This window comes from Anoplophora glabripennis, unplaced genomic scaffold (assembly GCF_000390285.2).
Source record: "Anoplophora glabripennis isolate ALB-LARVAE unplaced genomic scaffold, Agla_2.0 scaffold101, whole genome shotgun sequence".
In the NCBI taxonomy this organism is placed as follows: domain Eukaryota; kingdom Metazoa; phylum Arthropoda; class Insecta; order Coleoptera; family Cerambycidae; genus Anoplophora; species Anoplophora glabripennis.
Window position 1 is genome coordinate 951,124 of NW_019416426.1, and position 71,395 is coordinate 1,022,518.

The 71,395-nt window shown below is 31.2% G+C and overlaps 1 protein-coding gene across 2 annotated transcripts; it reads right to left on the bottom strand.

Annotated features, from left to right (window-relative positions):
* Window positions 1-24,968: 24,968 nt before the first annotated feature.
* Window positions 24,969-39,364, bottom strand: LOC108904302 (innexin inx7). 2 transcript variants are annotated; one of them, XM_018706797.2, is made up of 7 exons: window positions 39,156-39,364; window positions 33,752-34,002; window positions 33,628-33,672; window positions 33,136-33,319; window positions 32,787-32,892; window positions 32,227-32,455; window positions 24,969-25,843 (listed from the first exon to the last, which is right to left on the bottom strand). In XM_018706797.2, exons 2-7 carry the CDS (start codon window positions 33,992-33,994, stop codon window positions 25,409-25,411), a joined length of 1,242 nt encoding a protein of 413 aa, XP_018562313.1. In that variant the 5' UTR covers window positions 33,995-34,002; window positions 39,156-39,364; the 3' UTR covers window positions 24,969-25,408. The 2 variants fall into 2 exon arrangements, with proteins under 2 accessions (XP_018562313.1, XP_018562314.1); XM_018706798.2 differs by lacking the exon at window positions 33,628-33,672 and having other exon boundaries at window positions 24,971-25,843.
* Between the last annotated feature and the right edge of the window lie 32,031 nt (window positions 39,365-71,395).

Sequence of the window (71,395 nt, forward strand, 5' to 3'; positions counted from 1 at the left end):
TGTTATATCTATCATTAATCCTTATCTAATTCTTTATAAACAAATTGAATAAACGATATTAGTAAGAAAAAAATATATATATAAATGTCTAATAGTAACCGGACTACCTAATATAACTGACTGGGAAGAAAAAAAATAACTAAGCAATAAAAGAAGAAAAGGAAAAGTTTAACATTAATCGGGGACACAACCATAAGCTATTTACTGATCATTTGTATGAATATGTAGGTAACTCTGAAAGTTTTAGTAATTGTTTACAAATTAAAAATGATAAGAAAATACACAGGTACAACTTTTGCTTACTGACAGCCGGTATTAGCTCATAGAATTATCTTATTTGGAATAACAAAAAAAAAATAGTAATAGATAATAAACAGATAAGTTTATGTATATGATTTGCCCCGTAGGTTTAAGACTAGTTGTAATTTAGTAATGTTCAGATAAAGTGCACAAAGAAGGTTCTGAACATGCACATACCTTATATGTGTAATATGTGTAATATAATCTTATATTATTACACAAAATTATTAAAAAAAAGGGAAAAAAATATATACATATATAGATCAGCTGTTAATTGGTGCAATTAATAGGAGTCAGATATACATCTACCTCTACTTGCTTGCCTCGGTGCAAGAAACCAAAGGAATAAATTTAAAAATAAAGAAATAAGTTTTGCTTATCTGGAGACCCTGTAGTTGCAGATGCACTGGCACAATGAGCACGCCCAGTAGAAGACTCCACCAAAATCTAACTCGTACCCCGATGACCCAATATAGATCCTTGTAGCAGTGATGTAAGACCAGCTGAGAGGCTGCCTCAAAGGTTGAATGTTAAGGGATGTAAGTTTGTCTCTCTACTGATAATAAGGGATGTCAGCCCGTGGTAAAAAGCCCTATAAAATACGATACACCAGAAGGTAAATGAGGAATAATGGAAAAAAATAGAGTAATTACTTACAGAGATGGAGAGTGGCTTATTCAGTATCCCAGTAATCATATAAGGGAAATTAAATATTACGGCCTGATTTTGCAATCGCCAAGGTGCACTAAAATCCAGCCAATGCTGCAATTGTATTCCACCAGAAGGTTCTAAGATACGTACTATCCAAAATGCTTCAAAGGAACACAATTTTCACTCAATTTCCTGACACAAAATCCCCTTTTTGGGTAACACAAGCGTTAAGATATAGCAGAAAATTTTCCACACTCGCACCTTAGCGATAGCCGTACGAAAACGTAAAAACCTATCTCCCCATTCCAAAAACTGCCGTTACCTTTTTTGCGAGTCTCATATATTAAACTTCTTAGATTTGTAGCCAGAAAAGAAAGGTAATGAATGTTGCCTATGGTTTAGGTCCATAAACATTATTAAACAGAATATATACCAGCTGTCCTTAAAATTTAATTAAAATCCTCGATAAATTTAATTGAACCGTTACACCATTTATGTAGGTAGCCAGCCAACAGCTGAAGTGCGCAATTTTCCAAAAAAGATATTCCTTGTCCAAGAGCAATTGTTTTATATAATAAATATATGGGGGGTGGGGATTTATTGGGTTCCATGCTTGACTATTATTGAATCGAAATAAGATCAAAAAATGATACCTACGAATTTTTTTCCATTTATTAGATATAATATGCGTAAAAGTAATTCCACATCAAACTACTTGCCATTAGTAGATTTTAAACTAGCTGTTGCTGAAGTTCTTCGTACAGTAAACAAATAAGTTACTGTTACCAAAAAGGGGAGACCTAGTGCTAGTTTGGAAAACAATATAACTGAAAAATGAATGCAAGGACCAGTTACTGATTATCCACTAAATGAAATACGTCGAGATCGGTAAGATCTTTTTCCAATATGGAATACCGACAGACAACATTGCAAATACGCTGATTGTAATGGAAAATCTTTCGTTTCATGTCAAAAATGCAAAATAGCTTCATGTTTAAATAAAGATCGGAATTGTTTTTAAAAATGTCATAGAGAGTAACGAGTTAATTAATTAATTTTTATTAATGCATAGTGTGCCATATATGGGACATACCATTTTTAATTATTTTTCCTAGACAATATATCTTAGTAATATTATATATTATTTTTATGTACAAACAGAAAAATCATGCGGAAAAGAGTTCTAAAAAGTCTATAACGTTAGCCAAACTGTTTTACTGATGTTCCTACGAGACTTAACTGAGGATGAAATACTTGTGTCTAAAATTATTTATTTACCTTTAGATGGTATCATAACGGGTACAGCAAGCATCTGTGGAAATTAAAAATTAGTTGAAATATGTAGTTGTGTTCAATATAATTATTGCAGATGAGAAATTATTATTATCAGTTGTACCAAATGTTAAAACAAATAATTTTCGAATCTGAATCTTCACATTAGTTAATGATACAAATAAATAGATGATGTAAGCGTTATGGAGGCTGGAAATACACAAATGAGTAGATGAAAAAAAATAGTTTTTATTTTCTAAACTAAAATAGTGGTACGCCAATGACACACTTGTCCAATGGCTCTAATGGCCTCGTACAAAGAATACATTACACTACAAATATGGATGCAGTAGAAATGCATTTACAAGTCCGTATAAGAACTTTTGTTTGGTGATCAAATATTTATACAAGTTGCCTCTAACGCCAAGTAAAGTGATATGATTGGAGAGAAGTCGAATGAGATCCTTGTGTTTATGAAAATGCTACAAGTGCCTCTAATGGTTCCCCTTATACGTAATGCATACTTGTTAGGAAAGTTTATTTATGTCTCCAGTCTGCAAAATAGCAAGATTGTTTAATTAGAACAGGAGCGTGGGAACAGTTTTTTTAAACAAATTCTTCCACAAATATGATAATAAATCTGATGAACTGAAACAAAAAGAGCACTTGTTGTGTCAAACCTTGTAAAAGTTTGTAGAATGCTTAAAGGAAGTTTAAACCATTTCAGTTCTTATGTATAAATTTAGGCGCACACTTTTTGATTTTATGTTTATTATGTGAAAAATACGAGGTTTGTTCAGAAAATAACCGAATTTAATTTTTCACGTAACCATTATAAAATGTCTTGATAGTACACATATGCAAGTACATCTTCAGGCAAGAATTCAAAATAATAAAAAAACCAGTGAGCATCACTTTGACGTTAAATCGAGACTGACGTGCTTTCTTGGGGCGTAGAGATCCTTTGCCAATCCATTCTGGTGACTGAACTTTTGTGTCAATGTCGTCTCCCGTTACGATCCTTTGAATGAATGTTTCATCGTCATTGTTCAAGAAGTTACCGAGAAACGTCCATACGATTTTCTTTTTGCTATTCGGTCATCAAAAAAAGGAACAACTTTTACTTACTGCAACTCAATACATCTTCAATTTTTCTATCAAAATTTCATGCTATAGCCCAATTGAGATGCTAACATCTGCAATCTCTGACAGTCAATCGGCTATTGCACGCACCAGATCTTTGACTTTTTGAACGTGAGAATCATCAGTTGAAGGTCATCATCTCCATAGCTTGTTTCAAAAGTTGAAATGTTTCTGTGAAAATTATCTCCAGTTTCACGCAAAATTTTATATTGCATCGTTGTTCCAGAATATTACAAAAACTAAATGAGATATCAACAATCCAGGATCATGTAGTTTTGGAGGACGTTATGTGCAACGCTGCCAACAGCATGTCACTAAATATCTCCATTAGCGCATAGTTCAAAAAGTTCGGTTATTTTTTGAACAGACCTCGTATGTGCACATTTTGGAAAATAAATCACATTGTCAGAAAAGTGTTAAAACTTTTGTTTTGGTTTTATTTTTTTGTTGTTATTTATTACTGCAATTAAAATATGTAAATGTAATAGACATTTCGTTAATTATATGAGTAAATTACTCAAGACAGAATGTTATCGTGACCATGACATTTGTATTAAATATTTTTACTTTGACGTTAAAATGACATAATGTTTGCATACTTAAAACTGTTCATAAGTAAACAAACTTCTAGAAAACACATTTTTATTCAAACAATTTACAGAAGAAAATTTCAAGTTTTTATGAGAAAATGCTGATATGAAGTAGAATGCGAACTACGAAAATCATCAAATAAAAATTCAAAAAGAAAAAGCTTGTATTTAGAAACAATATTTATTAGAAGTGTCAACAAATCATGATTGATAACATAGGGAGTAGTGCAGCTTTTTCTTTTTTCTTTCTTCTTATTTTTCTTTTTCCTTTGTTGTTACACTATTTTACTGGTATGTTGGTTATATTTATTCTTTACATTTTGTTCTGTATGGTCACATGTTTGTAAATATTATATATTTTTATACTTTGTCCTGTAATTGGTGATTTTCACTGTTGGACAAATAATTTAAATAAATAAATAAATAAATATGCACCTTTCAAATTCTTATAGGCATACAAAACTATTTGTAGAATTACAGGAACTACGCCTTATGTGTTTACACAAAATATTCTCAGCATTATCGGCTACAAAAAGAACAACAGTTATCGCACTAAAGGGTACAATGAATATCGGAAATGTGAGCCACTTAACAGTAAACTCTAATTATCACCATTTTAAGAAAACTACTTGCTATTTTTTAACCTCACCTATACCAAGAAGACCTAGATATAGCGACGTAAATAATAATATCCAAACACAGGACTTATTTTTAAAAGAAAATATTAGTAGGCTCTAATTGGTTTTACGGTGAAAAGAAGGTAAAAATACTTGGTGTTAATTGTAGTAAATTTTTAAAGTCCTATTTTAAGATTATTTTGGGTTTGTGAAGAACAAATTGTCACGTATCTGTAAAGCTAGTAGTCATCTTGCTCACTTCTGATTTGAATATTTTATAAATTGGAACATCTGTAGTATAATTCGTTTGCAATTTAAATGAGCTAACCTGAAATCAATATTCTTGCTTTTTTATGGAAAATTTAGTCACTTAATAAATTCCTTTGTAGAACTCAGGAAAAGAATTAAGTTTTTTAAATATTTATTGATATATAATAATAAACATAGGAAAAATCCAAAGACGCGTATTTTTATATTTATTTTTTTACTTCTGCCATTTTAAAATCAAATTAACATTTAAGAGCGAAATTGCTATCGTCATTCGTCAACTCAGATTATTGTTTGTTACCGATTTCGATAAAACCCGGAAAAGTTACTCACGTTTGCAAAGCAAACAATAATAACTGATTCACAATTTAAAGTTTACTCGAAAGCGGTATTCATCTGATGGAACGACCTTGCTAATTTCGACTGTAACGCATAATTTTTAGGAAATTGCAAATTATTGTTTGTGCTGATGACATAAATTACAGTACGTTAGCTTTTGCTGAACAAGGGCATATGTATAACAGTTATCTGACGTCACATAGTATCTACTAGTTTACTAGCCTAATCATTTTCATTCAACTGAAAAATGAAATTTATTCGACATGCTTCTACGGAGAGAATTGTTCCACATTTTTAATACGCAAATAATAGAAAATTTAATGAGAGATGATGATGAAAAAGATATTTTTAAAAGCCCTAATAAGTGCTGTGTTGTATTAATGTGAAAAAAATGACAATCATAAAATTAATTCGTTCTCAAAAACAGTGATTTGTTTATATTGGAAAAATTACTCAGAATTTTTTGGTGCTTCACGTGAGACGCATTCCAATGTTTCTATTATTATGGATAAATTTCTTTTTGCATTGGAAATTTGTTTAATTTATATGAACTGCACAACACTTTTTAGAGGTTTTAATTTTCGATTATCGGACCAGGGAATTTTAACCTTAACACCTTGTACATATATGTTTATTCTCTCTGTATTTGCCGCCTGTAAAAAAGTTAATGAAATAAACCCTTGCCCTAAAAGGATCAGTCAAGGGTTGCTTTTAAGAGGAGTACTGTCTAATCAAAATTCTCGTATGTACTGAAAAAAACAGCCAAATAAAAAAATACACTTTACCACGCATTTCAATAAATAGGCGACGTTTAGAAAATCAGTGGTTTTGTTTTTAGATCTGACAACGACATTTCGATTATAATTAACTTTATTTGTTTGTCTGTTTGTTTCCCTAGCTAGAGGTGTCACACAATGTTTATTATGTGACTTTTTCTTTTAATATTAGTCTCCAACAAGGGTTCAAGTCCACTTCATACGCAATTTGGCACACGTCATTAACCGTTTAATAAAATAACCTCTATTTTTTTAAATTTTCTTTTAAACGCATTATTTTCCTTCTGGAAAATTTTTATCGTACCCCTTTGAACTATATAATTTTCAAAATTACAAAAATTTTTCTATAGCATACTTTTTGAATACAATAAAAGTCACGTTAAAGGCACCTGTCGACCTGTAAATATTCGAAAAGAAAGAATACAAAGCGAGAAAGAAAATTTACGACTTCGATTGCCAAAATGGTTTTATAATCCAATGGGGTTCGGCCAATATTTCGGAGAAGGGAAATAATGCTGTTAAAAGAAAATTAAAGTGGACCGCGTCAAATGAGTTGTTAATTTAGATCAGCGGTATATTCAAACTGTTTTCCGGGGAACCCTGGTGTTCCCCACAACCTCTCTGGGGTTTCCGCGACTCAGCCAAAAATGCAATGCGCTTAATGCAGAATTTGAAATGCGATTGCAATTTACGACAATAGCACCTGATTTCAACATATTATTTAAAATTATTCAAGCACATCCCAGTCATTGATTATATTTACTCCTTTTTTTTAATTATCCACTAAATATTTACTTTATACTTTAAAATATTAGTTTAATTTTTACCTAGTGGAATATTTGTTTTGTTAATCGTAGTATTTATAAATATATTATATAATCAGTAAAAATGTGTTCGAAAATTTTTTTAGTTGTAGGGATTCTTCAAGAAATCAAAATGTTGGTCGGGTTCCGCAGGTCGCAAAAATTTGAAGACCGCTGATTTTGATCCTTGTTGGTACAAATATTAAAAGAAAGATACATATCAGCTCTGCAGGCCTAGTAGGCCCATGGCTTGCTTCACAATTTTTCTCCATTCCTTCTTGTTTCCAGTTCTCTGCTTCCACTAAGTGATGTTTGCTTTTTCTACGTCCCTTTACACCTCATTTTTCCATCTAATTTTTGTTTTTCCACGTCTTCTTCTTCTTCCAATACCGCTTTCTATTATTCTGTATTCGGCATTCTCGGCATTCTCATTATAAGACCCATCCATCTAAGTCTTTGGGCTTTTATTACTCCTATAATATCAGGCTCATTAAATTAACTCTTCTTTCCCATACATCTTCTATTTTTTTTTCCTCCGAATGTCTTCTTAAGTATTTTTCTTTCCCATATCCTTAACCTATTTGGTTCTGCCAATGTCAGTGTCCATACTTCGCATCCAAAAATCATATATAATCTAATTTTGAGACCTCTTGATATACCTTAATATTTTATTATCAACTTTTCTTCAAAACTCGGTTTTCTAGTAAATGTCGTTCCTAAGTATGAGAATTTTTCAACCTCTTCAAATGTGTATATTTTTCCTTCATCTATTGTTGTTCCTAATTTTTTATTTCTTACAAATTCTCTGTCCGACCAAACCATGAATTTCGTTTTAGTTTGGTTGATTACTAATCCCATTATTTCTGCTGATCCCACCAATCTCTTGAATATTTCTGTTATAGGTATCTTTTTTACTTCTTGTTAACAGTACAATATCATCTGTAAACGCCAGACTCTGATGTCGTTTGTGGTATATTAGGCCAGATCTATCTATGTTCGCTTCTCTGAATATTCTTTGTAATACTATATTGAACAAGAGCGGTGATAATGGATCTCCTTGTCTAAGGCCTTCTGTTACTTAAGATCTTTCCGTAAACTTTCCGTTTATTCTGACACTGTTTTCTGTTTGTGTTAACGTCAATTTTATCACACTTATTATTTTAGGGCTTACATTCATTTCACTTAGTGATTTATATAATTGACTTCTTCTGACTCTATAATTTTTACCTAGTAGAATATTTATTTTGTTAATCGTAATATTTATAAATATATGATATAATCGGAAAAAAAAGGGTTCGAAAATTTTTTTAGTTGTAGGGTTTCCTCAAAAAATCGAAATGTTGGTCGAGTTCCGCAACTCGCAGAAGTTTGAAGACCGCTGATTTTGATCCTTGTTGGCTATGAAATAATAAAAGAAAGAAGTAATAATATAATAAACCTCATGTCGTACATATCTCTGGATATGAAAACAGATAAACAAATTTAAAACGTCAAATCTAATTAAAAACGAAATAGACTGATTTTCGAAACATTGACAACTTACTGAAGTGCGTGGTACAGTGAAAAGTATTTTTCATTTGTCTACTTTTTCAGAGTAAGACTTTTAGTTAAGGAAAACTAGTTTCATATTAACAGTCCTTGGCTGAGCCTTTTAGCGGTAGGATGTTTTTCATAAATTTATTAATTTTTATCGTTGGTTTCAAAGTACCTAAATAAATAAAGAAAAAATTAAACTATACCACAAAATTTAATAAAAATGTTATAAAAAATATTAGTTCTCTAACGTGTGTTACCCTTATCGTGTCTATATTTGAGTTCATTGTTGGATCTGGTTACATCATTTAATTCCTTTGTTTGTATTCTAGTAAACAACAAAGTAACACTTTCTCGGAGACATCTTATATATTCATGCCTTTATTTTAAAATGTAAATTTAGTACTAGAATAGAATTTACCCACGACCAACGTGATTTCTCGTCCATTTCATTCAAAGGTAATCAGTATTCCGCGCAAGATGTTGCTTGTTTTTCTGGTTACTTTACCCCTTCATCAACCATTCGGTACGAGCGACTAGAAGACATAACGAGGCGTGAGTCGCGACTGCGATTCAGACCACATTTTAAAGACACTTTGTTGTATTGAGAGCAACGCTTCTATACATATACATTGCATTTTACAATAGCCATCGATGGGCAATGACCTCTTGCTGGGGGCATTTTAATGATATCGTGAGTTAATCTCAAAAGATAGTAACGTACAGTTTGATATATAAATGGCTCAGTGGTGTCCGTGGAATATTTCACTATGAGATTTTGAAATTCAAAAATTATGTGAAAATGTTAATATAACTCATAGAAAACTATCTGCAAAGGAAACTGCTAACTCAATCACGGAAGAGTGTGAATTTTATAACAGCAGTAGAAATGTAATAATATGCCACAGTTTTTAAAAATCCTGCAGGCAGGAATCATTAACTTACACTTAAAACTATTGTTTTAAAAACATTCATTGAAGTTCTTTTCAGCAAAACATATTGGTAATATATTTTAATAAATACCTACTTGCTTTAAGGTTCTTCCGATTTTTTAAAATTTTTCTAATTTCTCTCTTCGAAAAAAATAGAAGAATACTTTTTTCTCTTTTTTTCGAATTATTGTTATATTCATGATTGTATCAAGAATCATTTAAATTATATTTTATTTCCATAAAAGCTGAACATAATATTATAACATAATAGCATATAAAATAGAAATAGAAACTTAATATACACTCACTAAAGGCATAGCCTGTGCGCGAGGAAAGAAGATACATATACAGAGTAAGATATAAAATTACAAAAATGTTAAAAAAAAAAAGATTCAACAATATCAACTACAAACAAATCTTTAACATTTCAGTAAGCAGCTTTAAAATAAACATCGCAGGAATGTGTGTGGAATGCGTGACTGTCCTATTTGAGTAATTGATTAAAATTTAATTTCAGGTCCACAGCGTTATGGATCTCCACTCTCGGTATATCAGAAATAAAGTGTTTTAATTTCCTTTTGAAAGTCATTACATTACTCAACGACCTTAGTTCATCAGGCAAAACCGAGTATAGCTTCGGTCCAAGATAAGTGTGGCTTTTTTGTCCTACACATTTATTAGGTTTAAATGTAATAAAATTTTTATTTTTGTTTCTCGTTTCATAAATGTGTGTCCCTACTCTTAAATCATGTCTGTTCTTATGTTGATATATGCACAATAAATAGAAGAGAAGCTGTCTTGGATCCATCAGAGAAGTCTCGGCATATAGATCATCCGAAGAGAAGGTAGGTTTCTTTCTATATATTATTTTTATAATTCTTTTTTGGACCACTTCCAAATTTTTTAAAAGACAATGATTTGCAGTTCCCCATGCCAGAATTCCATATATTAGATGACTCTGAACTAGCGAAGTGTATACCACCTTCAACATGTCACCATCAAGTATGTCCCTTAAGACCTTAAACCGGTGGAATAAGGATCGAATTTTTTTGATGACGTATTTGATATGCTTATCCCATTTCAGATTACTATCCAGCATGACACCAAGATACTTGAATTCAGGGACGGACTGAATAGTGATGTCTCTAATTGTCAGAGTCTTAAAGGTAGGAGTAGATCGAAAAAATAAAAATAAAAAATAAACAAATTTTTCGATATCTGCGCGGTGAGTAAAGTTTCATAGTCAGAACACTTGAAACAAAAAGTCGAATAATGAATTAAATTAGGACTACTCCAAAAAAATGTACGGCACGAAAACGAAAACAATATATTCCTACAAGGAAAGAGAGAAATACACTCTTTTGATATGGAAATAAATAAGGAAATATTTGTATTTATCAGCAGGATGGTTAGACGATAAAAGATTTTATGTAGGTTTTTTACACTTGGAGGTTGTGTTTTTGTTTGTATTCCTGTATAGCCATGAAGGCATTAGATGGTTGTTAAACTTACTGCTAGCTATAAAAGAACTAGAGACATAATAATTTCCCTAAACAGGAAGTTTCAAATAAACAACTGTAATAAAGGCAACTGAAGCCCTATTTGTAGAACGCCTAAATTAAAAAGGGTCTGAAGACATCCGACCCTTGGTTATAATAGGAGGCAATAAACAAAACTTTTAATAAATGTTTTTAGGAAAGGTATATCATTCTCTGTCTGAAGAACAAAACCAATGCATTAACTTTGTCTGATTTTCTGAGTCGGAATAAAAAATTTAATGTAGACAGTCTTGCTGCTTAAGTTGCTAGTGCAGAAATACATGTTTCCCAATAGTTACCTGGTCTTGGTAGAAAATAATGTTAGTACTCAGTTGCACATTAGGTCTTTAATTATTACATGTCTTTCAGTCAAGATATGTCTCTCCAGCACGTTCCTGTTAAAACGAAAGATAGTTACATGCGGATAAGTCTAGACTACATTCAGGAAATGTGCAGGTACTTTGCTCCAATTTGATATTAATATGTAATTATGTGTATGCCATTCGCAAAAGTTTCCTAATAGTTACCCAATAGACAACAGACAGTAGGATTGATTGAACTATACGAGCTTATACCTAAAAGCAATGTGAATTTGCATACAAAAACATAATTGAAAGTATAAAACATAGTTCATAAAGATGATACTTAAATCTAATGCGGAACTAGGTAGCGTGTCTTTGGACGCCTTATAAGACACAGTATTGTGGTTATGATCTCCGATTGTGTAGTCTAATTTAGGAGTTTTTTGGACACAACCTATGTACGTTTTCAGCCACGAAATTTGAATAATTCCAAATATTTCGAATTTTCACCACCAAGAACAGCGGTGACAACATTTTTAACATTAAGGCGATGTTTCGCATTGTATTAGCTATGTCCTGTACAAATTTAGTTACCTCTAATGTATGGTGGAGTTATAGTAACCAATAATTTACCTATATGAAAATTCGCGGAACTTTTAAATAAGACCTCGTATGTCAGTTTTGTATTTGGCCAACCCTCGTATTTAGTGTTCTCTTTCCTCATGTTGTTTTTTGGAAACGACCCGTAAATGCAGGACGAGGGTTCTAGAACAGAACGAATGAACGTCACGGCACTTTTATCTTTGCAATGTTCATACGCTTAATTAGAATTTTCGGCAGACAAAGGGAGCCGGCTCCAGAGGACGGTCACGACGGCCACAGGCCATCGGGACCATCGATCTCTCGGTCACCGGAGATCGACGACCCTGGTAGATATCACTTGGGATTCCAGATGTCGGTTCGACCCGCGATTTCGTAACAACTCGTAAAGTTGTGACACCCTTTTAACGCCCAACGGGAAACCAATACGAGGAACATAAATCAGTTGAAATTGTAAACATTTTCCATATGCAAGTTTTAAAGTTTTGATTTAAATGTAGTGGAGCTGAAACGTAGTATGAAATTGTATTTAAAGGGAAAGTTCTTTGGAATTGTGCATTGGGTGATATGGGTAAAAATATCTTCACATTAAAACAAAATATTACACGTTTTATAGACTTAGAGAAAATATTTAATTAACTTGGAAATATTTGCATTCTATTCTGTCTGATTATTTCATTTTTAAAACTAATCAGGACTAATTATCTCAAGTTATGTATTTGTGTCGCGTTTTCAATTAATTTATTTATTTAGGTATTTTACCTCAGTAAAAAAATAAAAAATTAATTTGCCTAACCGAAATATTATATACATATTTTTTAGTATTATTTGTTTACTTTGATAAATCTAAAAATGTAAATTGTCAACACAAATTTTAAAACGAAACATCATCATCCATTTTGAAAATTAAACATACTGCTTTTGGAAACGTCATTGAAGTGGTTGATTTTTGTTAGGAAAAACGATTTTCACTTATAATACCACTAGAGCTTCAATTATTACTGGAAATTTTTTCGAGCACAGGAATTTTCTAAAAAATATTCGTGTGCAAGAAAAAATTTCCAGTTTTTAATTGAAGCTAGAGTGGTATTCGGTAAGAAAATTTTACAATGAAGTGTTAAAAAATATCGACAAAAATATAAAGATATTAAAATTTTTTGATTGTTTTGAAGAGACAAGGTTAACAAATGTCATTTTATATGCACGGTGTCAAAGTGAAAAGTTTAGTGTTTTTTTACGAAAAATGTCTCGTTTTGGAGAAGAAAACCAGGACATAATAAAAAAAGAAATTCAACATCTGATGCCAGATAATACCAAAAAATCAAAGATAAGCATTTGGAAGCAGTTTCTAGAATTTTGCAATGAAAAATCTTATAATATACAGGAAAAGTTACCTGTTGAAGAACTGGCAAGTATTCTAGAAGATTATTCATTTAATATGAGAAAAAAAATTCACTTTAGTTACACAAAATAATAAAAAATAAGTTGATAGTAGTTCAATCTTTCAGTTTTCTAAAAATGTAGTGTACTAAAGTTGGTAAAAATATATTTTATTGCAAAGAAACTTGAAGCAGTATATCTAATCAAAGTAACTTATATACATATAACATTAGGTTAAATAAAATACAACTAACCGACTTTAGTTAAGCAAAATAATAAAAAATAAATCGATAGTAGATCAATCCCTCAGTTTTCCACATGCTCATTTTACTAAAGTTGGTAGAAATATATTTTCTTACAAAGAACCTTAAGCACTATGTAATATCAATAAAATTCATATGTATATATTATTAAGAAGGCCATGAAATCCATGTCAAACGAGGTAATCGTGACTTTTGACGTTATTTGGCCATTTTCTTTAAAATCGTTGTGTTGTACAATTGGAAAATGGAGCGGTTTGAGAAATACGTTTTATGCAAGTTTTGCAAAAAAGTTAGTGAAATTAAAATGTATCATCGGAACCTAAAATTTTTAATGTATTTATTACAAGAATGCGGGCCAGAAATTTATTCGCCAAACTTGTTTGGGATTATTAAAAATCATTTGCTTCTTGTGTGTAAGAAATATGGAGCTCTTCGTGGATCACAGCAGAATAAGATTGTTTCAAAGTACTACATTTATTTTTTGAAACATAGACATTTTATAAATTTTAGTGAATGTGTGCTTGTTTATTCCCCATTAAGAAAAGAAGACGTGGCTGAGGAATTTCAGCAATATTTGGACGCTTTAATTAAAACTACTAAAAGTACATACTTGGTAAATAATTATTTATAAATGATTTGTACTTATTAAATTATGATAGAATAAATTTGAAGTTAAATATAAATGTCATTTTATTTATAAATGTCAAAAAATTTCCAGTGTAATTTCATGCTCCTTACCCCAAGGAAGAGAAAAATTTCCGGAAATTTTCTTAGTTGCTATAGTAACGCTACAAAATACAGGCCTTTAATTGGCTGAAAAATACTATTGTGAAATTTTCATAAAAATAATACTTGCCTGATCCTTCTGGAGGAAGGATATATTTTTTCATTTTTTCACATGGGGCAAAATATCCAAATCAGTAAAGAAAAAATAGATAGTATTACGAAATACGAATGTTATAAAAGTTATAATTCGAAATTTGATGATTATATTTTATTCAGAATTATTGACAGCAACTTACTGGATAATGTATCAAAAGAACTTAAAAATACACAACTTACAAAAAATATGTTTTATTTTTTTCCTCAAAAACGATGCATCCTACGAAAAAATTGAAATGACCAATGTCATTCAGAATATTTGGCGGATTTCTAAAAAAATATGAAAATGGGAAAAGTCAGTGGGGTACCATTTTTTTTATTAAAAAAGGAAGTGGCATTCTCACACGAACGCCACACTATGGGCGATTTCGATTTTTTTTTTATCAAAATCGTAAATCTCGGAGACAAAGTGAGCTATCAATGCGCATATTTTCTTAAATTAAAGCTAAGCGTTTGTAGATTTGAGGAAAAATAATCCCAAAGGTATCCACCACCTCCCGGGGAGGTGTCATGAAGGGGAAGGGGTGGGAAAATCGAAACTTTTTATTTTTCACTGTATTTCGACATTATTTTCCAAAAAATGGTACATAAGAGTGGATTTTGATACCTACCAGTCCCTGGCTGACAAGGCTAAAAAAATTCCTATTTGTATACAATTAACCCTTATCCAGAGGTTAGGAATTTGGAAAAACGGGGTAAATGTGAAAAAATGAGACTAGAATTTTTAAATACTTTTTTTGAAACATTGAAAAGAATTCTAATAACTAATTATACGAATCCTTTATTGGACAAATAAAGCGGTACCACCCCTCTAATAGGGGTGAAAATGTAGAGAGAGGGTGTTGAAATATTAAAATATCATGAAAAACCTCGTATTTAATTTTGACGATCGCTGAATCCGACTCTAAACGACGTTTTTGCATGCACTTACCTTTGATTCAGATTTTTCAGACAACCCGCCCCCCCCCCCTTAATAGGGTTGAAAATGAAGGGGGAGGGGGTTGAAATATTGAAAAATCATGAAAAACCTCTTATTTGGTTTTGACGATCGCTGAACCCGATTCTGATGAATGTTTTTTCGAATCACAATATAATTTGATATTATTGCTAAAGAAGCAAAATGACTAGTAGCGTAGATTTGGGGGCAATTATGATATTTCTATAAAAAGAATTTATACAAATAGAACTTCTTAAACATTTTTAGTAAGAAATAATGCAATTTTTAATATATCTGCAGAAAAAGCAAGACCTTATCGCACAAATTAATTATTAGATTTTACATATTGAATGTCAAATTGTTTCAAATAAGTGATAGGCAAACTATTTTTATAAAGTTTCTTTTTTAATCTCGGATCAAAAAGATTTCAAATTCTACTATCGATGATTTTATCCAATATTTGTTTGTTGTGTTTGGGTCAACCTAAGATAAATATAGAAAATTACTACTATCTCAAAAACCATACCTTCTACTAAAAATTTGAAATAGGTTTTATTTGCAGACATTTCGAGATATTGAGGTGACTAAAAAAATCGAAGTTTTTCGAAACATAAACTGTGCAATTTGTTATAGTGATTTTGTGTCTTAAATCTACTTTTTCAGTGTGAGGTATTTCGTTAGGTACAACTAAATTTAAAAAATCAACCCTTCGACTGATCCTGTTGATATAAAGGGTTATTTATTAAATTAAAAAAAAGAACTCATTTAATTTGACGTTATATTCACTTAGCTTATAAAAATCAAACTTCTCATGAAATGATGACAGATAGAAAATTGTTTGACAATTTTAGATAACTAAAGCGTGCATCGAAAAATGTAATAAGTTTTGAATTTATGCAAGATAATACAATGTTTTCATCATATTATTCGACACTTATTGTTTGACATAAAAATATGTTGCAGCGGTTTACGTGGGTCATACCGTGTACCAAGTTTGGTTTAAATATCTACACTAGTTTGAATGATCATGAAGATTCTCGATATTTTTTTTTAATTTAGATATTTCTTCATAACCAAGAATTTGGAGACCCACGTTGAACTTTCAAAACGTTCATGAAATTCAAAGTTTGACAGCTTGGAAATCTCCAAATAACTACACCTATACTGGTTGATATGACTGGTCAAAATGAAACAATTAACTTCTACCATTCTAAGTGTTCTATATTTATCTATTTTAATAAGAAGTGGATTAATATTTTTTTAAGGATTTTGATCGCAAGGTTGTTATTCTTGTGACACTTAGTAATGACATTGCTTTTTGGATACAATAAAAATATAACTAGATCAACTTTCTAACTAATCGAAGCTATGACTGGTATTTTATTAAACTTTTGCTATGTGGTTGCTTTTTCGGTAGAAGTAGTCAATATTTTGTTTACCAAGTTACACTTAACACACTACCGTACATATAGACGGTGCTGAAATATTCCATCATTAAAATTGTATAGATAATTTCCTAAGCAAATTTAAGAATAAAATTCATAGGAAATAGGTCTGCAGATGGCAAGATCTGGTTTTATTACTGTTTAAGTTATTTTCATTTATTTTATATTTTCCCTGGTAGATAGATTGGTTCTATATATCATATTGTTATAGATTTACTTAAAATTAAGCAACACATCAACATTATAGCCTTGATTTACTTTATATTTTGATGAATAGCATCCAAACAGTGAAAGATACAAAAAAATTAATGCGACCAGAAACTTGAAAGATGATAGAAAAATAATCCAATGTTACTTCAATGAAAAGAACACAAGGATTAGAAAAGTTGTAATTCCAAACAAAGGACCTGCCTCAAGAGAGTTAAAAAAATGAAAATAACTTAAAAAAATTATATAAATATTAAATATCACTTTACAACCCAAAAAGAAAACATTTGTGGTTGTACGTTTATATGAACTTGTTTTTTAATTTTTGCCCGAAGGATCATCTGCAAAATGCTTTCCTCGGAATATTGCCACTCCCTATATATTTAATTGTTGAATTGCATCAAGACAGATTACAATTATTTATACATATATTCAGCGCGTATGATTTATACTTTATTATTGTCCACAGTATCTGAATTGTAAGAACAAATACAACTTATCGTAAATGACCCTGAAGTGGAAGACATTCACAGAAAATATGTCATTCTTTGTCTAAAAAAAAAACGTTTAACCTTGAATTGCAATTGGATATGTCTCTGTAATAACTTCAAAGAATTTAAGTGACACAAATATTAATGGAAATTGTTGTAGTTCACAGAGTAGATTCCACCAATTCAAAACTTGGTTGAATTTGTTAGAAATAGTCACCTAAAATCAAGTTAACTAATACCCAAGTCTTCAGGAAAACTGTCCATATTATACTATATATTACCTAAATAAATAGGTGCCATACTCGATTCGATATTAAATAGTAGCAACATGTTTTGAAAAATATTGCTGTATTTTCTTGCAAATAACCCATAAAGAATTGAAATATAAAAATTACTTAATCTCTGCCTCGCGGTTGGTTAGAAAATATTAACAATTTCCGCAGGTAATAGCATAAAATTATACATTATGCCATACACCTTGAAATTAAACGGCTATAAATTTAAGTCAGGAATTTCACAATTAAATAATGTTTAAAAATATTTTCTTGTCTTTAAAAGTTTTATATATTTATGTGTTCACTTTACGACTCTATTCAAAGTCCAATCCTGAATATTTTTTATATATCTCGGACCACAACCTTCTTGAAAGCTTGATATCTGTAACTCGGTTCGATAACGCAAAGCTTCGGATTCATTCCTGCTGACTTAGTTTGATACTACAACGAAAGAGCGCGTCAGTGGTACCTTGGGAGACTGAAATAAACCTGAATAGCTGCAGGCGAAAATGTTACAGGTACAGGATATAATCAATTTATTTCGTACATTCGATTAATTCCTATTTTACGGCACATTTGTACTTTCCCTCTTACGTAAGTGTAAAAATCCTAGCAAATACAATATTTTCTACAATTACTTTATTTTGTTGATCCGAGATCATCAGTTTAGTTTCAGAATTTATGAAATGTAAAAAATAAGTAAGTAAATGTTTCAGTTTCAGTCAAAACTTGCATTCTTATATATTTTGTCATCCAACTAGGAACAAACTAAAAATTTAATTAAATTGATCTTAAATATAATCATACAGTGGTGTAAAAACGTTTTATTTTGTTGTTTATATTCATTTTTCTCATATATTTTATATATTTCCTAGATAATCTATTTAAATAGGTGCATTCTTGGTTGAAAAACAGGTATGAATTGTCGTCTGAAACTTTTTTGTATCTAGAATGCGAAATGGCACTTTTGCGTTCAAGAATGGAAGATTTTGCCGAGCTTAGCGAGTTATTTGAAAAAGTAATGTCAGAATTATACAGGGTGGGCCATTAGTGTGAGAAAGTAAAATAACTCCCTTGTTATTCATAATACAGAAAAAAAGTTTATATAAAAGTTGTACAGAATGAAAGAACCTAAAAGACAAAATTAGTTTGAAATATACAGGGCGATGATTAAAAACGGGACACGCTAAATATTACATTTTTTAAATGGTACACCCTGTATATTTTTAAACATGGATGTAAGAGAAAATTCTATATATGACAATATAAACAGTTTAACATTGTAGTGCGGGGTTGCCAAGTTATGTAGAAAATTCTTCTAATTTTTGAAAAAAATGACCTTTTTTGTATTAACTTTCAAGTACTAACTCTTGGAGTAAAAATATTTGACAGAGTTATAAGCAAATGTTAGTCAAAGACTCCTATGTCAGCTAATATCGATATTTTATTCAGGGCATTTTTTATAATACGATCATTTTTAGAAAGTTCAAACATGATTTTCTAAAATTTTTCAAATGGAACCCCCTGTATTTTATTGTTCTATTTTATTCACATACCAGTCCACTTCAACTTTTATTATTTTATAATTAGTTTTGTATTGAAATATTGTATTACTTAAAATGTATATTGTTTCATTAATAGAATCATAAACAAGTTTTGAAAAAAAAAATTTTTTTTTTAATGTCATATGTATAGAAGTTGCGCCCCACGAAAGGGACTGACCCCCCATATCTACGGCACTGGCACTTGCAATGCAGAATTGCTAGTATGGTGTTGTAAATACTAAATTTAGGAATTTCCCCATAAAGTTTTGTGAATCTATAATTGCGAAATTGCGAATTCGTGACATGTTAAAAATAAGTAATTTAATTTTTTTTCTTTTAAAGACCATGTCTTAAAAATTGTGCGCTTCGGAACAGAGGTTTATATAAACTTTGTTGCTTATTTTTACATGAAGAATGTTCTCATAAAGTGTGTGAACCTCCCCCTGTTGTTGTTTTGTGCGAAAATAATGTAAATGTTTGATTTCCACAAAGAAAGCAATTTACAATTATATATTTCCACCTCATAGTATCACCAGATGGTAGAGACATTACACCCAAAGATAAACATATAGCTTTCGAACCATAAAGAGTTACCTGACGGCGTTCAGGTAAGAAAATATGTCACATAAACCGGCAGAGACACTGTATCTGTATTTATTTTCACCGAGCCCACTTCCTCCTGCCGATTGCCATCAAAACTACCTTCCCTTTCGAACGGCGATGCACTTCGACATTTGAATATTTGAATTTTTAAAGAGACCCCGGCTTCTCGCAAAGTGCAATAACCATGAGTGGGACAGAGAAGGCTAGACAGAGACGGTCCGAAGACGTGCCTTCAGTTGTACCTGCTCTTTCATCTTTTACAGGTGAGTTCAACAGGTAGGCTTCGATAGAAACCACTTAGCAACAGCAGCCGCAACAGAGTCCAGGCTCGGAGGGTTACACGGTGGACCAAAGAAGGTCTAGATTGTGATCACCAAATGAGGTATTTTAAACAGTCATACCAACGTAAATTCCGAAAAAAAAAACATCTATGCATCTTGGTGACATAAAGCTTGGCGTCGTGAAAATATTTAATTTTAGTTTACATTCTTTATTGGTGCCACAATTTGCACGCCAAATAAATTAGAATACTACAAAGTGATAGATAAAACATTGAAAAAAATAGTAAATATATGAATATAAAAAACTATCAAATAACTAATGCAAAAAATTACAGGGTCAAAAGAATTTCCGAAATATTTCCGTGATTTTGGCAGACTGTATTTAGGAGAAAAATGGTCGTATCGGTAATTAAAAAATAGCATTTTGAACCTCTAAGATTCTAGTTTTTAGATTTTTCGGTCGAAATTTTTTAGGAGTTACGGTTATCATGCAATTCTAAGAAATATCGCGACAAAAAAGTTTTGCAAATTCTTTTTCAGAGAAGTTTTGAAAACAACTTTTTTAAGTGATTACAGACTGCACTAAAATTAATTAGAAATTTGTCTCAAAAACGGTATGAATCGGGGTCGAAATCTGGTTTGGGTCATCAACTTTAATTTTAATTTAATTAAAAGTTGATGAACAGAAGCACAGGACGAAAAATCCGGATCGTGCTGGAAACTGGATTTTGTTTTCTTCAATGTCCGGAAGGTTTTCGAAATAAAAACAAAATAAAACTTTTTTTCATCAATTTAAACGTTATTTGCGGCAAAAAAACGTGAGAAAACCTCAAAACATTTTTTTTTCGTTTTAATCATGACTACGAAGCTCAAAAAACGTGACCCTTTGATTTTTTTCAAAAGTTTGACTGTTTGAAACAAAGAAACGGTTCGCAGTTTAAATCTTTGTTTTGATAAAGCATTTTTAATTTTTTTAATTTAATACCCCAATTAATAACTACCATTTCTGGTTTTCGTGAATCTTAAATGGAGTCTCATAGTATATATTTCTATGTTGTTCTTTATGTATAACAGACATTGTAGGTAATGTTAATATTCAATGAAATTTTATCTGCAGTATTCTTCGCATTTAAGTCATATCACTATTTTTATTGCTCTTCTTTGTATCAAATTGATCTTTTCTGCAAGTTTAATTGCCCTGTAGCAACGTTACCAGATTAGCACCGGAGCTCATTCTGTGTCTGATCAAACTGCCCAACTATTANAAAATAGTAAATATATGAATATAAAAAACTATCAAATAACTAATGCAAAAAATTACAGGGTCAAAAGAATTTCCGAAATTTTTCCGTGATTTTTGGCAGACTGTATTTAGGTGAAAAATGGTCGTATCGATAATTAAAAAAAAAACATTTTGAAGGTCTAAGATTCTAGTTTTTAGATCTTTCGGTCGAAATTTTTTAGGAGTTACGGTTATCATGCAATTTTAAGAAATATCGCGTCAAAAAAGTTTTGCAAATTCTTTTTCAGAGAAGTTTTGAAAAAAACTTTTTTAATTGATTACAGACTGCACTAAAATTAATTAGAAATTTGTCTCAAAAAACGGTATGAATCGGGGTCGAAATCTGCTTTGGGTCATCAACTTTAATTTTAATTTAATTAAAAGTTGATGAATAGAAGCATAGGACGAAAAAACCGGATCGTGCTGGAAACTGGATTTTGTTTTCTTCAATGCCCGGAAGGTTTTCGAAATAAAAACAAAAAAAAACTTTTTTTTCATTAATTTAAACGTTATTTGCGGCAAAAAATGTGATAAAACCTCAAAACATCCTTTTTTCATTTTAATCATGACTACGAAGCTCAAAAAACGTGACCCTTTATTTTTTTTCAAAAGTCTGAAACAAAGAAACGGTTCGCTAGATCGAGATGAAACTTCACAGGGTTCTTCTGGGTATATCAAACTGTAAAAGTCAGGCTAAACATTAGTCATTTCATGAATATTTCTAATTTAGCCGTGAATTTTCTAAAAAACCATAAATTACCCTTTTTTCCAGTTTTTTAAAATTCGTGTTAAAGATGAAAAAAAAAATTTCCGAAAAGTTGCGGCAACATGTTATAGGAAATTTATTCCAGTTTTCGAAACTGCCCTTCAGTACGACAAAAGGATCCTTTTCCATTAAAAGTCCAATATTTCGACGAAAAATAGTCGTATCGAAATTTAAAAAAAAAAGGAAATTGAAGCTGAATAAACAAGTTATCTGGTCCATGCAATGGCTTAGCTGAAAAAATTTTTTCCTAGTCCGTGGACTAGAAAAAAAAAAAAGAAAATTTGCAACATTTTATTGTCGCGCTATTTCTTAAAATTGCATGATAACCGTAACTCCTAAAAAATTTCAACCGAAAGATCTAAAAACTAGAATCTTAGAGCTTCAAAATGCTTTTTTTACCATTCCCAATACGACCATTTTTCACCTAAATACAGTCTGTCAAAAATCACGGAAAAATTTCGGAAATTCGCTTGACCCCTTAATTTTTTGAAGTAATTTTTTTAGTGTAATCAGAGTAGAATTAAAAATAATATCGATATCATAGATAGATTGTTGACCAAAAATATTTTATCCAACAGAAATTCTTAATGTTAATCATAAATTTAGTTTTTGCAGTTTAAATCTTTGTTTTGATAAAGCATTTTTAATTTTTTTTAATTTAATACCCCAATTAATAACTACCATTTCTGGTTTTCGTGAATCTTAAATGGAGTCTCATGGTATATATTTCTGTGTTGTTCTTTATGTATAATAGACATTGTAGGTAATGTTAATATTCAATGAAATTTTATCTGCAGTATTCTTCGCATTTAAGTCATATCACTATTTTTATTGCTCTTCTTGATCAAATTGATCTTTTCTGCAAGTTTAATTGCCCTGTATCAACGTTACCAGATTAGCACCGGAGCTCATTCTCTGTCTGATCAAACTGCCCTACTATTAAGGTTCTGTTTGCGAACTCTCTTCTAGGTCAAACACAGAGTATATAAAGCTGTGATAAGCGGATTTCAAAGGTTGCGTTGACACTTGACGATGTAGTCGAAGAAGGTATAAATTTCTAGATATTTTCTTACATACGTTATAAGTGTGACAATTCCATGATAAAAGTATAAAGTTTAGTATAAATGTATCCCTAAATATTTTATAGTCAGGATTTGGAACATCTTTAGCTTCTCTTGGCTCAATATTACAGTTTTTGTCTTAGTAGAATTTAAATTTAGTTAATTACATGGAAACCAGTTCTGCATAATTGTTTCAAATTGACCCTTTTCTATTAAATCATCAATTATAATACTCCGATTAGTGAGATTTGTATCATTAGCAAATTAAATAGTTAAAGCCATATTATTCACGCTACGCGAATCTTTGACATAAATTAAGAAGAGAATCAGGTCGAGAACTAATCCTTGTGGTAGTCCTGCATTAACACCGAGACATGTTGATGTAGGATTATTATGAATGACACATTGTTGTCTACTACGGAGGTGTGAATAAGACCAACACTGAGCAGTGAAACCATAATAAGATAATTTATCTATGAGAATTTAATGATATACTACAGATAGTAGATAGTATAGTTTTTATTTAACTATTTTGTGTGTGGATGTATATACTAGAGTCAATTGTTTTGGTAAGATCAAGGAACTCAGAAGAAGGTATCATATTTTTGTTTGGAACATATATTAATCTCTAATACCAGTTTGTCTGTAGCTAAAATTGTAGACAAATTGTTTTTAAATTCGTATTGATTGGAATTAAATATATTTTCTTTACCAAGGTAGTTTACAATTATTTGTGTGTCTAGAGCATTTTAGAAAATGCAGGTATATTCGAAATGTGTCCATAGTTCTATGATCTATAGAGCATAATAATGTGTTAGTGTGAGCAATCATTCGTACTACCTAGTATTTGGTAAAGGTGAGAAATATTGAACAGAGCGGACATTGCTGGAATACCGATAAAACTTGTTCATGACAAATCAAAATTCCCTGACCAATAGTTGAAATTAAAATACCAGTCAAGGAGTTATTATATTAACATTGTAAGTATAGATAGAAATCTAAGAAGATTTCTAGTTTCTCAGAAACATAATATTGTAAATCTTACTTTGTTTCAATTCAATACATATTTCTAATTACGATGATTGTATATTATATGACTTAATAGGTATAATTAACTTTATTTGTTTTAAATAGTTAAGGATCTTGTCTGTGAGATTAAATAGATTTGTTGATATCAAAAACTTCATTTGATAGAATTTTTTATGTAAAAATGTTTTGAACTTATTTAAGTTAGCTTACGACCTTTATAAAAGTGTAAAAAATGAGAAAAGATAATTTTTTGTTTAACCAATCAATAAACCATTGTTAAATTAATTTAAATAAACATTCTTTCTCATCGTCCTTGATGTCGATCGACAGCAGGATCCTCCATGTAATTAAAATTGTTTACCAACTGTTAGTAGCTGTGTAATGGATGTATAATCGTTTATTGATTTGCGGCAAATGTCAACCAGCAATTAATTACTCGAACATTGCTCTCGTAAAAGCTAGTACTGCATCACAAATAAACGATATATATGTTTATATTTGTTCTACATTAAATATAACATTCTTCGATAATTCTTTCATGGCATAAAACTGCAGATCAGTGGCATTTTATAATACCTACACATTTTTAATTTTGTTTAAAGATATGTAATAAAGTTTTTTTATTTCCCTGTATATTAAAAAATACAATTGTATAAATTGATTTCTTATAGACTTTTTCAAATAAAAATAAATACGTAGTTTCGTTCAAATTTTATCATTTTTGGGTTACTTCAGGAGGATATTAACGAAACGATTGTGCCTACACTATTATCATTAGGCCATTTTTATATACATTGTGCTTAGCAGAATTTTAAATTGAAACAACTTAGTTATCTGATTACATTTATTATATCACATTAGTACAAAATTCATTCGTACTACATTTATAATACAGTACTTAATAAAATATTATTTTGAACATAGTATGTCAAAAACTTATACTTAAAAATACAGATCTATAAAATGGGGTACATATACTTAAAAACTATTTATACTGAAAAATGGTCAACCTATAAGGTAATTTTTAACAATTTTAAAAGTACACATTTGATTTTTATAAAAACATGTTTTATATAAACAATCGTTTTATTTAGTTTTTAAAATATCCATAACAAAATGAACGTTATTGAACACAAATAATACTTAGATTAAAAAGTTTAATTAGTAATTTTATTTAATGTTTATTTTATGATACATAATGGGAATTTTCTCAAAATTTCAATTGTCTTTCACTTGCGTTATATAAAAACAGATAGTACCATCTTAAAATTTTATTCGTTGAAAGTGATGATACCATTATTAATCGTATTTGCTGCCTTCTTCGCTCATGATTAGAGCCTCCTTCGACGATTCCTTTTCCTCGAGCTCCTCCGCCAAACCGATGAAAATCTCCCTGAACACCATCCCGTCGATATTCTTCGACAGGTAGTTCAAGAACAGCCAATCGGTATAGTTACAACGTTTCGAGACCGTCAGCACGTTCCAAGGATTCAGCTTACCAGGGCAAGTATTTGCGAATACCATCTGGTTGAACCTCTTGCTGTTAGAGTGAAGGAATAGAGTCAGGATCCTCCAAACCAGCCCGAGCGCTGTGCAGATGAACAAGAAAACGAACCAGAACCACAGGTAAGTGTAAATCTTTTCGTTGATGACGTTGAGAGCCATGACACACATCGCGTCGTGCAACTGGAGCGACCCTGATGGACCATATTTGTAGAACGTGCATTTGGTCACCTGAAAAGGAGAACGAGATAGTTGATTTGTTGTTTTTCGAATTATGTAACTTTATTTGCTAGCGTCAATTAAGATCCTTAAAATTATAAATTTGAATACGACGTTTTTTATTAAATATGATTTTTTTTTGTTGGTAGAGAATTTAAGAAAAGACAAATGTTTTTATTTTATGGGCTTACATGGATAATCCTAAATGAGTGAATTTCGGAAACTGATGAAGCAGAACATCAAGTTACTTCTATTTATTTATTTAATTTATTAAAAAGTCAAGTACGGCGTTAAAAAAGTTACAAAAACCTTTCTCTCTAAATGTCTAATTAACAAATTTAATTAGTCGTTACTTCTTAAGCAGAGAACTGATTTTTTGTGAAGATTTGTGCATCATTACAACAACAATAACAACATACTACCAAAAGGTTTTTGAGTAAACATTTTTACACTCCAGTTTAGCAGGCACTTTATACTTTAACACCCTGTACGTCACGTCATTAGCCATTACGTTCAGTGTTTGTAATGTTGCTCACGTCCAACCGGTCGCTTTATGTGTATTTTACCATAGGCAATAATTCCCTATGTGTCAATAAACCTCTCTACTAGTCGTAGTTAGTACCATTTTCTTTATTTAATGGTGCTTACAGGCTGTTTTCTTTTTCCACATGCCGTTTTGCAGAAAATCACGTCTGTATACGAGGTGAGTTTTTTAAATTGTCGATACAGGTTTGAAAATGACATGGTCGAGATCAGTAAGTACTGCGGAAGAATACTAATGAAAGTATACAGGGTGATTCACAACTTATCCAAAAAAATTTGGGAATAGATGGAGTCATCATCGTAAAAAAAATTTTATAAAATCTTTATAGTTTCCGAGAAAAAAAATATCGAAGTTGTAGTATTTTCAACCATTACATAACTGGACAACTGTAGTATCTAGCGTCATTCGTAATACGCGTGGAGAGCCATGTGGCTTCGCCGACTCCAAATACTGAAATCCGATTTTATAGTCGTCGTTGCCATAGTGTTTACAATAATTTTTTAGTATAGTTAGTGTCAAAAATGTCTTGCATGTATAGCAACCTCGGAGTTTGTAGATATCGTTTTAATTTATGATGAAGCAAGAAAATATTTGTGCACCCAAATGTGTTTACACGTCGGTCGAAATTTTGAACAGGCGTTGTAACATCAGGTATGTCAATTTATTTTATTATTTAAAACCACAAATTAATTTTATTAATTAATGATACCTATAAGATAGGTGCTATAAAATCTATTTATTTCTTTCCTTGCGAAATTCTTTCAGGTTTTACAGTGAAACAGTTTCCAGAAGTGTATTTTTAAATCATTTTCGAACTGCCCTTTTCGATTTTTTGTTTACAAAATTGTATTTGTAAGAGTCCCCTGTACATCCAAATTTTTTTTTTTTTGATAAGTTCTGAATCACCCTGTATGTTGAGTTGCGTCATCCTCGTTATTTACAGAATTAAAGTGCTGTATTGTTGAACTTCTTATTGTAAAGTTATTTTTCTATCCCAGTGGATGGAGCAGCAGTTCCTCAACAAACCAAAAACAATTTTTTATACAACGAAATTTAATTGGGAGACAAATATGCTAAAATCTCTAGTGCTTTAAAAATGGAATATAAAACACTGTTATTAAACAGTTAATCAAATATTTATGTATAATAGCTAAGGCTTTTTTGTTTCTTCAGATATTTATGCAAAATTCACAGTTACATCAGCTGATAAATATTAGCATCTTACTTGGAAAGCGCACTTCACTCTTATTAAAGTGAAAGATAACCAATCAGGTTAATCAGATATCTGCAATAACACGTGGTCTAAAATTAATGGAAAATTAGCAAAAAATTGGCTTTCGTCTAGTTACTTGATGACAATTAAGAAAAGATTATTTTCAATTATAAGAATATATAAGTATTTGCTTGATGACTAATGGTAGCGAAGGACATTTTAGTAATGTGACTATCCGCGTCATTGTACAATAACATGTACATATCTGCTGCCTCTGATCTGAAGCTTCGCATCGATCAAGTTATTCGTTACCTATCTAGCGGCACTCTAATGCCTGCCCTGTCGGCCCGGCGTGCCGGTGAACAACCCAGTATTTTATTGAGGAACGTTGGCAGTGCATTTCATTGTCGTTTGTTTGGTCGAGTGTATGGCACGTGTTTTTGTGGCAGTTAGTAGTATTGTGTATTGTGAGTATAGAGCGGCACACGGCTTGTTCACAGATTTAACTTATTTCTGTTATTACAACGCGTATTGACGCTTATTAGCATAATATAGATTACTAATGTTTATTGATTTAACTGTCGCCTCAAAGTTTCTGATGTCTATTAATTAAAAATTACTTTCACATATTTTTTTGGGTGATCATACAAATTTAATAGCTTTTTTGGTTCTTGTTTTCTGTTTGTGTTGGCGAGAGAAAACACTTTTTAAAATTTGTCGCAAATTCGCAGTTACTTGCTTTGATATTTACAGGAAAGGATATTGTTTATATAATTTCTAATTTAACATTAGCCGAATGTTTTCTATAATTAAATTTAAAAGATATTCACTTGAGAAAAACCAGCATTTAACGAGAAACAATTATTTAACATTTTATCTATCAAAAAATTCAATTAGTTAAATCTAAATTATCAGTTGAATTAAATTTCCGTTTTTGCAATAATTATGTTATATACAAAAAACGAGAATGGGAATTATGACATGCCAAATATTCTTTTTTTTTAACTATGGATACTTTTTATGTCTAGTAGGTACACTGAAAGCAAACAGAAGTTACAACGAAATTACTATACTGCTCTCAGCGATGTTGAAAAGTTTGTTTACCGATCCCAACTCGTAATTATTAAGCTCACCCCCCTTTCATAGGGGCATGACCCAATCTCCATCATCGACCGAGGTCTAGCATGTACTCACGTACGGTAATATTCTTACAACTTAATTTTAGTAATTATATTGTAATTATCTGTTCAATACAACTGCAAACCGCCGCTCATATCCAGTTAACAACGGGTAATAACTCCTTTATGCAATTTTCTCCGGACCTCTCACCTCTGGACGAATTTTTTTAGCTTATAATTAACACCACGGCAGAGGCGTAGAGTCAGAAGGGGCTTCTATTATGTGTATTATATTTCAATTCAAAATACAATATCGGTGTTTCTTTCCGTGATAATGTTCTGTAGAATCTGTTCAACTACAGTGATTTTGTTGTCCGTCACCAAAAATTGTATAAACTCAAACCTAGACCTGCTACTGTCAACCTCAAAATTGTTTTATCTATCGAATTTTCTAATATTCCAATAGAACTAATTTTGATATAAAATATTGAAAGCTTACTACAATTTATTTTCTTCATTCATCTAAAGGTTTCAAAACATTGCAACATTTTGGATGACGCCATTGGTATTATGACGTAATTGGTAGTATGACGTTAGTTCCTGTCCTGACTTTTAGAAATGAGTTGTTTCTAAATTCAAGTAGTTTTATGTCTTCACCTCGATAGAAATTATCTGAATGTTTATTGCTCTTTGTTGAATCTCAGACAAGATATTATCTCCCTCAACAGAATTCTGGTATGATTTAGATCATTTCAGTTCCTTGTATCTACCCTGTGCTTCAACAACATTGTAGAGAAATCAGCAGTTGTAGAACAGAAGGCACATGATTCTGGTGAGAGAGGAATTTGGAAACGACTTATCCGTAACAATCAAGGACCGAAATGTCACACTCGACACAGCAAATATAAATACTGGCCAAAACACGATCAGCAACCAGCTCGAAAATTGACAACTTCCACAGAAGCTTCAAACCGTTCTAAATGAGAGAGTTTTACAATAGTTAGACCAATAGCAAGACAAATCCATATACAGGGTATTAGAAGTTTGACTGCCTTAATTTTAACAGACGATAGAATACATTAAATAAACAAAAAAAAAACTTATGGGTCCTAAACTCAACCATTTCCGAGAAAAATATTATCAAAATCTCCAACTTGATGTACAAAAGTTTAGATTAATTAAGGAATATTGACATAACCGCGTGCATAGAATACCATAGAATACAATGTTTTCACTTTTTTTAACTTCTTTATGCTTAATTCTAAAAAATAATTAGCGTAGTAATAAAAAAATTCGATTAAATTCGTATCGAGCAATGTGACAATGTGACAATGTGACAACGGCGCGGCGGTTTATTAACACGAGGTATTAAGGTGTCCAGCAACCACCAATACGTAATTCAGTTGGTATCTGGATTCGACCGTGTCGGAGTGTTTTTTGCATACCACTATTTCCTTTTCTTAAGGTGTTTTCGAGCGAATGCGCGAAAATTGGATTTGAAGAGACATTTTGAGCATATATTGTAGACTGTTTTGTACTTGTGCTTTTAAAAATTACTGAATTTAGATTTTTGGTAAGTACCTAAATTATTTTTAATACGTATGATTATTTGGACGACTTGAATCTTTGGGTACTTTAACTACATATTTTTCAAATACGTAATTCGATTAAAAGTTAAGTTCCTGTTTCAAGAAATTCATAATTACTAAAATTCGAGCTAAAATTTAAGTACAACACTATCTTAGTACTACAAAATCGAAAAATTTTATTTTATTTATTTAAAAACTGGAAAACAATTGAAATTTACTAAATGTTTCACAATAATAGTTGTTTACATTTTTTCCATGGGACAAGTCTGCCGCGTGTACACGTACATCAGCAGGTTAAGCGGTGTTGTCACGTTGTGATGAAACTCCCCAATATTAATACTCGCTGTATTTTGAAAACTGTTAATCTTACGCCCCTGTAATATACAACTTTTTTGTTCATTTATGATTACTCTATCTCATGCTGAAGTAATGGCAGTCAAACTTCTTACACCCTGTATACCATAAGCTAATTGATGTTTGAAAAATGGCATTCCAGAAGTTAAGGAGTTGCCCCGAAGTAAAAGCATTTCATGCGAATTGAAGGTTTTGCTCTAGTCTGGCTTTTTAGAAGTAGATGCTTTCACTACATACATACTTTGAGCAAATGCTCCATTTTGTTCATTTCATTTTTTCTTATTAAAACTTGTAAATACAAAGGAACCACGTTACAAATAGACTCGATATAAATAATTATACTCAGATATACACCGTTCCTTTTATCCTAAGTTCCTTTGCAATCTAACTTGCGCGTAGCGACTGCCACTGCGATTGTTTGCGGAGCAATAACTGCCACCATGATGTATGGTTATCTGCTTCTACACGCGTGCAAGCTTGGTCTATATATAGCAAAAACAAATTTAAAACAATTAAAACACGTACATGCTTTGAGTCGGTCTCTATAATTTTCTCATGTAAATTATGAAGACATTCCAACGCCTTGAATTGCAAGAATTACCTAATAAAAAAGTAGATTGTTTAACTCCTATGTTAATGAAGATGAAGCATTAAATTGTCTTTAATGGTTTGCAGTTTTGGGTAGAGTTAATTATAAATGAAGGTAATAAATATCTCTTTAAATGTACTTGATGCATATCGATGAAACAAAATGTCTCAGACATTAAATTGGCTGTAATTGTAATAGTTTGTCCCATTGTTCCTGAATTCGAAGAATCTTATTGCTACACTCCTATGAAGGTTCAGCTCTATTTCTACAACTAAATGTTCAAACTGGAAATATACAGACCGTTTTCTAAGTTGAAGTCATAATACTGCAGGAGCTTATTCCTTGTGTCATTTTGAGCCAAAAGGCCTTAATTGATCAAGGGTCTAAAGTTACTGGTAACTAGAGCCAATGATTAAACTAACTAATTAAAAATGGACTGAATTGGTATAAATTTCAATGTTAACCACTGGTTGAGATACATTGTCACCCAAAATTTCGATGTCGCTGTATATTTTGGAAATAAGATTGTAAGTACTTTTAATTCCTAGTGATATTTCTAAGGAAAAAGTAAATTCTACTTTGTTGTTTTATATTTTTAAATTTATCACACTACTGAATAAATTTAAAACAATGTTAAACTATGAGTTTCACTAAAATATTGTATATTGCATTCACAAAAGTTTTTTCTTCATTTGTTGCTTTGTCTAAATAATTTATGTGATACGTTTCGATACAATTCATTGTAAACTAGCGAGCTCTACGCCACATCCAAAGTGTATTGAAAAATGTACTGCTATTTAAAACCAAACTTTAAATATGTGTATGTTACATGTTTTAAATGTATACACATTTAAAAGGCTTTCCAGTTGTTTTAAGTACCAAGAATACCCAGCATATTATTCAAAATTCAAACACTCCTAACGCTTTTAAATCTTATAGATAAATCACTCCTTACTTAAGGACCAACTTAATAATCAAATAATATTACCTTGGGAAATACTTCATCGAGAATGTCTACGTTGGATTCTAAGCCATCATTCATAATTTCCACCCCTAAATTGTTAAAATTCCCCTGCAGGAACTTATTAGTGATGTAAATCTGTAGGATAATATGAAGGAGATTTAGCACTTCGCAGAAAATCAGTTTGATGGACCAGGATTTGTTGATGTAAACCCTTGTTAGGAAGGCTTCTCTGATCACCCTAATATTTTCCTCCCTAAAATGATGTAAAGTTATAAGAATATTTTTTTCCTAAAGAAGTGTAAAATAATGACCACAGCAAAATAATACATATATTCTTAAGTTCGATATAAAGTATAATAATTAAATAATTAATTAATGCTTCTGGAAGATTTGTAGTGGCACAAATAGCAATATAAAAATAATACATAGTAATATAAATTTAAAAAGAAAATTATAATTGTATTTCATAGAATAGTCACATCCTTCATAAAGAAATATGTAAAAATAGTGATCTATATTATTTATCAAAATCAATTTTATGCTACTTTCGATATGGTTGCAATCTTTTAGTAAAACATTCTTACTTGTCTTTACGTGATGGAATTTTGTCATTTCGCACAGTGATTTCTTCCTCTGCTAATGAAAAAGCTGCCAATTTAAGTCCATCCACTAAGTACCTCAACCTTCCCCCTGAAACAAACAGAATATATTTTTCAGAATATTTAGGAATATTCCGAATATAAAGGTAACAAAAAATTCCTTCTCATATAATGAGCTTTTTAATAATACATCGATATAGTCACATTTACAAACAATGGATAAGTAACTCAATAACAATTAGTAGATAGATTTTTGTCTGGCATTTTCGATTAGAATTAGATTTAGTTGAGAAAGCCAGCGAATTTTCCAAATATGTTAAAGATATTTACTTACCTTCCAGTTTTTTCCAAAGCATATGGGTAATGTAGAACATAATCGCTTGTCCAAATAGAACAAATGGCACCCATTGGTAGTACGCATGTTTCTTTATGGGATCGGTTGAATTCATACCATAGGGACCGACACCTGGATGTGCCAAATTACCCGAATCCAGTAAGGATGCATCCAGATGTTTGATCTAAATTTAAAATAGAAAGTCTTTACTTGCTATTATAATACAATTTAGAGAAAACAAAGCGTGCATTTTTAATTCTGCTGTCGTAATCAAAAGATGTGGGTGCACTAGTATAACAGGTTCTGAAATTTGATTGATGCAAAAAAAATATTATCATCGCTTGTGAAAATAACACATGCAGGTTATTATGTGGATAGAACCTTACGTAGTAGATAAGATGGCATCGATCTCAAAAATGCAATTGAGCACAAATAAAAGAAAAAGTATACGAAGATTCAAAAGCATACATATTTTCTTATTTTGAAACCTACGTCAGTTGTTTTCGATAACAGATCCTCAGTAATATTGACCCAAGGCTGAAAAGTGTACATATTTTTCATGTGGAAACCGTTCAATTGTATATTAAATAATTTAATGTCTATATTCGACACTCACCACTGTAAATGTCGAAGTAAAGAAACAGAACGTGTTCATGACATGTTCAGGTACACCTCCATCCGCAATGCAGCGTATGTGCTCCCCAATATACTGTCTGGAACATACCAAAAGACTGCTGACTAGAAAAATTAGAACTGAAGCTTTGTAGTGCAGCCTAAAGATCCAGTTGTCTATAATGTATGCCTGAGGTTTTAACTTGAAGTTCTTTGAGATTGTCTCAAAGGTCGCTAGCAAACTCATTTTCTTTTCTGAAACAAAAATAGAGTTCAGGATTTGTCCTTTTAATATTTACTACACACAACATATATTTGCAGTTATAGTAACAAAGCCATAGTACATAACAGAAATATGATCGGGGATAATTAAAAATATTTCACTTTTTTCAATAGATAACCTCATACTCGGAGGAAATTAAAAGTATGTTTCATTAAACAACAATCCACCGAATATTTTTCCAACTACATACATATCTCGAAAGCCTAAGAGCAGAAAAAATACATAATCTAGTTAATAGTTCAGTAATTTGTTTTTTAAACGATTATGAACAATAAATAACAAATGTGTTGATAGCATGGCAGCAAATTAATTATTGTCATTGGAATAAATTTCCCACTGTACTAGATATCGCGCAAGGGTTAAAGTTAACAAAAAAAAAAAAAAAAAAGAAATCTGAAGATAATAATGAAGATATAGAAAATATGTGTTTACCAAGTAATTATTGTTGACTAAATTCCATACACTTGCAAGGCTATATGTGATAAATGATTGAAAAAAGCTTGCACTTTTAATGATAATTCGTAATAATGTACAAGAATAACAAAAGTTTCCTTTGTAAATATTCTATTGTTATATTATAAGTAGTAAATAAATACGTAAATAGCGCAAAAATGTTCATAACTTTTTTGCGCGTTTGTCTATAAATTTTTATTAAAAAAAAGTTGCTATGTATTCTTCAATGATATTTTTTTCGAAAACTGTCATTATAAGTTGACATTTACGTGATATTTAGTAACTGTCATGACAACAGTCTTTACACAACGTAAAAGACTTACATCCACGTACAAAAATCAATGAATTTATAGATGATAGAATCAATTCACCAGTTTATTTGTTATTATCAACAGAAATATATATTTTAGCAATCATTAGTAACACAACCCCACAAAAAAAAAGAGAAGTCGTGATCTGGTTGACTGATTATGGTATTTCTATGTATTTTTCAACGCTAAAGCCGAATTCGAGGTCAAAAAATTCATATACACATTAAATTTTTGTGTTGAGCCAAAACATCCCTTAAATAGGGGTAAAATACATTGGAATACCATGGTCAGTCATCCAGATCACGACCTTGTTTTTGTGAGGGTTTGTAATTAATCTAATTAACAATCAGTTTAACAGTTAATCATTTGTGTTATCCTTTTTAAAAGTCGTAATTATACAATTCTGAAAACTGACTCCACTCGAGGATAGTAGCTGCAATAGTGTCTAGATCAAGACACTGAGTAGTTAGTTATTGAAGAAGCACCAAATTTGGGAACGAGATCATCGTAAAGCTTACTAACATATGCAGATGCCTGTTATATCTGTATTTAAAGTGAATTCACCCTGTATATGTTTTTGTTTTTGAAAATAACTAAGCTAGTCAAAAGCTTAAATGAGATCAGACTATTCACTATCAATTGATTTTCCTATAACATTTAGTTCAAGTTTTGCAAATGATTAATTATTATTATATTAAGATTTCTCGGAAAATTATATGTAAAATTATTTTTTATTCCCAGCAGCAATAACATTTTGTTTCCTAGAAAACCACAAATTATTATTCGTTTTTCGTTTAATTTATTCTTGTGAATGTAAATATGACGGCTAATATTGCATTGCCACAATATTGTTACTTATTCTCATGATATACCGATGTAATAAGAGTACCTTGTCAAGTTTATTATCTAAAAAGTTTAACAAATAAAAATTTAATAAAGTCCAAATAATTTTTACTGTAAAAAAAACTGGACGTTTCAATAGATATTCTTTCTGTAATGTGAATGTCAATGTCATCATGTATTTTAACATAATTTTAAAATTTAGTTTTTGATGAAATTCCAAAATTCTAGCTTTCAGAAACATATTGTGCACAGAATTATTGATTATAAATGTCATCCCCACTTTTAAGTTTAGAGAAAAATGCCAAATTTGAAAATTTGTAACTACAGAGTAGAAATGTTTAATGATTATTTTGAATTTTATACGAGGTGTTCTTGAAAAGTGTAGTAAGCTGAAATTATAATGTTTAGTCAAAGCACTCTGTGTATTATAATATAATGATTTTTCAGGATTGCAACATTCTACGTTATTTTCCTTTCCACTATACCGGGTGATTCAGTTTGATATTCGCGGCCTCGTATCTCTTTTATTTTAACAAATATCTATAGCAAACCCTATATATTTTTAAATCGCCGCTCAAACTCTATCAAATGACATTATCAGATCGTCTCCATGGTAACATGTGTCAAAATTGCTATAGTCAATTGTTTTTGTTCAAATGGCACACTATATATTTTTTATCAATTCTGGAAAAAAAATTTTTCTTTGTTCAGCTATATAAGGAAGTCTATAGCTTCATTAGAAATATTGCTAGAAAAAAGATGATCCCTACTTTCATCAGTTTTATTCTGAAAAATGATAGCCAGCTGCGGAAATAACTGAATGTTAATGTTTCTAAATAACGGTTTGTCAAAATAATTGATATTTTGTACGTACCTATTCTATTGATAACTAATAATTATAACATGAATACTTACAGTAACCAAAAAAAAACTAGAAATGATTTTAATTCCTTCTAAGACAACTTCCATCAAAAAAAAATTTTCGAAAAGTTAGCCAGGAATTTGCTGGCAGATGAAAGTTTTCAAAAGAAAAGAATAGTTTTTAAACTCAAAAGGGCGAGAGATGAAGAACATTCGATAAAGATGTTAAATGGCTTGCTAGATCTCCGGATCTCACTCTTATAGATTTCTTTCTTTGGCCTTACCTAAATGATATTGACGATCTTAAAAACAGAATAAGAGTAGAATGTCGGAGATTAAATGAAGAAACAGTAGAATGTGTTTGAAGACAGGGAGCGATAAACAGAGCTTTTCTGTGTTTGGAAGCATATTGAGGTCATTTTGAACATTTGAAATAAGCATTGTTTTAAATTGTTATATTATTATCGTATTAAAATGTTGCTTTAAAAAACATAATAACTTTGTTTCCATAGCTGATTATCATTTTTCAGAATAAAGCTACGAAAAGTAGAGTTCATTTTTTTGGCTGTTTTTCTAGCAATATTTCTAATGAAACTATAGACTTCCTTACATAGATGAACGCAGAAAAAAAATATCTTCCAGAATTGATAAAAAAATGTATAGTGTGCCATTTGAATAAAAACAGTTGACTATAGCAATTTTGACATATGTTACCATGGAGACGATCTAATAATGTCATTTGATAGAATTTGAGCGGCGATTTAAAAATATATAGGGTTTGTTATAAGTATTTGTTAAAATAAAAGAAATACAGGGCCGCGAATGCCAAAATGAATCACCCGGTATATTACCCTTTTTTCCTCTTTGGCTAATAAACTAAAAGATTTTATTAAAACATGCTGTAAGTCTAACATTGCCTGTTCTAATATATTTTTTTCTTTCTTAGCTATAGTAGTAACCTCATTAAATATTATATCATTTTAATCCTGAAAAAAACGTCATGTCCAAATACAAAGTCATACGGTTGGTTTGTTATAAGTATTAAAATCATCCTCCACAAAATTCAACTTCAACATAAAATATCAATAATATTATTTAAAATTAGACGTAAAAATAGGAACATTAAAGTGGACTGACATTACAACCAATACCCTGTAACTTATGTGATTTGCTGCAGCATTTTCGTCAAAAACACATAGGCTTTGTTTTATTTATTTTTTAAACAGCTCTAATGATCACTTTGTGATGTTTATTTTGACCAATCTAAAAATATCCTGTCACAATAATAATGTCTGACAGAAATTGTATAACCAAAATAAATGTAGACAAGAAGCTTTCGTATAATGAAATTAAATAAGAAATCATGCTCTCCTTGGAATTTTAAACAACTGACTTATGTTATTGTTATGAAAAACAATGACAAGAACGTGCTATTCTGAAGAAATACAATTTTCATGTAGGGTAAGCATTATGTCATATGATAAAATTCGTTTATTGTAGCAGAAAACAAAATTAGTTGCATATGGCATTTCTAAAAATATAGTCCCTTATCAGCAACATATGTATAAAGTTACTACCCCGTTGACAGAAAATTTTTATAGATAAATATGTAGAAATTTTTAATTTTAACGTTCTTATAAAAAAATCAACATTTCTACACCAATTACTTTTTAGACTTGTCACACTGTATTTAAAATTGTTGTTCTGACAAAAATTCGTATAGGTTTTTTCTGTGAAATCATTATTTTGCGTTGATATTACTTACTTTCTAATTTAAAAAATAATAACTCGGAAATTTTCTCAGGATGAAATAAAGAAATAATTTTCTGTTTTAATACTTGTGCTGAAAAACAATTGAACGTTGTATATCTATACGTAAAGTTCCTATATTGACCAAGTACCGTAACCTATTATTTTCGTTTGTCACAAAATGGCGGTTTGACACATGTCAATTTCTTCTTCAATTTCTTTGTATGATAAACCTGTGTTACTGCATTGTAAACCGTTCAAAATACGTAAAAATTAATTAATTGCATAAAAATGAGTTTTTTCTTAAAAGAAAATAGCAGTTTATTGTGGTATTTTATCGATATCTAGGGACTTGACCCATTATATACAAATATAAAAAGATGTTGTACACGTTTTTTTTAATGGAAAATCATATTTTGGTACATTTAAGTAAAATTGATTAAATAAATTAGCTATTTCTACAAACCTCCGAAATTATTTTCCAAATAGAAATTTTAATTCTGCAAAATAAATCCTGTTCATCGTTTTCACGCAAATGTAAACCTATTTTTGTTTCCTTTCTAAAAGATATTTTCATATATTGTTATAAAACAAATTAAGAGAACATTAGCAAACTAATTAGCTATCTAATTATTTTAATTCCGATTTGAGTATAATTTTTTCTAAATTTGTTTTTAATGTGCGACGATTCTTAGATTAAGTAGTTCAAAGAATAAAATCTATAACTGTAATAAGTAAAAAATAAAAAAGCAAAATGACTGTTAAAACCAGTAAATCATCTGTGAAGCTTATATTACGTCCAAGCCTACATAATTAACATTCAACTAATTACCATGATCAAATATCGCAGTTAAACTGTGCCTTAAGGGTACAATCTAATACACCAATATCAAAAAAGAGGAACTTACTAGCAATAAATCATCTATCATCACAAAACCAACACCAGCAGCCACACAAATCGAGGATTGGCGAAATAATTCACGAACCAACTCAGATGACGATTACCTCAACCAATTTAAACGGAAAAGAAACAAGCAAAGGCGCTTTGCTCGCAATATGTCATCAATTAGAACAATTTAATTTCAGTGCTGTATAGACCTGTTGACTTGCGCGCATTGTAATATTTTATATTGTTGTAAGCTGATAAGATAGATAAGCCATAGTCATATATAATTATTCTCTCATAAATCTATCGTCATTTTCCAAGGAATCTCCCGGTTGCGTTTGCAAGTTAGGATAATTATAATCTATTTCTTGACGAGGTCAAAGATCCACGGCTACTCAGATATTGCCAGACTGACCGTTGAATAATTACAATTTAGACGATTGGTTTATTAAATTATTGCTAAATTATATATCGATTCTTCATATCTACATGTGAACTATATCATTTAAATCTCAAAGATATTTGAACATAATCTATTTGACATATTTCGAAGATTTCAGAACAAAAATAAACTATAAATATGCATCGAATATCCTACTCAAATATAATTATTATGTTAATAGGTTAAATACAGCTTCCGAATTTGAAATTTTCAAAAAGAAATTCCCAATCCATTTTATTATGAACACAAATTATTAAAATAAATGGTTTACATAAAAACCACTTTTTCTTAAAAGGAACTACCAATTTTTTTGCAGTAAGTTTTAAGTTTGTAGCATAAAAGAGTGAGAATAAATGGATAGGTTATTTAGCCATACAAATTTTTCCAAAGAACATAGTTTGGAGCAAAATTAGTAAATTTGTCAACTTAGTAATTATTATCACTTATAACATTGCAAAAAAGACTAATTGTAAGATGTTCATCTTTAAATGCAATTAAGTAATTTTAAACACAATTATATAACTACTTAAAATTCTGTTTGGTTAAAAAATAATATGCAAAATATTTTTATTTTTCAAAAATTCTCTTACAAACAAAAAAATTACACATTTTATATGAAGGTAAAACGTGCCTTTTCTGTATATCAAAATTAATCATTATCAAAAAGTGCAAGTACAGGATATAAATTTATGCCTGTTTCAAATTTAGAATTAATCGGCCTTAATTTCCCCATCATGTGAAAGTAAAGTATATTTTTTGTAGAGAGGAGAAAAAATTTTATTAGAAGAAAAATAAAAATGTATGTCAATGTTTGGCAATGGTATAGCAATCCGTTGTGATTAAATCTAAAATACGTCAAATCAAAGAATAAGTAGGTAGGTCGATTATCTTTCACATTTGGTACATGACATACATTTTAGATGTAAGTAACATTTCTCAAAAAGGTACTTGATCTATCATAGAAAACAATTTTTTGCTCTTGACAAGACCTATTTAATAATCGTTTTCCAAAATGCCAAAATATCAACTTATTTATCGTCCAAATAACATCAGAAATGATCATTTTTCTAAGCAAATAAAAAAAACGTGAGCTTAATTGTTATCGCAAAAAAGTATAAAAAAATAGCAAAAAAATTCATTTTTTTCTTGGATTTCTCGTCAACAACTTAGCAACTATTCGTTTTAAACAAAAATGGAAGAGGAAAAAAGTTTTGTAATTAAATTTTGATCAAGACAGTTAGTTGCAGTTCGAAAAAATAATTATTGTTATTGCAAAAATCGGAAAAATCATTTAAAAAGTTGCAAAAAATGCTAGTTAATTTGTCAATTTTTTTCAGACACTTGAATAATACCTAGGATCTTCATACTCTTCCCAATTAAATTTCTTAGTGCATAGAATCATCACACCAAATTTCATCCAATTCGGTTCCATAGTTTTTACATAATACCTAATTGTTTAAATTTTGTTTTAAAATTAAAAAATTTTCAAAATCAAATTTCTAAAAATCTAAAGCCTTTGAATATTTGAAACCACAAAAAGAAGAGTTCTCAAGCTTTAAAATGGTTTTTGAAAAATTCAAATCGGACGATTAGGTCAGCCGTGGTGATTGTTTAAACATTTTCGCAATTTTCACGCTTATAAACAATTGCAATAATTTAATGTTTTTTTCAAATTTTTTTTTAATTTTAAAATATAAACCAAAGTACTCGGAAAGAGTATTTAAAAAAAAACTGTTGATCCGCCCATTATTTTCGGAGTTATAGCCCGTTAAAGTTAAAGCAAAACTATAAGGGTATAAGGGCTGTTTTTTGAACTAATAGGTTTGTCATTGCGAGTACTTTCCAGATATAAATTTTCAAAATTTCCAATCACGGGCGTCCCATTTAAAATGTCAAGACCGCTTGAAATCAATGAGGTATCAGTGGTGGGGGGAGCAAACACACAGCTACTCCGATCTGAATTCTCGAGTTCAGAAATGCTCTGAGTATTGCACCCATTACCAAGGGCAAATATGTAAAAATGCTTACAAAACAGTGGAAGTAGACGAGTTCGAAATCGATTTTGAAGAAGATATGCCAGAAGAAAGTGCAAGTGAACTCGATAATCAATTTCAGTCGTTAGAAAATAAACTAGCATTTTTGCAATTTTTTAAATGATTTTTCCGATTTTTGCAATAACAATTACTTTTTCGAATTGCAACTAACTCTATCTTGATCAAAATTTAATTACAAAACTTTTTTTCCTTTTCCATTTTTGTCTAAAACGAATAGTTGCTAAGTTGTCGACGAGAAATGCAAGAAAAAAATGAATTTTTTTGCTATTTTTTTATACTTTTTTGCAATAACAATTAAGCCCACGGTATTTTTTATTTGCATAGAAATATTATCATTTCTGATGTTATTTAGAAGCCGTTAAAGCAAAAATCTCCGATCATATGCGTTTTACCCAACCCGAAACAGATACCGCCTGGACTAGTAGTAGAAGTTTGGCTGTCGAATTAGGAGAAGTTTTTGAGAAAAATCAACACAATTTCAGCATCATCTGTTGATATGCCTATGTACTATCTAATGTGCCGCCAAAAAAAATATACGTCCTCAATTTCGAAATTATGTTTAATATTACTGATAGTTATTACCAAGATAATATAGTTTTTTAAATTTGAAATTTTATTTCTTGATCTTATCTTAATTTAGAAGTATTTGAAAGGCTTTTCATGTTACTTGGAAATGACTCAATTTTTTCTGAATCCTTTATCATTAATTAATAAATAGTGTATTCAGAAAAAAATGTCTCAAGATCATACAAAACTTTTTAAATAACACTGATTTGTTATGCCTTTAATTAGAAACAGATTCATGAACAAATATGACAACCATTATAAAGGGTATTAAGTAATCACGTTTTAAATAAACAAAAAGCCTCACAGATTGCGGAAAGTTTACAAATTGTGAAGAGGATTCTTTCTTTGTTTTGTTAGTATTTGTTTTAAGTAAGACTTCTGTTGTCAAATATAAAATAATAATCCATCTTGGACTAATTGAAATTCTAAACATTTAGCAAACGCTCATCGGTTGAAGTCATATATTCTTTGTTATGTAGATATACTAAACAAACAGTTCCATAGTCAAGCTGGTAATCAACAATTATCTAAAACAAAAAGGGGTCTATCTAAATACTGCTAAAAACACGTAAGTACTTGACATACTGAAATAATTAAATAATGCAAACTCTCAAAGATGCTCGACCTCTTCGATTTTTTGAAACTTTGGGATGTTAATCTACTTTGAATTTTATGAGACCAGTGTTTTTCTTAGTGTTTTCAGTAGCCGTAATTTTGACCCAAATCATCCTATCGAAACTGTTTTTTTCAAAATGTGCATCTCCCGAACGGAGCAAGTTGGCCTATTGCCGCTTGGCTAAAAGTTAGCTTATTGGCCTTGAAAAACATATCCAAATTTGGTGAAAATAATAGGTGGCGTTTTTGAGAAAATCAGTTTTCAGAAAAATTACTTTGTTCCGTTTTTCTCATTTATCTCAATTTTAAAGTAATTTGAATTCTAAAAAAATCAGGTAAAGATTGATGAAATTCTGCATATTTTGAAAAGAAAACGTTTCGACAGGATGATTTGGGTAAAAATGAGGGCCATCTGAAGAAAATATGCATTTTCGAATGTATAATTTATTATAAAGTCAGCGAAAAGAAACACTGAATGTTTCATCTCGTTAAAAATTAGAATTACGTAAATTAGAACGAAATTTAACTAAATTCTTTCCGTCAGCTGTTTGACTGATGATTGATGATAATATCTAAATAACATGTTTAAAGAAAAAAGGTATCAACTGACGACAGCAAGCAATCATTTCATATGACACTAATCAGTCACAAACATTCTGATAAATGAGATAAGCGCTTTAAACTTCTGGAGAATACGTAAATAAGAGTATTTATTTTAACAACAATATTGTTCAAATGTATATATACAATAGCAAGCAACGAAATAGTCTGGTATCTCTGACTTTGAAATTTACCGTCAAACGCTTTTGAAACAAATTATTTAATTGTTCGTACAAATATTTGAAAAAAATTAGGGTTTAATACAGTACAACGTTGGTAAAAAAACGCAAATTAAGTAGGAACGATTGAAAACCCGGATGAATTTTATGATCATCATAATAAACACTAATACTAAAAAAATAATCAACAGGACATCGTCATGTCCAGGGATATTTTTAACAATATTAAGAATTGTGAAATTATTACACGAAAAAAGTTCAATTCATTACATCTTTAAAAATTCTAAATTTTAATGTTGGAATAAAACTAATCATCGCTAAGTTCGCAGGCTGTTATGACGCAGTATAATTTTTTTAAGATAACAGGTAGGTACTTCTAAAATCAATCAACTAGAATGTTCCTTAATTAACTATTCATACCCGTATTGCTCCACAGATATAATCTAAAGCAAATAATAGGTCATAAAATAGTACCTATATCATGGGGCTTCCCGTTAAATCTTTAACTACGTTGCAACTAAAAGGTGATATTTAAATTTGATGTTTCCGGTTTATTTCCCAAATTTGTAATATTGTTTTTAATACTACATTTCTGAGAATAGGTGGTATATTGTGTTTTCCTTTTATTTATTTTTTTATACTTCATTTCCAATATCTATTTTATGAATAAGTTCTTAAATTTTTTCCGGCAGAGATTGCAGTTTAATATTTCTAATAGCATTTTCACAGGAGCTGGAGTCAAAGCCTTTATACACTTATAAATCAAGCGGAAATCAAGAACTTGTTATTTCATAATATTAGCATGATATAACGAAATTTCTATGTGCTATAAACATATGTAGTTTCACAATCTCGGATATAATTAAACCGTATTTAATCTGTTATCAAAAAAACCAATTGGTAGAATAGGATTCTTGTGACGATATTATTAGACAAAACTAAATATCCAGGAATTATTAATTTGATTCTACTTAATACTATAATCATGGTTTTCATGCTATTTATTGGTGAATGGTAATGGAAACAGATTTAAAAAAATGGAAATAAAGAATATTGCTCCTTTCCCTGCAACATATGCTTAGGTTGAATATTATTACTAAGTAACATTAATATAATTCCTTAAGAAATTGTAATATCAAAAAATATGTATGTAAGTAGGTATTTCAAATTAGTAAGGAGTTAGGTTAAAGTTATAAGGATAACATTATAAAACATTACCAGTAGAACCAACTGTTACAAAGTTCTGATTCTATCAGATAACATAATACTTACAAATTACCGATATGGGTATATACAAGAAAACAACACATTGAGGCAATTACAGAGGAAAATAACGATATAATTTGATATATTACTACTATTTCTTTTACACATACCCATTTTGGAACACAATTAGAGAACTGCTAGTGAAAACTGACTTAATAAATTCTTTGTTCTCAGTACCGGCAACCAAAAATTATAAACAATTTTTATCTTTCATGCTCAGCAGAAAATTTTATAATTCGCGAGGGTATGGTGAAAATAACTAAAAGAAAGACAAAATAAGATCGTACAGAGCAAAATCGATAACCTTGTTGAAAGGAGTTTAAAAAAGATAACATTACGTTAGCCAGACATAACTTTGTTCATTTTTTTAAATGTTGTTTATTTTTCGAACGTGGCAATATGCAAAATTGCAAAGTACAGTATAACATAAAGACGATATTTATTATTGTCAGTCACTATTCAGTTATTTTGAATTCGAGTTTTGAGAACGAAAATAAAGAGTTTTTTTTTAAACTTCGGGGATTTACTGGGGGTGCCAAGGATGTACAGGAATTTAGAAGAATATACAAGGTGTATGAGGGATTTACTGCGGATTTATCGGGAGGTACTTTATTGAGCGCTTGCGTATTACGTTAATTTCCTATCCCTTCTCTCCCTCGTTGTAGCAGTTTTTCCAAATATCTCCAAGACGATGTAAGACAAGACAATTTAGCTTAGCACTGAGTATTACTGATATATCGTGAATCCAATGGTTAAAAAATAATTTCCGTCCCGTCTGTAAACAATGCGCCTGGTTTAAAAAAATCACTTATATGTAAAGAAAATTTAAAAATTTTCAGTACCTACTAAATACTAAAAATATAAATTTGTACTAAAAAAATTGTTACAATCTATAAGTAGTAAGTTTTTGGGGAAAGAGTTCAATACAAAATTTTATATTTGTAACTGGAGAATGAGGCATAATTTAGGCGCTATGTTGATCAAACCTTGTTTCTGACCTTCCATTATCAATAAATTTTCGCATTACATTTCTGAGTAGTGTATAGTCCTGTTATTCGTGACTTACTTTCAATTTAAATAGGTATTTGATAATTTACTTTTTTTATGGTATATAACATATTTTTTAAATCAAATTTATTACCGAACTACTATATGGTTCTGAAATGATACAAGAGCTTAACTGAGGAATATTGATATGCAAAAAGCAAAAGCAAAATTTAGTCAGAACATATTTTCTTCCATTTACCCTTCCGTGCTTCGAATATGTTAGTTTGACATATTTATTTTTCTGTCATTGCTTTCACCTTCTGTACTGTCGTCTATCTTCTTTAACCATTTGTTGTATCCATTTTTTTCGTGGTCTACCTTTCTTCCTCTTTATCACATTGCTTGCTTCATTTCATCTCTTTGTTATTCCATTTAGTTCCATCCTCATAAAATGTCCACACCAGTTCAATTGACTCTTCTCATCATTTTATTGGTCCTTGTTTTAATATTTCTCTTGCTACTTCTTTTCTTATTCTGATTCACCTTATTTTTTCCGCTGTCCTTGTCAAGTGCCGTATGTCCATTACATTTATTTTACTATTGTCTTTCTCTATTCCCCCCCCCCCTGCCCGCTAACCTTTTCTGTTTCAGAGTACCGCCAGGATCAAGAAACGAAGACAACGACACACACACACACACACACACATACACACCCTCCCATACCCCCCTAACCCCTCCCTTCCCGCGCTAACCTAAGGGCCACCTTAGCAAAGCGCATCCTAGGCTGCATAGCCGCACTACCCTACCCAACCATAAACATGACACCACCCCCGGGGTTTACACAGACGAGCCGGCGAAGCAAGAAAAGAGCCAGAAGAAAGGGCCCTAGCCGGCGGGGCCCAGCCAGGACAAAAGGAGTCCATCGTCAGTAATGATGCTCCCTAAACATTCGCTACTTCTAACAGCTTCTTTTCATTTTATCCTGTTGTTTTTTACCATTTATTAATATTACCTTATTTGATTTTAGTTTCTAATTGTTCTATTTGTTCTGCCCATACATCTGTCAATTTTTGTAATTTTAAACAAAACTATAGTTACTTTTATCTTTTATTTAAAAATAATACCCTGTTTTTTTATGTATATAAGAGGTGCTCTTGAACTTACCGTTTTCAAGTAAAATCAAAATTCTATAAATAACTTCACAAAAATACAAATATGGGTCACCATATTAGGTATTCCATCAGATAACTGATGTCATGACACCCTGAAAATACTTTTTAAGAAAGCTACCAACCTTTGTTTGCGGTTTATGTTTATTTTAAATATTTTCTTTTAGTTTTGAACATAGGATATAGTAATGAAATTTGACATTTGAATTAAGAAAACTCCTCAATAAATATTAGAAGATGTTAGTAGGATAAGTAAAAATATGTCAGAAGTGTAAGGAATTACTGGAAGGATTCGTGTGATATAAGAAGATTTACTCAGGATATGTACTCAGGAATAAGATATATTCCTATACAATAGGAAGAGGAATAGCTATACTGGAACTTAAAGGAAGGATTTACTAAGGATTTTCCGTAATTTAAGGAGGAATTGTGGGACTTATTTCAAAAAAATGTTGTAGGTGTAAACATTTTAACCGACACGTTGCCCCCGAACAAATTTAATCTTATGAAATTAACCCTTTGCCTAATCCTCTTGGCACAAGGGATTATTTATTTCTTTTACTTGTAATTTATAAAAAAGTGATAAAACAGATGTATATACCTATCTCTTTCTCACGTCAAACTTTTGAACACATCTATACCTACGTACAAGAAATACTCAACTTTATCTACTGAACTGTCAAACTCATAAAAGTAAAGTAATGTTGAATTCAATTTTTGGTGTATAAATTTTTAAAAACATTAAACTGATTAATGAGCTAGTACGTAAGGAACAAATGTGAATCGATTTCCTCGACTCAATAAATCACCTGTCAAAGCCAACTAATAGTAAATGTATGGCGTGGCTTGACCACAAACAAATGACAAACATTAATATGTGTTATTTCGACATCACAAACGAATTTATTTGAGATTTTAAACGGGCAACGGGCGCCCTCCTCTGTGCCCCAAAGATACTCGCTTCACACAATTAATAACGGTTATAAATTGCAGTATCGTGTAGGTAAGGCGTATTATGTGGTATGTAGACAGCCTCAGACTGGATACCTTAGTAACTTCAGACAAGCCGAAACAAGTAATTTGTATATTTAAATACACAGTGGAACCAAAAATCCCACGAAGGAACTTGTAGTGTAGCGGGATTATTGCCATTGCACTCAGTTACAATGTATAGATCTAAACATGATTATCAAATACAAAAGTTAAATATACGAATTATATAAAATAAATATAACTATTAAAAATAAAATTGCATATGAGCCAAAATTAGAACAAGTCGAGATTTGAAGGAATTGGCCGGAGGCGCTTCATTGTTCAGTAGTGAGTTCCACATCAGTGAAACACACGAATCGGCAAGTAAAACTCTTTTGTATGGGTGAGAAAATGTTCTTTCTTTAATTTTAAATCATGTCTGGTTAGTAGATTTTAAGGTGGAGAACCCTGAATATCATTATAAGATCATTACGTATCCTCCAGAGATTGTAGATTTCGGCGTGTGAGACGTGTTTGGTAAAGAAGATGCTTAAACCCAATGAGAAGTTAGTAGTATGCCTTTGGACACCTTATTGCAGAAGACATTAGATAAGGAGACCTTATAGTTACAGCAAACGAACACATATATTATAAATGTTGAGAACAGTAACCGTGTTAATATTTTGGAAATATCTACGAATTATGTAAATTAATTGGTTACATTCTCTTACAGTTTTGGATATATGGACACTTCACTACAATGACTTTCTGATGGTAACGCCAAGATCATTATACTGTATCAGAGTATTTAGGTTATGGCCTTCAATTGTGTCATTTAATTTAGGATTGTTTTTGAACATCTGCATCACACAACATTTAGATCAATTAAGATGTAGTAACCATTCCAAGCAACAACGGTTAATGAGATCAAGCCAAAGAAGATGATGAGAAGAGCTTCAAGTTGTCGGCAGAGGAAGGCGATCCAGATGTACAATTCTTTGTAAGGTCCGACAAATAAATTGAAAACAAGATAGGACCCAGCACTGAACACTGAGGCACACCACTTAAAACATCTCGTTTCTCAGACTCACCTATCCACACTGAAAATTGCATGTTCTTAAAAATATATTACATCCATGATAGTAATTTTCCACGCACTCCAGTGCATTCTAGCTTAAACAATAATTTACGTACTGATACTTTATCGAAGACACGCTAAAAAATTCCAAGTAAATTAAGTATATCCAAAGGTTCATCAAAACCTATATATGATGTCCATATGATTAGAGCTTGCATAGACCTCCCGGGTTAGAAACCATGTTGAGTAAGTAGTTGGTATAATGTCGTTTAATAAAAATATGACAAATAATTCGTCTATCAACTTACAAGAAACAGATGTTACACTAATGTGTATCTAGTTGCTGCTACAAAGTTTCCCACTCTTTTTATAAATAGGTGCAATAGATGCGATCTTCCTGACATCAGGTAATACTTGACAATCCATAGATTTAGACATAATTTGACTATTCGCACATCTGAACAGAAATAATGAACTGACCTGATCTCTAATTCGTGCTCTCTTATGATTCAAAAAATTACATATATACGATAGAAAAAGCATCAATAGTGTTGGCACTCTTATCTTGCTATTTACAGACCTTGTATACCGCGCAAGGTACGATGAGACAGAAGCAAGTCAGGATCTGGCGTTTTCAAGACAAAAGTCTTGCGAAACGATGACAGAAATCTTGCAAAGTTAAAAAGTAATAATTGTTTAAATAAACCCAACAACTGTCCAAAATATTAAATGAGGTGAATCCTCAAGTCACTTTAAGAGCAATTCTTTATACGTATAAATCATGTAAAGATTCAGATTAATGACTACTTGAGATTTGAATTATCGATAAGCTTTAAGAAGAATCAAAAATATTCCAAATATTTTCATTAATTAATATCAGAAATTGATTTTTTTCGTATATTTTAGCCATCCAGTTTATTCTGTCACCTACAATTATTGTTGTCAAAAAAATATATAGGTACCTTAAAGAAGTAAAATATAAACATGTTTTCGTTTAATAGACTTTCTATGTTAGTGATAAATCAACTATATCCGCTGGATTAACAAACCTTATTGATTATGAGATAATAATCTCTCCTTAATCACAGTCTAAATTTATTGCTATCTGATTTCTTTAAAAAAGTTCTTATTTGTAACTAACGTAGATACAATGAAATCACTTGAATATGATTTATGTATCTTCTTTAATTGCAAAATTTGTCCACTTAACGAAGCATCTACGTCAACATTTCTTTCTAAATATGTTTATCACAATTCAGGAAGTGATTCATATCAAAAAAATATTGTTGCAAAAACTTTTTCTGAGAAAAGAACTGACAATTTTGGTTATTTTGATTTTGTCCAGTGTGATCTAAATGGTTCACGTTAATTTTTACAATGAAGTCAAGCAATTGATTACTTTTTTACATACATTTTCTGTTTTACAGGGACTTTCATTTATATAAAGTTATTTTCTGGATGAACATGTTGCCCTAGTTCTCGTTTTCACGTCCAGGGCCATTTTGAGGTGGAATCTTTGAACCATTTCGAGGACAATGGCTACTTCTTGAAAACATTCAACTGAAAACAAAATATAGTGTCAGTAAAACAATAAGTAAAATAGGTCTAAAATAGTAAGCTACAATCTGGATGCCTACGTATAAAGGTTAGGCAAAGTTCATTATTGTTTATTATTGATGTTTCTCATACTCTTTAATAGCTTTAAATGAAGATGTAACGAGAAATTTATATAATTTACACAAGATCATATTATTTACTTACCACAATATTTATTTATAACATTATATTTGGGTAGTTAAAACACTTGCTTTATCATTACGCCAGAAATGAATGTAAACATGCCTATTGAACTACTAGACTAGCACAGTTAGTTAGCCATGGTTAGTCTAATTGGTCAAGCCACACTTTTATACCTTTATTCGTATATTTACAAGAAATATAGTAAAAACTGTTAAAGGATTAGGAATAATTTATTTTCAAATATAAATGTGAACGGTAAGAATACATCACAAAATGAAATTACTCTCAAACGTGTAATTCTACACAATGTATCTTATACAGTTTTCGTATACAAAAGCCATTACAAATATACAAAAATTCTATGTGAATTTCCACAGTTTTTATCAGTGTTAAACGTACTGCTATATTTTTGTAAGCATTAAAGGCTTTTCTGAAATATTAAAACGAATTTTAAGACCTATTTCTCTAGGGTATGTTCCTGAACAGGGCTTATACAGGGTATAAGAAGTTTGACTGTCATTACTTCAGCATGAGATAGAGCAATCATAAAAAAACAAAAAAGTTGTATATTACAGGGGCGTAAGATTAATAGTTTTCAAAATACAGCGAGTATTAATATTGGGGAGTTTCATAACAACGTGACAACAGCGCTTAAGCTAACGCTACACAGCTGGTGCATACCACGTGTGCACGCGGCAGACTTGTCCTACGGAAAAAATGTAAACAACTATTATTGCGAAACATTTAGTAAATTTCAAGACAATTGTTTTCCAGTTTTTAAATAAATAAAATAAAATGTATCGATTTTGTAGTACGAAGATAGTGTTATGCTTAAATTTTAGCTCGAATTTTAGTAATTATGAATATCTTAAAGTAGGAACTTAACTTTTAATCAAATTATAAATTTGAAAAATATTTAATTAAACTACCCAAAAGATCCACGTCATCCAAATAATCATACGTATTGAAAATAATTCAGGTACTTACCAAAAAGCAAAATTCATTAATTTTTAAACGCACAATTACAAAACAAACTACAACATATGTTCAAAATATCCACCACCATTTTCGATGCACGCACGACACCTTCGAATCCAATTTTCGCGCACTCGCTGGAAAACTCGTCAAGAAAAGGAAATAGTGTTACGCAAAAACACTCAGACACGGTCCAATTCCAGATACCAACTGAATTGCGTATTGCTGGACAGCTTAGTATCTCATGTTATCTGCCGCGCCGTTGTCACATTGCTCGATATGAATTTTATCGAATTTTAAATTTATTACAACGCTAATTATTCTTTAGAATTAAGCATAAAGAAGTTAAAAAACTGATGAACATTGTATTTTATGGTATTGGAGATTGAAGTTGGAGATTTTGAAAATTTTTCTCTCGAAAATGGTTGACCCATCTCATATAAGGTTTTTTTGTTTTAATGTATTCTATCGTCTGTTAAAATTAAGGCAGTCAAACTTATAACACCCTGTATATATTTTTTTATATTTGCCTTGTTTCCTTACAGATTATGCTTCAAGGGACATCCCTAATACTTAGTATTATTTTACCTTTCAGAAACTGACAATTCCAATAAATTAAAAAGAAAAGAACTGCTGAAAATGCTAAATGATCGAATCCAAAAAAGAAAATAATGTAAATAGTTAAAAAATGGCAAAAAAGTTGGTCAAGGCTTCTGAAAAGTATTTAGACTACTTGTTATCTCCATAACCATGTTCTGATTTTTAAGAAATGTTCTTCGTTCATGACAATTTGAAAATTTTGATTGTAAGAGCATTAAACATTTCCTTCTAATGAGAAACTACATGATGAATCCGAGATTAATTCTCCACTGGTCTAAAGAGTAGAAGAATGGATTTGCATTCGACTCGGTCTGGGTAGCCGCAACTCTCATGGATGTAAAAATCCAGTGGCTCTTGGATTTTAACGACAGTTCAGCGAACGGTAGATTGGAATGTCACCTCTTCCAGCGGCGTCACCGCTCCTCCGTCGCCATCCCCGTCCGCGAAGAGTGCCTCCTCGCGGTCGACAGAGAAGGCTTACTCATTTCCGAGCTTGCCTAGGAGGCCGAGATGTCTAAGCCAGATAAAAATCACAATGCAAACAGTGTCAAAAATGACTGCGAGGTCAATGGTGGAACTAAACATTCCATCGGTGTACAGTCTGGAGAAGTTGAACTGGTAATGTGCATGCTATCCGAAGATCATATTTATGTTAGAGATAAATTCCCACAATAGAAGTGAAGTAAGGATTGAGCAAAAGTAGTAGACTAGAATCACAAGTGGGCGAGATAACTTTTATTCCTAGCAGTTAATAATTTCTCCACTGCTTAATCACCGACTCTTTTTACTTAATAGTTTTCTACAATTTTTTTAACTCATCTTTATTAGATTTTTCTGAAAAATTTTCTTGATTTTCTTGGTGTTCTTAAACTAGGTGCCTGCCAGATATATGACAACGGTATGGAGTTTCTTCTTTGGCTAGTCCGTAGCTAGTAAGGCAAGATTTCCAATAATCCATTGGAAAAACTTAAAAAGATCTGCACTACTGCGTCACATAACTTTTGTACTGAGTGGTTTGGGTTTATAAAATAAAACACTGAAAGAAATGCGTTTTATTCTTTATCAGAATTCTATATACCATTATAAGACCATTGTATACTATATGTGACAGTTAAACAGGTGAATATTGGATATAAAACGCGTATTGCTAGCACAGTTGTATAGTGACTATAAACCTTATTCTTTATTAAATTATTGTATAACTAGTATACAACGTTTTTTATACCCTTTACGAAATAATAGCAATAACTGTTATTAAAGTGTTCCATATCGTTATTAGAACATCTAGTACTGGTTATAAGTTTTATAATAATAAATGTATTAAACTGTTGTATACTCTGTATGAGTTAAAAACATATGTCATTAAGTTTTCAGAAATTTTATTGGATAACTGTAATTACAAGCTAAGGTTCTAATGTAAACATACATAAAACATACTTTTAAGCATTAAAAATGATGACAAATCGCTCCCAAAACTGTCCAGTTTATTTTCTTAGCAACGATGCACCCGTATTTTCTTGTATTACATGAGAATTTGCACTATAACTCTTCCACCTTAAGAATGAAGCATCCCCAGAAAGGTTGAGCTTCTTTCCATATAATTTTATTTCCTCTGGTTGATTGACTTTATACCCATGCTCTTCTTTGTCACCGTTAACCTTCTGTTCCTCCATCTTATGTAAAACTTAACATCAGCGATTTCTAATAGGACCTACAAAATAATAATTTTTAAGATTTAGACAAGATTTACATTTGAAAAAACAAAACAATTACAAGCCATAAAACAGTTAGATACTTACATAATAATTTTCCATTTCACACAACGCGATATGATCATGTATCCCACAAAACATGTGCATATACTGTCCATTTTCATCAAACTAGACGTGTGTAAGTCGATGCACAGCGGACTGTCGGAAATTTTACGATTGTTGTATTTTCTCTTCTTGAGTAAAGATAATAAAGACGTTGTGGTTTTGTGTGTTTATTTTGACAATGATTGAACATGTATGGACAATAAAAGTGGACTGTATAAGATAGTTGAGTACCGTTCTGCTTCATGCATAGCATGCTACTGAAATCTTAGAAGGGATGAGCTCGTGCGGCGAACCCTAAATCAGCGGCTGGAATAGCCAGGTTTCTTATTGAGTCGGCGCACTTCGCTCTCGGGTCTGACATATGATTATTATCACAAGACTATGAATATAACTTAACAACGATCATAACCGATTATGCACCGAGAGGTGACGATCACTTAACCATTATAAGATGCGTTTTACACGTTAAAACGGAAACATATTCAGTATAAGAACGAATAATTAACTACAACTAGCAAATTAAAAATAATTTCGTCAAATTAAAAACAACCTTTATTCCCATTCATTAACAAATCGAAACAACTTTTTTAAACGATACATCGAACAATAAATCTGTATTTCAAATTCCATCGCACCTAATCTGTGTACCCGTGCGCTACTTTACAGTGGCGATAAAAAGAATTAACAACTTAAAGTCTTGACAAAAGTATTTCTAGACGGCGGAATTCTACAACGAATGGGGTTATCTCGAGCCATATATCATTCGGGACTTAATATTTTCAATATTTTTAATACAGTTTACTCCGCTTAAATTAGAAAACTAATCTATCATATGTTTAAATAATTTAGCAATGATTATTGACCAAAGCAAGGATAAAATTCGTTGTTAATATTTATAGATTAAATAAGTAAATTGCTTCAAATGCTAAGTCACCTAAAACCGCTAGAAATTAAATTCGAGAAGTACAGTCGTTTGTTTAATAAAAACGAAATGGAAAGTTGTTGTTCGAACCCAGACAAAATTTGTCGTCTCTGTGATCACGTGCCGGCAATGGATTTACATATGCAAATTTTTTAAAAGTCTCTTAATAAAATCAGCGAAACAAGTTGTATTCATTTAATATAATCGTCCACTAATATAGTGGAAAGTTAAGTACGTAGTTTATTTTATTTCACTAATATTGAACTTTAACTGCTGCCAAAGAAAAAATCGAGAGAAGTATATGAAAAAATGTATATAGATCTTACAGTAAAGTGTTTGCACACTTTTGATTGGGATTGGGATTTAAGGTTATAGTGAAAGATAAAAAAACTAATATAGGTTTCGCCTGCTTTGTCCAGAAATCTGCGTAACTTTTTTAGATTTTGGGTATAGAAGGAATATCTCGAATTTGACCGATTTCTATTCTCAGTTATTTTAAATTTTTGTTATGCGGTAAAAGTTGTTCTATGTTCGAAAAAAGAGCACGGGATTGTTGTTTAAACTGGACTCTGCAATCTGAACCAGTTTTTTCCAATTAACAAATTTGCTTGTTTCGTCAGTTTTTTTTTAAAAACTGGTAATTCAAACAATCATAAATCCTTTTATGAGTAGCAATCAACATTTACAACTTGTCACAGATACCAAGAAATAATTTAAGTAACACTAATAGTAACAGAATTAGGATCATGAATCAGTGCAGTGTATCAGAAATTATGATTACAGGAAATAGTACAAATATCAAATGATTCCAGTGGAGCGTAATGAACTACAATCAAACATTAAACAATTTTTCTTTCTTCAATGTTTGATATTATACGTACATTTTATTGAAACGACGTCAGATATCTTATTTATTTTCCTTTGACGTGCGCTATTGAGTCGTTAACCTATAACCCGAAAATTGAAATCGACACCGAGGGTCACAGTTACTTTAATTAATCGTTATTTCTCATCTCTGGATTGTGTCACGTGTGTGGCCGTTCTAGTCGGCTACAATTAGTCGCCCACGTTTGAGTATCAACGATTTTTTCTACGCAACGTGCAAAATCGTGGGTCGACGTTAACCTATGCAAATTTAAAATTGCACCTTCTAATAACGATAATGGTTTTCTAGGGTTTTAAGTAAATTAGCTCATCTGAGCTATTGCTGGACGTTCTAATGTCTATGTACAGTGTATGTATATGAAAATCACTCATTTATTTAATGTTAGAGTGTGACAGTCAATATTCAGGGTTGATTCATATCGTCAAAGCAAATAAAAGTAACAATTTTTCCTTCAAAGGTTAGATGAAACCGTTTTTTATCAAGAACTATTGAAACTACAGAAGGTAGTACCGGATGGGGATCGGGAAACTTCGCCAGGTGGTAGATAAAAATATTTGAAGCAAAAAAATTTATATGAACATTGGTTGTTTCAAAAATGAAGGGTATTGAAAATAATAAAAAACAAATCTTAAAATGTCTTTGAGGATATGTACCGTAAATTGGTGGAACTTGGTAAACTGATTCATTTAATTAGAAATAAAAATTCACTTACAATAAGTTGCTTTGCAAATAAGTCAACCCGTGGAGGAAATCCAAAAAGTCAATACTATTGAAAACCTCAAAATTATATTAGAACATTTCACCCCCAATAGCATTTCTAACCCAGAAGAATTATGGTATTTTCTATCTTAGAAATACGAATGTCAAGTTGATAAAATTGATAATTTTCGGCATTTGCTTTTTCTGTTTTTAACCGAGACGGAGAAAACGCTCAAGCTACTCGGAAAATGTATGGCGTATATGGTGATGATGCGATGAATGAACAGTCCATCCAGGGAGAATAGACACGTGCTCCAGGAGCACGAACTCATACGGGAAAATTGACAAAATTTATCAATGTGTATCAATAAGCATTACTTCAAGAACGCCGCCGGACGCACCACGGGGTTCCCGGAAGACGACCCCGGCAGAGTGGCGCCAAGGACCAGGGACTTCTGCTAGCGACTACCAAGCTACCAAGACCGACTCCACACACAGGGACTCTCCAACGAACACTCACCCCGTCAACACGTCTTTTTATATACAATAAAATACTTTATTATTACCGATGAGAGAGCATTTTATTCTTGCTGTACAGCGAAAGCAACCCTCAAATGTAATAGTAGAAATTACTTATAGTTTTACCGCTAGGGTCGCTAGTGTTCATTGTATACCTACATATTTTCATTATTTATTGATTTGTTTATCTAATTCAAAGTAGCCTACGTTATTTATTTTGAAATTTTTAACACATCACAAAAACGGCATGATTGATTTTTAATTCAAACTACCGCTTTCTTTGTATTTCCTCTACTATTTCGGTACATATGGGACACTAGCGCCCTCTAATTTGGTAAGATATTTGTTTACATTTGTTGTTGAATTTGACGAAGGGCAACTGAATCGACTCCTTCATGAAAATCCAAGACAATCAACAAGGGAATTGACTCAGGAGATGGAATGTGATTACAAAACAGTAGTGAACCACCTGCATTCGATGGAAAGAGTTCAAAAACAGCGAAAAGAATGATTAAGCTGCAAATACAAACAAGCAAATCTGCGATAAAGACCAGAATTTCTTCCACGGAAGACAATGTTCTGCGTTTGGTGGGATTGGAAAGGGATTCTTTATTACAAACTCTCACCAAACAATCAAACCGTCGCAGACCTCTATGATCAACAACTATGGCGACGTTCTTTTGCAACATGACGATACGCAACACATATTGCCAATATGACCAATACGGCCATTCGGGAGTTGAATTGGGAAATTCTGCCCCATCCGCTTTACTTTCTCTATATCGCGCCTTCTGATTTTCACATCTTCCTCTCTTTATCAAACTACTTACGCGGTGTTTCTTTTAATAGCAACAATGAAGTAAGAATCGACGAATTTCTACAGAAGAGGCATCGAGAAACTTATTGAGGTCATAAATAACGATGGAGAATACATCTAAAAATATCAACTTTTCGTCAATGATTTTGACATGTATTTAATATGCGTACTTAAAATACTACTTCTGAGAAAAGATAGACAGTTTTGCGTAACGAATAGTTTTAAAGTTATTTTTATATTCACTTAAGATTGGCGTTTATTGCGCAATTTTTTGTCATTTTGGAAAATCGTAGCAAGTTAGAGACAACATCTCTTCATTGTACCAATTGTACAAGTTTTCTTCGGGGCTGACGATACGTTCAAAATAAGGAAAAAAAAATCATATTTTTACCTTTTGCATGCCTGTTAAACATACAGAAAATCACGAATGGTACTATAAACACAATCATACCCTGCATAATGCTTTTAGGAAACCATTAATACATGTATTAATCACAATTTTTGAGCATCTTTACAAATTTGCTGGTCTAAACAGGGAAGGTACATTTTCTGATGTTTATATGTTCTCCGAGATCTTTCAATGCGATAAATTAAAGTTCTAGTTCTAGTTTAGCATTACGCTTCGTCACTTCCTGGATGGATTTACTTGTTATATCATCGTCTTACTAAAGTGTGATTTCTTGAATATAAAACGACAACCTTAAGGATGCTTACCAAGGAAAGTTCGGAAACGGAAATATATATAAAGCTGGTTAAATTAGAAATACTTGCACATGGATCAGCGCTCTAGATGATGATTTCTTGTACGAGTTTAAGTAGTCCCACAACCAAAAATATCAGGCGGTGTAATATCGCAAGCTCGAGCGGGTCAGCGAATGGTTCCATTTGTACCTAAAATTATTTATTTATTTATTTATTTAGTTTCATTGCCCAACAGATTACTCCAATTACAGGACAATATTACTACACTAGAGTACATAAAGATAGATAAGTAAACAATACAAGACATAATTAAATGTAGTTACATACAAGAATATAACATCAGGTTATAATGCAAAGAACAAAAGCAATTAGTATAATACAGATGTAAAACACTTACGGCTACTGCAAATCTAACCAATATGAGATTTAACCCATCGAAGTTATTATCACATGTACCAGAAATCATATTAAAGTTATGCAATATATTATAAAAGGTGATTTATTCAATAAATCTGAATTAGCAGGTGTAAGTGAAAAGTAGAAGGCTGTATGAATTTCTGCAACAAATATGGTGAATCAATTCCATTGTGTGTGTCAGCAAATAGAGGAATTTCTGACTTTGCTGCATTCTGCGAAGTTCAAGTATATTAAATTCATTCCTAAGCAACTGGTGATTGTAGCCCTATCAGGATAAATACCACACGTTTTAAAATGAACTTGTGTACATTGTAAATAGGTGACCATACTATACTGCGATATTCCAGCTTAGATCTAACATAAGAGAAATAAAGTGTTTTAGAATTATTAAAGGTATTACAGTTCCTGATATAAATCCAAACATTTTACTTACTGACGATTGTATACTTTCAATGTGAGCTGAAAATGTCCCCTATGACCCTACGTCTTTAATGATTTCACATCACTGTAAAGTACTTGAATTAAACGTATAACAAAAAGACACAAATGCTTTTCCGCGTATGACCTATACGAGTAACCTTACACTTTGATACATTCATGCTGAGATTGTTAATCTGATACCAATGTTCAATTCTGTTCAATTGATTCTGGATGCAGTCAGATACGGTTTCAATTTTAGAGTAAATTTTAAGATCATCAGCTAGCAAACATCAAATAGTGACAATCAACAATAGAACACAAGTCATTTATAAAAAGCAAAAACAGAAGTGGACACAGATTAGAGCCCTGCGGTACTCCCTACACTGCCCAAAAATCACTAAATCTATAACTGTTGTAAGCAACATTATGAACTCTATTACTCAAATACAAAATGGAAAAATTTTGTAGTTACACTAAATCATGTAAAATAAAGAACATAGTAAAATAATGAATTTTTAAGATAAACACTGACTACTGCAAATCCATTTTTCCGGAAACACTTCAAGTTAATTTAAATTTTTAGGAAATTCTCTGGCTTGGTCGTGACTTCTGTGGATACATTGAAATTGAATCATTTTATATGAAATATTATTATGTTAATTTTACTTGACTCATATTCATTACTTAGATTAAAACATTTTATTAAATTGTATTTGTCTTCATTATAGTAAAGAAACATTTTTGATTTGTAGTCCAGACGGTATCTGTTTCAAAAAGCCATATTTGGGTGAATCGTATATCCACGGAGATTTTTGGCTTGTTTGCTTTCAAATATCACTAGAAATTAAAATTTTTCTATGCGCATAAAAAACGTGGGCTTAACTTTTGGCGGCACAATATGTTAAAAAAATTGGAAAAATGGCATAGTTTTCTTCCTATTTAATTATGTATCTTATCAAGAGTTGATTTTAGGTGAAAATGGAAGAGGAAAAAAATTTTTGTAATTAAATTTTTTACAAAACATGACTAGTTACATATCGAATGAATCATGATTATTATGGTAAAAATCGAAAAAATTGCAAAAATGGAGTTAAAAAATAATACTTCTTAGGGAATTTTTTGGGGGTATTTAAATTGGGTATAGGACCTTTATACTTGGCTCAAGAAAACTTCATGTTATGTAGAATCTTCACACCAAATTTTATCAAAATCGGTTCGATAGATTTTGCATAATAATTTTGCAATCCAGATTTTGAAAAAAAAAATTGCAAATTTTCAAAATTTGCACAGCAAAAACCAAGGCCCTTAGATACTTGAAAATTTAATCACATATAGAAGAGGACTCTCAAGCTTTCAAACTTCTTTTGAAAAATTCCAATCCGTCAATTAGGAGAGCTCTGGCGCTTGTTTAAATATTGGTCGAATTTTTGTACTTATAAACAATTAGAATAACTTTGTGAATATTCAATCAAATCAAATTTTTTAAAGCAGGTTTTAAAAGTTCTTGGAAAGACGCTTCTTTAAAAAAAAACAGATCGATTGATCAATTAGTTACGTAGTTATAGCCGATCAAAGTTAACCGTCTTCTACACTAAATGTACTGGGACATCCGGGCTAATTTTTCGAAAATACCTTTGGTATTCCCAGTACTTACCAGGTCTAAGATTACAATACTTTTCTTCATTGGCAACCTACTTTAAAACGTGTTTAAAGTTATTTATGCGAGAAATTCAATAAAATCGTACGGGTGGTGGTGGCGGGGGAAGCAGAGAACGCGGCCGCTTCGGCCTGCTCGAAATTGTATCGGCTATAACTACGTAACTAATTGATCAATCGATCTGTTTTTTTTTAAAGAAGCGTCTTTCCAAGAACTTTTAAAACCTGCTTTAAAAAAATTGATTTGATTGAATATTCAGTTATTTTAATTGTTTATAAGTACAAAAATTCGACCAATATTTAGACAAGCGCCAGAGCTCTCCTAATTGACGGATTGGAATTTTTCAAAAGAAGTTTGAAAGCTTGAGAGTCCTCTTCTATATGTGATTAAATTTTCAAGTATCTAAGGGCCTTGGTTTTTGCTGTGCAGAATTTTGAAAATTTGCAATTTTTTTTTTCAAAATCTGGATTGCAAAATTATTATGCAAAATCTATCGAACCGATTTTGATGAAATTTGGTATGAAGATTCTACATAACATGAAGTTTTCTTGAGCCAAGTATAAAGGTCTTATACCCAATTCAAATACCCCAAAAATTCCCTAAAAAGTATTTTTTTTAACCCCATTTTTGCGATTTTTTCGATTTTTACCATAATAATCATGATTCATTCGATTTGTAACTAGTCACGTTTAGTAAAAAATTTAATTACAAACATTTTTTTCCAAAAGTATGATATTTTTCCAATTTTTTAACCATATTGTGCCGCCAAAAGTTAAGCCCACGTTTTTTTTTATGCGCATAGAAAATTTTTTATTTCTAGTGATATTTGAGAGCCAAAAAGCCAAAAACCTCCGTGGATATACGATTCACCCAAATCAAAACAGATACCGCGTAGTTTATTGTGTTAACACGCTTCTAATAACGTTGAACGTCAAACATTTTTCTCAAAATTTTGACAGAAGTAATTTTATCAAACTGAAAATATTATTATTAGATACTCTGAAGGTTTTTCTTTAAAAATGGTATTCTTTATTTATTTCGAAAAAATGAACGGTTTGCGAGATAAATCGGTTTTGAAAAAAATTGGTAACAAAAACAACAACAATTAAAATTTATTTTTTTACAATAAAATCATTCCCGCTAGTGCCAGCCTACAGATTCACCATAAACATTTACTGGTGGTGAATTAAGGGAATGAATAATGCCGTTTCTTGTAAAATCAACATCTATGACCAAAATACATCTACAAATTATTATTGCTCTTGTCTCCATGGAGTTCTTTTCTATTGTTTTCGTTGTTAGACCCTGTTGATTTTAAAGTACTTGTCAAAGGCGCGTGACAGAATAAAAATTCAATTTTATTGTGGTATTCGTTTTAAGCCGTTAGAAATAACATTTAAAAATGGAAGAATATTCCTGTGCAGAATATGCTGATATGCACCTAATTTATGGGGAAGCATTATGCAACTCCGTGGAGGCAAGAAGACTTTATGAGGAAAGGTTTCCGGGTCGACATTTGCCGAGTCCAAAAACTTTTGAAAGAGTTGATCGTAGTTTAAGAGAAACAGGTAAAAAAAAATAGTGAAAAACGTTAGTGAAACTAATTTCTTCCGAATCCTTTATTTAGGAAGCTTTTTGCCACGCCGTGGTGGAGCAGGAGCCCCGAGGAGAGTACGAGACCCTCATGTAGAGGAACAAATATTGGAAGACGTTGCTAATAATCCTTCAAATAGCATAAGGAAGCTTGCGGCGCAAAACAATGTTACAAAATGGGCTGTACATGAAACTCTGAAAGAACAATTGCTTTACCCGTACCACATCCAAAAAGTACATGCTATGTCTCCAGATGATTATCCAAAAAGACTTCAATACGCCAATTGGTTTTTACAGCATCATATTCGGAATCATAATTTTGGTACATCTATTTTGTTCACCGATGAAGCAGGTTTTACAAGAGACGGCATAATTAATTCGCATAATCTACATGTCTGGGATGAAGAAAACCCTCACGCTTTAGTTCAAACTCGCTACCAACAAAGGTTTATGGTGAATGTGTGGGCTGGCATTATCGGGAATCATTTGATTGGTCCATTTATTCTGGAGCAAAGACTTAATGGTGCTCTTTATTTGCAATTTTTAGAGGAAAATCTAAATATTTTGTTAGAAGAAGTGCCCCTTCAAATAAGAACTGAAATGTGGTACATGCATGACGGTGCACCACCCCACTTTGATCGTTTAGTACGTCAACATCTGACGAATGTTTTTGGTGATCGATGGATAGGTCGAGGCGGACCTGTATTATGGCCACCTAGGTCGCCCGACCTAAACCCATTAGACTTTTTTCTGTGGGGTCATTTAAAAAATAACGTTTATTCAACACCCGTAAATAGTAGAGAGGAACTTCTGCTGAGGCTAACACAGAACTGTGACCATCTCCGCAATAATCACGGAATATTATTTCAAGTGCACCGGGAAAACATTCGTAGGATTAGAAAGTGCATTGAAGTACGGGGTGCTCATTTTGAACATCTACCGAAGTAACATTTAGGTACCTTTGTTCATTGTTGAATGTTCTTTGTTGCATGTCTTGTAAGTAAGTTATTTTTCAAATGTTATTTTTAATTGGTCACTACTTGCTCATAAAGTATAGCCAACCCGTTCAAAGATTTCTGGACTTGATAAAGTTAAAGAAATTAAATGCATGAAATAATATGTAAAAAAAATAAATTTTAATTGTTGTTTTTGTTACCAATTTTTTTCAAAACCGATTTATCTCGCAAACCGTTCATTTTTTCGAAATAAATAAAGAGTACCATTTTTAAAGAAAAACCTTCAGAGTATCTAATAATAATATTTTCAGTTTGATAAAATTACTTCTGTCAAAATTTTGAGAAAAATTGTGATAGGGCCAGTCCGTTTCTGGACACCTGATAATAGCAAAAAGTTGATTTTAGCATCAAATCGTAGAGCTCCATGTGTAATACAACGTACGAAAATTTTATTAAAATATACAGGGTGGTTTCAAAGTTATAACCCTAAACGTTAATTTCTAGGTACCCCTTTGACCCCCCATAACTCCGTTAGGGGGCACATTAGGAAAAAAAATTATAGGAAGGACTAGTTTTATTTTGACCTCCCCTATACACTCCCGAGAGATTAGGAGGTACTTACCGGACACCCTGTATGTATTACGAGATTTCAATATTGATTATATTTCGTCTACAGAAATAGATATGCTGAGTAGATATTACAGTATACGTCTTACATTTCCCTGATAGCTCACAACAAAATTATCAGATTTACAGATTATAAAAAATAATTATATCTGTTTAATGCTACATAATATGTGCATTTAGAAGAAATACTATGATAATCCTTATTTATTAGATTGCATATATTATTTATTAGTTTTTAATCCTACTTTCAAAACGCACTATTAATCTTATTTGATTCTCACTAGCTATAGATATAGCGCAAATAATATCAATGTTCAAGTAGTAAAAAAGTGAGGGTAAGTGGTCAAAAAATACATTTACTATTATCTTCCTTTACAAATTTAAAATTTTTAAAAGCTTCTGGTTAATTTGGAAGAAAAAAGACAAAGGAAACGGTCTGTATGATAAGCTTTCTTTTTTAAATCCATTAAAATTGTACAAACTTGGTAGACACATTTTGCTAAAGAACTTCTTATCTCGCTTTTCAAATTCTCATTTCTAATGGCATATTCACAAATCAAATATGTACATTGTAAACAATATCGTCGATAAAAAGGTTAATTGACACAATTATTGTTACATTTTATAAACACAACAATAGATAAGAAAAAAATCGTGTCAGTTCTTTAACCAGGGCACATTCCGCTCCTTGGGTACGGTCCGCACGTTATCATCTCTATTACAGATTCCAGGAATCTAAACTACAATAAAAATTATTTCAGCCCATGTAGCTCTTTTTATCTTGCGTTACGTTAATGTACTTTTATGATGTCAAAGACTTTCTCTGGCTGCCAGAGCTTGTTGACTTTTTAAAGACGTATATTTGTAATGCTCTCGAATGTACTTTCTTATGTATCGGGGTGTTATATTTGGATAATCAAATATTTGTGTTAGAAGATTAAGGAACACGAAAATTAAGATAATGATTATGTACTTACTGCATTTTGTGACACGTTTTTGTAAACTTGGATGCCAGGTTCATTTCTAGAAAGTCCGTTTATTGTTTGTATAAAAGTTGAAGAGGAACAATTGTTTTATTTAAAATTATTCTTTCTATTATGTCAAAAATACCAAATCAAATAAAAAAATTATGCTCAGTGAGAGCCAAATCTTGTTAGTTTTGAAATTCCTGTATTAACTGGTATAAAATCATAAAATTAGTGAAGTTTTAGCTGTTATAATAAAGCAATAATGTATTTTATATTTAATAGTTTCTCAGTCTCATATTTTGGCTAGACAAGTGGCTGAGAAAATGGTTTTGTGGAACACAACCAAGAGAGGAATATTCCAAAATCGTTATCACAGTATTTACCACTTAACATCTCAGTGGTATTTTCGATATATCTATCTTACTGTTGACAAAGCGACGTAGAAGTAAACAAAACAAATATAATTGTTACAATAAACTGTTTTTGTGTTTCTTCAGTAAATAGTCATTGATCTAATTCGATTGTATAAAAAACGTAGATGCTAAAATCATAAATATAGGAAGCAATTGTACAATAACTTTCATTCATTTCAATATTTGGGAATAACCCTTTTCTTAAAAATATTGTAGTTTTATCACCAATTTACTATTTATCAAACCGTATTGGTTTAATATTTAAAGGTGTAACACATGTTTCAGTATGTTTCGTATATTTTGAGAAATTTATTTACATTTTTAACAATTACACATTTCTAGAGATGATCTAATAAAGATAACAATATGGTACAAACACGTTTAACAGTTTTATCAACAATTGAAATCGTTTCTTTTTAATTTTGTTAGTAACGCTTTACACATTTAAGACAGGCTTGTTTTTATGTGCTTGTTTCTTAATTTTGTGAATCCAAATGAGTTTGCATAACAAAATGCATTATTATTACTATTTTTTTCTTCGTATTCCTTATTTGACAAAGAATAACTAACATGAAACATTTCTCAAGATAAATACATAAATGCGTCTGAATTTCGTGGATACAGCGCTCAATATTCCTTCAAGACGTGGGTGGTCGTGGAAACCTAAGACTTAAAAGAATACAAAGGAAAAAGTCCAACGGCATTAAATCGCATAATCTGGGCGGCAATTCTGATCACCAAAACGAGAAATTACACGACCAGAAAATGACTCATGCAGTAATTGAAGTGTTTGTCAGGCTGTATGGCATGTGGCGCGGTCTTGTTGAAACCACATGTCGTCTATATCCGTATCGTGCAATTTAGACACAAAAAATTGGATTATCATGTCGCAACAGCGAGCACCATTAACTGTTATTGCCTGACCAACCGCACTTTCGAAGAATGTTGAATGACCTGAAAGACGGCCAGTCTCCCTGAATTTTTGTTGCGAAAATTGCGAACTGAATCTTCCAAACCTTCATTATTTTTAAAATATTGCCCAAAAATGAACGCGCGTTGTTCTTTCGTATTCTCCATTTTTAATAAACCTGGACTTTCAGCTGTCACGCTGCCTTACCTATTATTTAATCGTTTTGTTTTGAGACCTCAAATGATAGATAAAGTAAGTCACGAATAGTAAGTAAAGAAAAAACACTGTTTTCTGCACTCTATTCTTTTTCAAAAAACTAATATATTAAATCTGAAAGTACAAGGCTCCCTCCTTCGAATGCAGTTGAGTTTGCTCAAATATCTTTTTTTTTCGTTGAGATATCGCATGTTGAAATTTTTAAGTTTCTCAGCTTCTTAATAAGCGAAAATCTACTAAGGATCCCTTAGACATCAAGCAGTCGATTGCAATTCAGAAACTTCATACCCATACGGTTTGTGGATTTGGAGTTGGTGGGCCTGGGGTTTGGGGTTTGTAAGCTTGGAGTTTGTAGGTTCGGGTTTTGTGGGATTGGCTTTTGTGGGTTTGTGGATTTGGAGTTTGTGAGTTTGAGTTCGTATGTATTGAAGGTTTCTGAGTATGAAGTTTCTGAACTGCAATCAACGTTTGTCGTCTAAGGGATCCTTAGTAGATTTTCGCATATTAAGAAACTGATAAACCTGAAAAAAATTGATATTTGAGCAAACTCAACGGCATTCGAAAGAGGAAGCCTTGTACTTTTAAATTATATGTATTTAAAAAAAATAGATGGCATTACTACATAACCTCAAATATGACGAAAAACAGTGTTTTTGCACTTTTAGGTTAGGATATCTCAAAAACCTGACGTGATAGAGCAATTCTGCTGCCAGATTCGGATTCAGCGCACCAAAATCCCTCGGGTATGCATATTAGTGTGTCTGCTTCTTGACTCTTGTTGACCTGTGAATTGACCTACAGCTTGATATGAAAGGTTCCAATCCAATAACTCGCTTCATTCAAAAACAACTGTAAATTATGGTACACACTATTTCTTCAGGTGTTACAAGCTGTTCTACAAACAAATGATTATACAGGGTGTGACTAAAATGCTCCGCTGCACTTTGATTGTCCATTCTATTACAAATTAACAAAAAAATTCCTATTAACATCCGGAAACATTTCACTTTCATATATAGGGTGGTCAATATTAATGAAAATATACTATACTTACTACTTCAAATTGTAAAAAAGAAACTTGAAAAGTAGTTTTTACATGAAAGAGAGTATCAAAAGTATTTGTCCGTGAAATATTTATATCTACTTTCCCGTATTTCATTGTCAAGTTATTTATAAGACCCCAAACGCCAGAACAAGGTTCACTATTTCCAATAATATTATTTTTTACAAATAGCTTGTAGGTATCAAATTGCAATTTACGTGTAAGATTTGTTTAGTGATTATATTTCTCCGAATAGTTTTACGATTTTTAAACAACTTAAGGCAATATTTACCAAAAAGACAATTGCATGGGCAAATAATAAAATTATGAATAAGACGAATATTTTACTCGCCAATATTGGAGAGATCGTCGTTAATTTCGTGAATAAACACTGCGGGTTATTGCTAATTTATTGTATATTCAAGTTGAATTGCGAAATTTTTGTGACAAATTTGTTTTTAATGGGATTTACTTAGCAGTTCAGTAAATGGCGTAATAAAACCACAATGCGTTTACTTGTAAGCAGGCTGAATATTTCAAAACTGAGGATATTGTACAGAATGTTTTCCGCCTATTGTAATAATGTGATATTTTCGTAATTCTTATGACATTGCATTTCATAATATCCATTGCCAACAAACAATAAATGTTTTTACTGAATTTTAATCAGTTTATTTAATCTTTAACACTTTTTTATAAATTATGTTTTGCATAAATATTGTTACAAATGGTGTCTCTTAAACTGACTGCCAATCTTTCATGTTAATGAGTCAAAAATTATATTTTTCTAAAAGAAAACATATTTTCTCTTCATCATGGTAAAACATGATACCTGTATGTGTCACACCTTACTGCCGCCATACTACCATTTCGATAAAATTTTTCCTAAATTTTCTTTATAAATAGGGTAAATATACATGATTTAACAAATGAAAAACGAATAATAATGCCTTAAGTGTTTGTTAGCAATTTAAATATATGTTTAATTGTATGATTATATAACAATTTTAATACAGTATTTACATTTTAAATATAGCTAACTATATATAAATATATTTTATGGTGCATTTAAAACCAATAACAGATACCCAAGGATTCTGTAAGCAGGTGAATAGTTTTTAAAGAGTCGTTGAACCATTTAACTTCAACGTGTGGTCTATTTTTTACTATTTTTAGAAGGAAATATTCCATTCATAAAAGCAATTATTAAGAAATAAAGTAAATAAGAGATACTGTTTTATTTGGTTTGTTTTGCTGCATCCTTAAAATCATGTTGAAGGTAAACCAGTCCAAAATAAGTCCGATTTATAGAAAAACGCATTTAATTTTATCTGAAATGCCTTTAAATGTCAGTGACAGCGGGAACATATAGTTCAGTAGTAACAAAATACTACAAAGTCGTGTACCTCATAAAAACGTCAGTTAATAAATGCCGAGAGAGTGAAAGCAAAAATAAAAACTGGAGCTGTCGAATGAGCAAGCGGTTATTCAGACACGCTATTTAAGGTAGAATTGTGCCGAAAAAGTTTAATGAAGGCGAACTTTACAACTTCCCACAAAAATGGAAATCTGCTTTCGCTATTGTAGTTTACCATTGCTCGGAATAGGAATAATATGAAATTACGAGTAACAGGTCCAAATTTTTTATCGTTCGAAAGCTTTAAAGTAAATAGATTATTATGAACACTAAAAACTTACTTTTATGATCAATATTTAGAGTAAGATTTAGAACAGAACAAGTTTTTTCTTAGTAACGGTACTAAAATGAAGAAAAGTTCTCGAGATATCCATTGCATTTCTTCTTCATTACCTTTGCCAATTTCTTTTAATATAACTCAAACACGTTCAAAACTTCAACAGTCTCTAACAAGATGAAGAAGGAAAAGCGCATCTGACGAAGGAACAGAAGCGTCCTAGCTCATTTTGACTACCTATATCCCCTAAATTTAAATTACTTGCTTATATTTTATACCAAACAGGTAATTTCCATAGCGAAACAAACATAATAAATATGGAACTATGTATAGAAACAAGTTCATGTACTACGCAGAAGAATCTTTAAAATATTTAGTAATTTATCTGTTGACGTTCCAAATAAGTATTACCAAACAATAACTTATTGTTCATCAAATTTATTTATAATTATATATCGATGTAGCCATCATGGATGTTTGCGAAATTCCGAACTTCAAATGACATGTTAGATATTAATAATCTTTACAATAGTTCTCATCTTAAATAAAAAATTTCTATATCACTTGAAATTTAAGAAAACACTTCTGCTTAAAGTGGGTTTCTGCGTTCAAATGAATTAATATTCTCGCTTCTTCGAATAAAAAATCAGGTTTTATCAATAAGAGAAACTGGCACATCTTTGTAGATCATCTGTCTCACAACTGTACTTAATCAAATATTGACGTCTCATTTGCCCACTCCTGTCTAATTTCTTGTTTTCGATATTTCATTAAGCAAACAAGAAGGACATATACATATATAGCAAAACTGATTTTCTTTATTGTTTATGTCAACCAAGTATTTCAAATTATTAATCTTGTTATTCCAAAAGCAAATTTGTTTACGTTAAAAGGATTATTGATAAGGTTTTAATATGTAACGTAATAACTTTACATTTTATGTCTCTAATTTGTGGGTATGCAATGAAAAATTTCGAGCTGGTTGCTCATGACGTTTCTAGAGACGTATCAAGAGACTTAGCAAATATAAATACCGGCCAGAGGACTTAATCCCCAGTTTTAAAGTTTCTTCTGAAGAATGGAATCATATGTCACTGTGTAATGTCAAGCAGTCTAAACCGATGCCATGGCAATCAAACGTGAAATTGTCCACCGACAAAGGAAGCTTTTAACAAACAAAAAACAAAGTTACAGAAGATGTTCAAAGTGCCCTCCGTCCATTTCCAAGCAGGCACGACATCTTCGTCTCAACGATATTCGAACTCTTTCGAAAACACCCTCCTTGGTTTGGATTTCTTGACACTTTTGATTAATCCGTAGCTGCAGCTCTTCCAGGCTATTTACAGGAGTACCATACACTAATGTCTTCAAATATCCCCAAACAAAGAAATCTATGTGGAAAAGCTTGGTGTAAATGCTCTCTAACGGTCAGGGAAAAATGAGCTGGAGCACCATCATGCTGGAACCACATTTGTTGCCTCTGATTCAAAGGAATGTCTTCCAAAAACTCATACAGTGTGTTCTGCAGAAAGTTGAGGTATGCAGCGCCTGTTAATCGGTTTGGTAAAACAACAGGACCTAGAAACCTGTCACCTACAATACCCATCCAAATGTTTAATGAAAAACGTGTCTGATGTCCAGATTCTACGAGTATTAGAACATGAGGATTTTCGTCGGCCCAAATATGCGTATTGTGAAAATTAAACACTCCATTTCTTGTGAACCCGGCCTCATCAGTAAAAA

What these genes read in the sequence shown, in the direction of transcription:
- LOC108904302 (XM_018706797.2), bottom strand. Translation starts at nt 33,994, where the DNA reads ATGAGTTTGCTAGCGACCTTTGAGACAATCTCAAAGAACTTCAAGTTA. An exon ending in TGTTATCGAAAACAACTGAC is followed by an intron (nt 33,320 to 33,627) that starts GTAGGTTTCAAA and finishes TTTTAAATTTAG; the next exon opens with ATCAAACATCTGGATGCATC. An exon ending in ATTCCATCACGTAAAGACAA is followed by an intron (nt 32,456 to 32,786) that starts GTAAGAATGTTT and finishes ACATCATTTTAG; the next exon opens with GGAGGAAAATATTAGGGTGA.